We start from the raw sequence: 72,089 nt of genomic DNA on the forward strand, positions 1-72,089 counted from the left end.
GGTATACAGCAAAGTGATTCAATTTTATATATATTCTTTTTCAGATTCTTTCTTTTCCATTATAGGTTAGTACAAGATACTGAATATAGTTCCCTGGGCTATACAGTAGGTCCTTGTTTGCATTGATACACTTTTAACCTTGAGACCTTGGGAGGAATAATACAATAAATTTTTAGCCTGCATTTACCCTGACAGAATTGTGTGCAGTATTTAAAAATCATGCACTAGGGCTTCCCTGGTGGCACAGTGCTTGAGAGTCCGCCTGCCGATGCAGGGGACACGGGTTCGTGCCCCGGTCCGGGAAGATCCCACATGCCGCGGAGCGGCTGGGCCCGTGAGCCATGGCCGCTGAGCCTGCGCGTCTGGAGCCTGTGCTACGCAACGGGAGAGGCCACCGCAGCGAGAGGCCCACGTACAGCAAAAAAAAAAACTAGACGTTGCATCTAATTAATCTCCTGCCAGAGGCTTAATCTGTGAAATTCAGCTGCCACGGAAATAATTTGACAAAGTGGCTTCAACTGTTAATAGTAAGGCTATTTGAATATGTGGCAGACAGGGCTTCCTAAATATTACCCCTCACGCCTACAGTTTCTAAGAGTGGGTTTCAGATACTTGAATTCTTTAATATCCTCTGTTTGAATAAAATAAAACCATGGAAGCTATTAGATACTTTCAGCCAACACATTTGTCAACAATCAGCTAAAAATGAGACATTTTGAGAATGGAAAATTGAAGATGTTTCTAACAGTGGGGAGTGGCCCTGAGGACTACCTCATATCTTAATGAGGTTCTGTATGGTCAGGCCACTCAAGATGGCTGTTCTCTTGCTCTCTGTACACGCCCTGCCCGACCAGTGCCTGCTTCATCTACACCCTAGGCAAGTGACTGGCCTTCCTAGTACTTGCCCCGGGCCCCAGCTGGTGACTGTTCTCATCAAAGGGGCGGTGAGGGGCGTGCTCCTCTACTCGTTTCCCTGGTAACTAATGAGCCCACCTGACATCAATTCCCCTATAAGTAGTAATCTCCCCTTTCCCCTTCCAGGAGTGAAGACTGCCGCCTCGTCTTGCCTGCCGTCCGTCCCATATGGTGGGGTGTCGCTCCAGGACTTTGCTTCAGACAGGTCAGCTCCCCCATCCGTTAAGCCATTGATGTCTCTGTTGCTGACTCTGGGCTCTTTCTTCGGTCTTGAGGCTGGGCAGGTGCAGGCCTTGTAGGCCTGCGGGGTGCAGTCCAACAGGTTCTTAGGGCCTACATGAGGCTCAAGAGCAGGGTGACAGTCAGCAGCAGGAACGTGTGCCGGGAGAGGTGCCTGTTGCGTGCTTGACATGATTAGAAAGATGAGCTTAAAATTAAAAGCAAACAAAAATGCACAAGCAAAACCTAGCTCTGTGAAAACAGCCAGGTCAAAATATTTGTTGTGCCGAGTAGGGGAAAGGAATCAGGCCCAGAAGGGAAGAAAGGGTGTGTGTTTAAGGTGTTGGGAGAAAGAGAGTGTGTGAAAAGCTACTTGTATTCCAAAGGCTCTGAGACCAGAAGAGGCGGCTGCAGGGGGCCCACCTGTGCGGTCAGAAAGGGTCGGTTAGATGGTTCTTTGCCTCGCATCAGCAGTCAGGTGACAGCTCTCAGTCACCTTGTTGTCTGGGATTAGGGGTCTTCACATGATGTACAGGGTGACTCCACCTGGGTCACCTGGTTCCAATGACTGTTGCTGTTTTGTATCTGGTTTTACCCATTTACCAGGGCTTGTTTCTTGTCTCCGAAGAAGTTTCCTGCCCAGGTTCCAATCACAGAAGGTTTCTCCCTATAACGAATTGGTTAATGCTGTCAACATTTTAAACAGTCTGAGATGAAAATACATTAGTTTAATGTCTATCATTATTATCTCCATGACAGCTTAGGGCCTCCTAAGGGATCGCTAATGGTACCAGGTCTCAGAAAGCTCCAACAGAGGAGAGGGAACCAGCGACAGACATTTCCAAAGAGAAATTAGATGATTTTTTACAGATCAGGGCTACAGAGAAGAAGAAATTGTAGTTTCATGCCGCGGGGCTCTGTGTTCTATCGGCCCCACCTGTAAACTGAAGCTTAAGCCCAGGTCTTTCTCTGTCTCAACAGGAAATTGAGATTCATTCTCCTTAAAGTCAGTTGACTGGTAAAAGAAAAGAAATGATCATGTCCTTAGCACAAAGAAACCAAGATCACTGAAGTGAATAATCCAAAATTGAGCAGTCTAATATAGTAGCCACTAATACATGTGGTTATTTAAATGTAAACTTTAATAAATTAAAATTAAGTAAATGTCAAAATTCAGTTTATCAATTGCACTAGCACGTTTCGTATCTTCAGACCACATGTGGCTACTGGCTACCATACTGGGCAGCACAGATAAAAAACATTCTATGATAGTGGAGAATTCCGTTGGATAGCACTAATAAAGACTTTATTCATGCATGGTGAGATTAATGCCTACATTTATTGGAGCTCTGATTATGTGTGTTCAGTTTGAGCCCTGAACCCTCTTCACTGATGATCAGATTTCCCAACAAAGAATTTGCAGCAACCATGTGGCAATTCCTCACTCCCATGGGTACCAAAATTCTTAGGGGATTCACAATACTTGAAGAGCCATCTCTGCCCGTAAAGAAGTCTGGGCATCAAATAATGTCCTTCTATCTACAGTGCAAAGTAGTCTTTCAGGCATAAAATCTTGTGGCCGCAATATTGTTTCTGAAGAAGAGAAAACTTATTCATTTGGTTAAGGCCCCATGTGTGTCTACTTGACACTAGGGGGGAGGGCTAATAGCACACATCATTCCTCTTCACTTAAATAGTTTCATACTCTGAGTTTCTTCATAGCTACCAGGTGACTGAGTTTGATTGCCAGTCATCCTCTAGCTTTCGAGTCTTGTACTAGAAATTCTTTCAGCTCAGCCATCTCATCATCAATTCCATCCAGAGAAGGCTCATCGTTGCCAATTCGGGATCCTCCAGGAAAAACAAACTAAGTGGAACTCAATGCTCTAGGGCCTTAGAAAGTCATAAAAGTCAGTGCTTGTATATTTCTTGTTTATAGACACTACATAGTCCTATCATAAACTTCAGGCTTTCTTGATTGGCTCAGCCAGCCCACCTCTCTGCCTGCCTTCTCTCCTCCTAGAAATATTTGTTCTAACTTACTGCAGAGATGACACATTATTAATTTATTCGGTCTTTGTGTGAATGTCATCAGCCATGATCTTTTCCAAGTATGTTAGTAGTTTAATCGTTCTCTGTCATTGATGAATTAAAGTACTGTAGCTCATGCATAAGGACTTTCAAGCCAAAGAAAATATGGTGGTGCATTTTTCTCCTGTGTTTTCTTCTAGAAGTTTTATAGTATTAGTTGTTCCATTTAGATCCTTGATTTCTTCTTAACAGTAAAGGGATTCCTTTTGTAATATGATCTCTTTGGTGCATCCAAAAAAGACATCCTTTATAATATGAAGGAATTTCCCTCATGTTCCCTGTTTGCCTAATGGACACCTTTGAATCCTCATCTTCCTTGATGTCTCAGCTGCTTGAATAATTTCCTTTCAACCCCTGGGTTCTTATTCTCTTTCATCTATTCCTCCTCCTTTTCTGACTTCTACCTATTTTCTGCGATCTGCTTCTTGTCTTTCTCTGTGCTCTGATTTATTCTCTTCTCGTGGTCTTGAGATAAACGTGGCTGCTTTAGGGGAATAAATAATCATGAATAACATGGTTAGTTATGTACTAAAATCAGGCTCCTGCTATTTGAATACTGAGGTGTGTGGCAGAGAATAAATTTGCAGGCCAGTAAAACACCTAGCCAGCGCACGTTGAGCCCTGCTGACAAATGCAGCAGGAGGAGAGCCACAAGCCTGCCTTCTTGTAGTCGACTTGGGCCTGACTGAGTGGCGTAGCTCTTCACGGAATCCTGTCCCCATAAGGGGAGCCTCGCAAGGCTTCAAGCTATGCATGCCCATTTTTGTAGTCTAATTTTGTGAAGCAAAAAACTCATCTTACCTCCTTTGGAAAGAAATGAGGGAGGGAAATTGGGGATGAGTCCAAGTTATTTTCCCAGCGTTGTTCTCTCCGGGGGAATGGAGCAGAAGTGAAAATATGGAAATACGAGGAGAGGGCACTAGGCCTCCTGTTAGAACCATTTCTCTGTTTATTACTTACAAGTATATATCTGCAGCACAGACCTGTCCTCGAATTTTCCAATTTTAACTGTTGCTGTGACTTTTCCACTGAGATGTATGGCTGGCAGCTCAGGGTTAGCATGTCCATCTTGTTAGCATGTGTCCTTCTACTTGTTAAACTCTTCAGAGTATGAGTCACCTCCACCTACCTGATTGCTCTGGCAGGAAATCTGGGAGTCTTTTATTTCTCTCTTTCCGTCCTATGGGCTTCATGTCCAAAATAAGTATTTGTCTCATCCGTTCATCTCTGTCCCTTCTGCCACCAGCCTTTTTAAATAAATTTATTTATTTATTTTTGGCTGCGTTGGGTCTTTGTTGCTGTGCACAGGCTTTCTCTAGTTGCGGTGAGTGGGGGCTACTCTTCGTTGCGGTGCATGGGCTTCTCATTGCAGTGGCTTCTCGTGTTGCGGAGCACAGGCTCTAGGCACGCAGGCTTCAGTAGTTGTGGTGTGTGGGCTCAGTAGTTGTGGCTCGCGGGCTCTAGAGTGCAGGCTCGGTAGTTGTGGCACACGGGCTTAGTTGCTCCGTGGCATGTGGAATCTTCCCGAACCCATGTCCCTGCATTGGCAGGCGGATTCTTAACCACTGTGCCACCAGGGAAGTCCCTGCCACCAGCCTTTGCAAAGCAATTATCACATGTCATCTGGACTATTACAGTATTTTTGTGTTTCCTTCCCTGCCTCTATCCTTACTTTTCGCCAATCGGTGACCCATGCGATAGCCACAGAGAACTTTTAATCATGTAAATCAGATTTGAACGAGCCTCTGCTTTAAAAGCTTCCATAGCTTCTGATTTTCCTTAGGATAAAACACACTTCCCCTGATTACTCCATATCTCAGGAGCTTCTTTGTTTCCTTTTTTACCTTCCACGCAGTCATCATTTTCTTTCAAGCAGTGTCTTAAGTAGATGTCCTCCACTCCTCTACTATAATGTCAGCTCTGTGAAGGCAGAAGCTGTCTTTCACCTGGTTCATCACTGTGTCCCCAAAACTGGGGACCTTATGTGAGTGAATGCTGGGCTGTGGGGAATGCTTTGGGTACATGATTTCATTTGATGCTCACAGCATCCTGAGGAGGTCGCCAATATCTCCAGCTTAGATGTGAGGGAAAAAATACCCTGAGACTTAGCATGGCTCAATAACTTGCCCAAGATCACACAGCTCTTTAAGTTATAAATATACACATGTGGTATATGAACCCATCCACTTTTGTTGGCCCCAAATTCTGCGTACCCCACCACTTGCTATTCTGTTATGTGCACGTGTAAACTGGGAAAAAAAGTAAAACATCTGCCCAACCCTTTTCTTTCCAAATGAAGTTACCCAACAAACAGCTAGGCTCAAGAAACAAGACAAAGCAAAGCCAAAAACAGAAAAGAATAACTTTCCTTTCTATAGGGAATATTTTAACAGGTCGAATAATTAAATTTTAGGGGACTGTCCTTGCCTCTGAGAGTAGAACATTTGCTGTTGAAGAGAAACAGCAGAAGCACAGTTGAATACAATGCAATATTACCACAATCTGCAGAAATGAGCTCACCCTCAGATATTTAGAATCGAATCCATTCCTTGATTTATAATTTTAAAATTAGGAAACGATTTGAGGGGCACTTACTGTGTGTCAAGCAGTATGACTTTGTGTTATAAGAGTTACAAAGACACCGGCTCTGCTCTCAAGGAGTTTAAAATCCAATGAGAAATGTGATGTTGTCAAAAAAGCTACAGTGAAGGTTGGACACAGGAGCCAAGTGAAAGAGCTCCCAATGGCCAAAACTAGAACAATTTGAACAACAAAAACTAACGTAGTATTGGATTATAACTAAAAGCGTTAAATACCTGTGAGTCCATATTGATATTAAGTTAATTATCAAATAAATATATGTGAATGAGAGCTGACAAATATGCAGGAAAATTCCAAATAATTGATGTTTGAAAATTGATAATTGAAATCAATTATCAGTTGATATTTGAAAATTCCAAATAATTGATGAAGGCCCACTCAAGGAGTCAGGACCTTACTTTTTGCCCCCTCAAATGTGGGCTACGCTGAGTAATTTCCTCCAAAGAGTGTAGTGTAGAATGGAGGGGAAGAAAAAAGAGTAACTTTAGAGTGGAGAAACGTGACGAACACTACCTCAGCCATGTGGTCAAGGTTAACATTAACAGTGATGTCATTCTGACAGCATGTATCCTTTGTAAGATGTGATGAAGTGGAGCTTTACCTCTGTGGCCGTCCTCTTCAAAATCTATAACTCCAGACTAATCATGAGAATTATATTAGACAAATCCCAATTGAAAAATACCCTTAAAGCTAACCAGTATTCCTCAAAATGCTCGACCAATACTCCTCAAAACTGTCAGGATCATCAAAAATAAGGGAACTCTGAGAAAATGTCACAGCTAAGAGAAGCCTAAGGAAACATGATGACTAAGTGTAGTGTGACATCCTGGATAGGATCCTGGAACAGAAAAAAGCATTAGTTAAAAACGACTGAATAAACTATGAACTCTAGTTAATTATTGTGTACTAATACTTGTTTATTCATTTTAACAAATGTACTGTAAAAATATATGGTGTTGCTCCTAGTGGAAACTGGGTGTAGGGTGTAGGAACTCTCTGTACTGTCTTTGTGATTTTTCTGTAAATCTAAAACTGTTCTAAAAAATAAAGTTTTTTCTTTAATTAAAAAAAAAAAAATCTGGGGACTTCCCTGGTAGCACAGTGGTTAAGAATCCACCTGCCAGTTCAGGGGACACAGGTTCGAGCCCTGGTCCAGGAAGATGCCACATGCCATGGAGCAACTAAGCCCGTGTGCCACAACTACTGAGCCTGCGCTCTAGAACCCGTGAGCCACAACTACTGAGCCCACACACTACAACTACTGAAGCCTGTGCACTGCCACGAAGAGTAGCCCCCGCTCGCCACAACTAGAGAAGGCCCGCGTGCAGCAACGAAGACCCAACACTGCCAAAAATAAATAAATAATAAAATAAATAAATTAAAAAAAAAACCCAATGAGAAAGACAACTGGGCAAAGAACTAAATGAGATACAAGTCAGAATAAAATAAGAACTAAAGTAGAGGAATAAGCCAAGCATCTTTTTGACGCACCGTTTGTATTCTGAGTACTGAATGCACTCATGCATAAGATACCTGATAAGCTTGACGATTTCGTTCAGTCGTTTTGTTTTACTAAGTCAAATGCTTCACACCTTACATTTTTATTTGCCACGTGTCTCTCTGTGTATGAGACTGAGAATGTGTAGCGTGCCGTTGAAGACAGAGAGTTGTGACGGCACCGACCAGCGTCCCAGTGTCTGCGGTGTCTACAAGCTCTGTCTCCTGGGGCAAGTTCATTAACTCTGTAAGCCTTTCCTTCCTTATTGGTGAAAGAAGATAATAATAGCATCTAACTCCCAGGGTTTGGGGGAAGATTAAAGGAGACGGTGTCTATAGAATTCTCAGGGTTTTTGGCACCTAGTAAATTCTGAATGGCAATGGCTGTTATTATCGTGATGGTAATGCACATTGAAGGTGGTATCGAATTCCTTTCTTTTTAAATTTATTTGGCTGCGTCAGGTCTTAGTTGCGGCTCGCAGTCGTTGCGTTATGCAGGATCTTTTGTTGCGGCATGGGGGCTCTTCGTTGCAACACGTGGGCTTCTCTCTAGCTGTGGTGTGCAGGCTCCAGAGCGCGCAGGCTTAGTTGCCCCACAGCATGTGGGATCTTAGTTCCCCAACCAGGGATTGAACCCCTGTTCCCTGCATTGGAAGGCAGATTCTTAACCCCTGGACAACCAGGGAGGTCCGCTATTGGATTCTTTATAAAATACAGAAACATGCGTGGTGTGTTCTGTTTTTTTTTTTAAAGCACCTGACCCCTCCCCCCCAAAATCACATACCGTTAAGCTCTAGTTCTTGCTCTACTGCTTTCTACTCAAATGCCTTTAGTGATGTTCATCCTTGATCTGTTCCAAACAGAGGTACTGTGGTGACAGTAGGGCAGTGGAGGTAGAGACCGTTCCACACACACGGGTTTGTTTGAGAAGCTACTTTCTCCACAGATAAACTAAAAGGTAATTAAGTGTGTATACTTAAATTTGTTGTTTATCAAAGGTTACAGATCCTGAGAAGTAAAAAAAAAAAAAAAAAAAGTCTGCATTTCTAGTGTATATGATTGCTTTATTCTCATAAAACTTCCAATGGCCTTCATAAATTTCGTAAGTGAGATATGTCAAAGGACTAGCCATGCCCTTCCAAGGGGATCTGAATTTCTTGTTCAATGACTATGTGCTAATGTCTCCCAAGTGGAAATCTACAGCCAAGATCCCCTTAGGTCCCCCTCATTTGTACAAACAGCTCCTCTGTCATAAACTCTTCCAACTCCCTTTGTCCAAAGCAGGTGTTCATTGTTTGGTTACACAAGCCAGTTAGCCTTATGCTTCCATATAAGACAGTGGCTTTTTTTAAAATTTTATTTTGTATAGCATGTTCTTATTAGTTATCCATTCTATACATACTGGTGTATATATGTCAATCCCAATCTCCCCATTCATCACAGGAGTGATTAATCAGGAGTGATTTTGCCTGCCAGGGGACATTTGACAATGTCTGGAGATATTTTTGGTTGTCACAACTCGTGTGTGGAGGGAGTGCGAGGGGGCGGGGTGTGCTGCTGGCATCTAGTGGAGAGAGGCCAGGGGTGCTGCTTTCGTAAACCTCCCACAACGCACAGGACAGCACCCCTCCTCCACCAAACGACCTGCCCCAGAAAGTCAAGAGTGCTGAGATTGAGCAACTCTGATATTTAGGTGATTTCCACCTGGAGGCCCAACGAGAAACCTGGGAGGCATCTTTGATTCTTCGTCCAAACACACGATATATAGTTTTTATATATAGGACAATCCAGCAACAGAAAATGTTCTATCTACTCGTCCTTTCAACCTTCCATTACCATTTCAAGCCAAAGTAACTATAGCCTCCAGCTTCTACAGTTTCCTCTCAACGGGTCTTCATAACTCACTCCTTCTAATCCACTTTCTGTTTTGTTTTCAGAATTACTTTCCTAGTGAAAGGTTGTGAATGTATCTATTCTACTCGTAATATTTCAAAATTAAACTAAAACTGCTAAGGACAGACTCTAGAAGGCCCTTCATCATTAAAAACCACTAGTCCATCTCTCCAAGACTACCTCTTGCCCAAACTCTATCTGCACCCTAGGCCTCTAGGCTCCAGGCGTGTTGGAGGGCCTGCCATGCTTGAGAGCTCTCCCTCTATTCCCATCCTTTGCTTTCTCAAGCCTTTGTGCCTTTGGCACCCTGGGCCCTCTTATGGAAATGTCCTCCCAGCAACTCCCAGTCTTCCTTCTAAGGTCTTGCTCAGACATTGTCTGCTTGGGAAGCCTTCTCTAACCCTTATATGTAGATTCAATACCCCTTCTTTGTAAATTCCTCTGTAATAATATTTATCATACGTATTGTTGTCCTAGATGGTGAGCTTCTTGAAAGCAGGTCTGTATTTTAGATCTTAGTGTCCCTAGAACCTAGCAGTGTCTGGAACATAGTAATTGTACTTAACTTTGTTGAAAGAATAGAATCAAACTAATGTTTATAGAATGTTAATAAATTGAAAAAAGCATGGCTATATCAGAGTGTCAGCAGGAAACAGATGGAATACTCAGATTAGATAATTTGAAGATAGCGTAATAAGGGAACTCTATACATGGGGGTAGGAACCAGGAGAGACGGTGCAGTGAATTGGGGCTAGGTATATCAGGGAGGTTGATGGTACCATGGCCTGTATGAGCAAGGGGTGCGAGCCGTTACTGGAACCTAGGGGCTGGTAGGGGTGGGCAGGGAGAGAGAAGGAGAGAGAGAAGGAAGGAAGGAGGGAGGGAGGGAGGATGAATGAGAGAATGAATGAATGAATGGAAGAATGAGAGAGAGAGGCAGTTTCTGGATAGTAGCTGTCAGATCTCCTGCAGGGACTCCCTTTGGCTGAACCCAAACAAAAGCTGGAAGGAAATGGAGCATGTTGACGTAGTCCCCACAGATCAGGCTGTAGAAGGGTGGAAAGTAGACCTGAACAGGGTAACTGGGAAATATCCAGCACCATGACATAGTGAAGACAATCACGGTTTTGAAGTCTGACAAACCTTAGTTTCAGATCCAAGCGTTTGTCTTCTCTAGTTGTGTGGTCATGGGTAAGACGTTTACGTATCTAAACTTTAGTAGTCATTGTAACAATGCCTCTTCGAGGTTATGATTAGGATTAAATGATGTGTGTATATATGTGCCTTATAGTTTGTCTAACATAGGGTAGGCCTAATAAAATCAAGATGTCATGTTTTTATATTTTAAAAAAGTTAGATTTTTTTCCTAAACTGAGTTAAAAAAAAAAAAAAAAGATCGTGTGCCTTATCTTTGCCAGTCCTCTCAAGTCCATCCACAGATGGTGGAACTATAGCAGAACTAGTGCCATGAATGGAAAAATGTTCCAAATCATCCCGAGTCAGTATTATCCTCACGAGCTTTTGTGTATATGTACATACAAAATGAAGCTGGAAAGCTCAAAACTGCCTGCATCTGTACCTCTAGTAGCTGTTTGTTATTTTACAGTGATGCACAATTTGCTGGAGAAGTATTTACATTTTCCTCATATAGGCTATATCTGCTTTCAGAAGTTGTCCAGTTTAAATAGCAAGAATTCATCCATTGAAGATACACAATTTGGTCAAAACATCTGTTTAATATTCTGTGCAACGAACTTCATCTATTCTTCATACAGAAAGAACACATTCTTATAATAAACGTTTTTTTTTTGGTCACGGCAATCACGCAGCTGCAGGAAACATGGTTTATCATTAGATAATCACATCCTTGGGGATTGGATGCACCCGACTGTGTCTTATGGTTTCTGTGTTGGAAATTTAATTTTCTCATAAATGTCAGAACTGTTGCCTTGCCGCATATTGCTTAATTAATAATTAAACCATAATTCCATCCTCATAAACTATATTTAAATCTATATGCTATATGTCTGTATACATAATACGAGCGGGACTAAACATAGCTAACAGAATCTTTTGTATTTCAGATAACTGCATTTACATTTCATACCCTAGTATTAACTTGTACTCGTTGGTACATTATTCCGTCAGTGAAAACATCGGCTCATAAAAATAATTTTATTGAAGAAACATAGCCCAATTCTTAATATCCTCCCCCTGCTTTCTAATATGTATCATCAGCCCAGATTTTTAAGAGGTCAAGCTAAGGGTAAGAATGACTGTGAGTAATAAGTAAAAGTTAACTGATCACTTTTGAGATGGGCCCTGAATCTGAGTCATGGTTATGAACAGACTAGAAATATTTCGGTCATTCAGAAATGATTGGCCACGTGTGCTGTTAAAGCAGCAAGTGACCCATCGTTTTCCTGTATTTAAAGTGGAAGATATCTGTCACTGCTGTGGTCAGACTGCTGAGAGCCTGAAGATCTGTGAGGACCTTCCTGTTTTATCAGGTGCAATTTAACTCAGTTTTTGAGCAAGATGGCCCCTGAGCGTGTGCCTCCAGGGTGAATCCTTGTCACTAGGGGGCAGCAGAGTGTGGGGAGTTCTGAGCTGATGAGCAGGGTTTAGAGGTGGACAGCTAAGGCCGCTTCACACTGGAATTCGTTTTAGTTGGTAAGAAACCAAATGGTAAATTACAACGAAGTTACTTTTTTTTAACTATTCAGTATTTCTCTCATTAGCATCTCTTCTCGCTATGGGACAGATATACTAGTCCCAGGAGGAGGATGAGAGCCACACAGAGCAGAGCCATTCCCCGCTGATGCCAGCCTAAATCAGTTGAATTTCCAGGTGGCAGCAGACACGGGTGAGCCCAACCTAGATCAGTCGACAGTCAGCTAAATAAATGTTTCTTGTGCTATGCCATTGAGATTCGCTGGTTGTTTGGTTTGTAGCATGACTATGACCATAGTTAACTGCCCCTTGCCTTCTTGATCTTAGTCTCCCCTACCAACATTCGTGTAGATTTGTTGGATAGTAATGGTGGTTACCATTCACTCTATCTATTACCCTCTATGTGCCAAGTTCGTTATGTGTGCTAGCTCTGATTCTCACATAATTATTACCCAATGTTAGAGATAAGCAGAACAAAGTTCAGAGACATGAAGTTCATCTAATTGCTTGCTTGACATGTCCACCTTGTGTTCTTACAGGCATCACAAACATTTGTTCAAAACTGAGCGCCTTATCTCCCCCTACCTCCGCCCTCCACAACCCCCAGTCTTCCCCACCTCGGTTAATGGCAGTTCCGTCTTTCCGCTACAAAACCTTGGGGCTGTATTTGATTTTTCTCTCAGACCTCAAATCCAGTTTATTGATAAATCCTATTGACTGTACCTTCATAATTATTTCTAGAATCAGATCACTTCTCACCACATCCACTGCCACCACCCTTGTCGAGATCATCACCTCTTGCCTGGATTATTGCGTTAGTCTCTCTTTTTTTCTTTCCCGGTACGCGGGCCTCTCACTGCTGTGGCCTCTCCCGTTGCGGAGCACAGGCTCCGGACGCGCAGGCTCAGGGGTCATGGCTCACGGGCCCAGCTGCTCCGCGGCATGTGGGATCCTCCTAGACCGGGGCACGAACCCGTGTCCCCTGCATCGGCAGGCAGACTCCCAACCACTGCGCCACCAGGGAAGCCCTGCGTTAGTCTCTTATCTAACCTGGCCACTTTCACTCATGCCCTTCTGCAGTTGATTCTGCACATAGAACCTAGAGTAATCTTCTAAAAATATTTGTTAAATCATGTCACTCTTCTGTGAAAAACATTCTCAGAATAAAATCCAAAGTTCCTGCAGTGATATGTAAGACTCTACACAAGCTTTCTGTAATGGAATATAAGCTTTGTGAGGACAGGCGTTATTATATCTTGCTCGCTGGTATTTCCACGGGGGCTGAACGATGCGCAGTACGATTGTAGGTGATCGATAAATATTTGTTGATTGAATGAAGGCAGGTAACCTTGAGTACAGGTTATTCATTTAGATGGAATGTAAATTCGGTTTGATCTAACTTCAGTAACATTCCAGTTTTTCATCACTCAGCCTATGTTCAACTTTTGTGTATTATAGACAAATATTTTAGTCCTTTCCCTAATGACTTGTTTGTCTTCTTCTTTCTTCTGTTCTTTAATAAATTTTACCAGGTGAAAAATGGATTGGTAGCTGTGGTGAGGATGGGGGTAGCTTGCTAAGATGTTTTGTTTGCATGATATTAGGATTGGAGAGTGAAGGGTATGACTGTTATCTCCTCTCTTAGTGGCAAAAAATGAATCTACAAGGTAAGGCGGGGCTGAAAGGGCTCCCATGGGGGAGCTTGCCTCTCATCTTTGATAGTGACTTTTAGTTTTATGTAACTACAAAAATTTCCATTATACAATCTGAAAGCAGTGTTTTCTAAGCTTGTGACAGAATGTCTCACAGCCTTCTACCAGAAAATAGGTGGTCTACTTATCTTTCAATATTTCCTTTTATTCTGTCGATATCAGAGATGGAGCTCACTTCTTTTGTAATAAGCCTTCATGTTTTAGAGATCATTATTAAAACACCTCCTGTTTTTCTTTTCTTTCGGTTTAAATTATGTCAAGTCATTTAACCTTTATTCCTCAATTCTATTTCTAAATCTTTTAATCATTTTCATTACTTTGCTGTAAGTCCTCATCAATTCTTCACATATTAAAAGTTGAAAGTCCTCTATTGGTGTTCTTCAATAGGGCATTTTTCTATTTTAGTGTTGAATATATAAGCACAGACACGATTAATTACACAGACTCTTCTGAACTGAATACTTAACCGGAATACAGATATATTCATAGTGTAAATACTATATAATGCTGCTTTATGGCATAGTGATATTTTTGACTTTTAGTTTTTATATTATTATTCAGTCAACTTTAGAACACTTAAAAAAACCTCTCTTTATGTACATACCATACTCTAAAACTTTAAAAAATAGTTTTAAGTAGCTTTCCAGGGCCTTATGATCTGTGTACCATTATAGTTTTTAGATTTAGAGCACTAAGCTTTTTTTTTTTTTTTTTTTTTTCCGCGGTACGCGGGCCTCTCACTGTTGTGGCCTCTCCCCTTGTGGAGCACAGGCTCCGAACGCGCAGGCTCAGCGGCCACGGCTCACGGGCCCAGCCGCTCCGCGGCATGTGGGATCTTCCCGGACCGGGGCACAAACCTGTGTCCCCTGCATCGGCAGGCAGACTCTCAACCACTGCGCCACCAGGGAAGCCCTAAGCTTTTAATTTATGAGTGAAATGACTATTGCAGTGATATTGCAAAAAAAGAAAAATGCTTTGAGGAGTCCCACCAAAAAGAAAAAGAGGTAGTTCTATGATATTTGCATTGTTTCCACATACATTACCAAACCACTTCCTTTCCACTAGGCTAAGAAACACTATGATCTGGAAATAGAATTCTCAGAGATTCCTTAAAAATATAACTCCTTCCTCCACCCCCTGTAGCATAAAAACAATGAGTCAACAATTTGTTCATGCTTACTTTCTGATCTTATGTTTTTAAGAATTAAAGAGATAATGCGCATCCCAGGTATTAAAGGCCAATTACGGCATAATCTCTTTTACATAGATTTAACCAATAAAAGAATTCTTGGATTATCCTTAAAATACAGGAAAAAGACATAATTGGTGCACCTCGATTAGCTTTTAAGACTTGCGGATTTATTTGACGAGGAGAATATAACTTGCTTGAATCGTCCATTTTGACATCCATCCTCTCTTGACTAAAAATGAACTAAGAACTATGTTTTTTGGGAAAGGGAAGAGACAGTTTTTCCTAAGTCCCTCTTTGGCTTTGAAGAAAGATGATTTCTGAGAAAGAGGCTTTGCATTTGTTTCTAGAAGAATTATTTTACAACCTGATTTTCTGTAAATGAAATTGTTGTTAAGTCAGTTTACTTAGAGGCGCTTGATCCTATGTTGAAATCTCTTCTTCCTTAAACATCATTGAATTGCCATCAGGAACATCCCTGAAAACTTTTATTAGCCAATGTCTGACTGATCATATCCACTTTTTGGAATCAGTATATATCATGGAACTTGGTTTTATAGAACAAGGCAGAGATGGTACATTTTGTTGGTTTTGGAAGACAAAATTTTTTATTGTTTCAAACGAGAAAATTCCAAGACATGGACTGCATCCAATGCAATCTTCAACCTACGCTAATCTTGAAAGTTTATTTTTAAATTAAAAATCGTCAAACGAGCCAGTGTCCTTTATCGCCAGAGAGTAGATGGAAAGTATACCTAAGTAAAAAAAAAAAGAGAATTTTTATGCTTAATGTTAGATATTCGGAGCAGTGCTGCTCAATAGAAACTTCTGTGAAGACAGAAATGTCCTGCAAGAGGGAAGAGATATGAGGATATATGTATATGTATAGCTGATTCACTTTGTTATAAAGCAGAAACCGACACACCATTGTAAAGCAGTTATACTCCAATAAAGATGTTAAAAAATATACAAAAAAAAACAAAACAAAGAAATGTCCTCTATCTATGCTGTGTAATATGGCGGCCTCTAGCCACAGGTGGCTGTCAAGAACTTGAAATGAGGCTCATGCAACCGAGGAATTGAATTCATAATTTTATTTCATTTATAATTTTATTTCAGTTTAATTTAAAGATAAATCATCCCATGTGGCTACCATAATGGACAGTGGAGAATTAGAACAGTGACCGATTAGGACCAGTCCCCTAAACATGCCAGTGAACAGTCTTGACCAGACTTTCTTATTCAGAACTCACATGTGCTTTCTTGGCAAAAGATTTGATCATTATTAGAGTTTCTTTGTTGACTTGAGCAACCTTATGGGGCCTGTGATCAGTGAGGAAGAGAGTCTCAGAGAATCCAGGCAAATAAAGAGGCGGAGAAAGGTCAACTGGACTCTAGACCCACCTTCTAATTGCAGAAGACATAAATGTAGCTGTAAGCAATATTTTAATCTTAGAAGCCACCATGCTGTGTAGGACTCTACAAAGACGCATTTTACCATCCAGGGTTCTTAAGATAGTGAGTTTTTAAGCCGAGGGATGGTGAGATACCAAGGGCTGCTGTTAGCATTTCATTTTCATGAGTTTCTCAGGGCCCAGTGGGATAAGAAAGCAAATGAAGCCTGCTTTGGTCAAGGTCCCTTTTGTTCCAAATTTGTAGCTTGCTAGAAGAGCCTGTTGCACTCTCCGTGGCAACACTGAGAGGGCACTTTTAGGCAGGTGTCCTTACTTGGGGCTCATGGACCAGATCTATTCTGGTTATCTATTGCTGCATAGCAAACCACCCCAAACTTCGTGGCTTAAACCAACAATAAGCATTTATTTGCCTCACACACCTGCAGTTTGGGCAGGGCTCAGTGGTGACAGCTCATCTCAGCTCCATGTGATAAGGGCTGGGGCAGCCAAAAGTCTGGGGATGACTTAAAGTTTGGGGGCCTGAAATCATACAAAGGGTCATTTTTCTTGTTCAGGTGTTGAGGCTGGCGATTGGCTGGAACACCTCCATGTGGCTGCCTGGCTTTCTCACAGCATGGCAGTGAGTTTCCAAAGCAAGCCAGGGGGTCCAGGCAGATGCTGCGCTGCCTTTTGTGACCTAGCCTTGCAAGTTACACATCACCGCTTTTGTGACAGTCATGACCCCATCCAGATTCAAAGGCCAGGGCTATCTATCCGACCTCTTTATGAGATATGGATGGTTGCTTTGGAGACATCTTGAATTTGTAGGCAGATTTTGTTTTCATTTCCTTTTTCCTGTGGGTAGCATCCGTAACTTAATATGATTCTCAAAGTAGTTTAGAGAGATAAACAATTTTCATAACCCAAGGGGGAAATGCAGACTTCTTCACCACCTAACTAGGGGCACAGTCTTGGAAGTTAAGGAATAGTATAATAGATGATACTGCTTGATGTTATGTAGATTAGTGTTTCTGAAGCTTTAGTGTACGTACAAATCAGGATCTTGTTAAAAATGCAGACTCTGAATCAGTAGTTCTGGGTGGAGAGCAGGCCTGGAGTTGGTCTTGAAATTCTGTATTTCTAGTAAGTTTCTGGGTGATGCCGCTGTTGCCGGTCTGAGGTAGGCTACACTTGGAGCAGCACGAATATAAGCATTTTTCCCCTCCCGCAACTTTGGAGCTTTGTATTGCTAGAGATATTATCATATATTATAACCCAATTATTAATAAATAATTTTAATTACTAATAATTATGCAATCAAGTGGTATAACATGAGCAAAGTGCTAGCACATAGAAGCTACGAAGGATTCATTTCTAAATCCTTCATCAACCCAGATGTTCTCCTGGAGTGACACACCAGCAAGGTCAATGCTGTATTCACGGCAGCCACACACAGTCTGGGCCGTACACTGCACACCTGTAGTGGCTGCCATTTGCATAGACGAGGATGTGAGCATTGATTTCTGGAGTTGTGAAATATAGTGGCCTTGAATGTTCTCAAAAAACAAAGAAAAGAGAAGCAGTGTTATTTAGAAAAGTCATCCCAATTTTCTCTACTGTTGTTCCTTCCATTTGTTTTGTTTTGAATTATCCATCCCGATTTGGGTCCTAGTCTTGTTAATTCACTGACTTCTAACATCTAGAATTGGGTAATACTATCTGAAACCCAGTTTCCCCCCTTCATTCCCAGTTCTTACCCTTTTATCAGAGTTCTTGGTCGAGGACAGTAGGTACTTAGATATTGTTTGTATAAGCAATAGTACATATATACAGGGCTTTTTTTTCAACTCCTGCTCTAGATCACACAGTGGTTGAGGATGAGGGTGTCTGGAGCCTTGTTGATGGGGTTGGAGGCTGCACGACCTTTGCTGTAGTCTTGTTAATTTCACATTTTCCTCGCAGAAGCTATCCACTATATACAGAAAGAGTACTCTCAATTTTTAAAATTAAATAATGTGCTATGGAAACAACAGTAACAGATTTCTTGAAATAATTACATTTTGATTTGGGAACTTTGAGGTATATCAGGTGCTCTGGTCCCGGAAGGGCATGGCTGAGTAATGACAACATTGGAGCAGCTGCCTCATTAGTATAACTGAAATGATTTTAGCAGAAGTGTAACTGGTTTATAATTTACAGTCGCATCTCACACGTGTGTGTGTGACTTTCTTTCTTTTGTACAGAACCTTAGTTCACAAACCCCCATTTCTACCAATGTTTCCAACCGAAAGTAACTTAATTACTTCCAGATTTAAATGTGGTTAACTCAGAATTTAAACTCAGTTAATTTAATATTTTCCATTTTCCTATTCTCACCTCTACCCAGGGATATTCTAAGGCCTTGGAGAATTTACATTCATAAATTGTACATTCACACATTTCTCTGGTTGTATCAGTTAGCTATTGCTGTGAAATAAGCCACCCCAGAACTCGGTGGCTGATACAATAAACATGTATTACTGCTCATGAGCCATCAGCTAGATGTTGTTCATGGTCTCGGGGGATTCACTTAGGTATCTGCAGCCCTGCTGGGCTAGGACTCACTCACACATCTGGGGTTCATCTTGTCAGTCGTCAGGTCTAGGATGACTTTCGCTGGGTTAACTGGGCTCTCCTGCACGTGATCTCGCATCCTCCAGCTGGGTAGCCTGGACTTATTCAGGCGGTAGTGGCAGGGTTTCTAAAGAATACGTAGAAGAGCGAACAGGCCCTTGAGGTTCAGGCTCAGAATCACACACTCGTGGCTGCCCTTCGTTCTATTAGCCAAAGTCAATCACAAAGCCAGACCAGTTTCAAGAGTTGGGGAGATAAATTCCACTTCTGGATGGGAGTTGCTACAAAATCACATTGCAAAGACTGTAGATACAGGGAGAGGTGAAGTATTGTAACCATTCTTGCAATCAATTGACTGCACTGGCACTGGGGGAGAAGCCGCAGGTTTTTTCTGAAAACGCCCATCCTTGCCCACCTCTCTCTATTGTACTTTGGCCCCCCAGGTTGTTGAACCTCAAGCCCTTTGCTTAGATCTACAACTGGTGGTCTAAATTTCCTATGATGCCCTTTGATCATGATGGCGGCATACTCTGTGTTCTCCTTATCCTGGTGCGAGATTCCTTTTGGGTGTCCACTCTATTTCTTGACCAGTTTTAAGCTACCCGTGCACTACGTTTAACTTCATTCACAGTTATTGCCACACAACTTACTAAACATTTTACTGAGTTATCTCATTTTGGGGGGTCTGTCTCTACCACTTAGAGTGTAATCTCATTCAGAGAGGGATTTTTGCCCTTTTTAATTATTGCTATATCTCCAGCACCCAAGACCAGTTCCTGGAACATGATAAGCCCCCAGAGAAGTTAGCTGAATGGGTAAACGATCACATGGGAGGACTCAGAGAGTTCTCCCCTTCATGTCCATCTGCCTACACATCTTCCTCGTTTTTTTGATTCTCTACTACTTAACTCTCAGCCGTGTAAACAATTGCTTGATAAGTCTTTATAATAAAAAAACAAAATTTGTCTCTCAAGTTTGTGGCTCTTGAAATTGAGAACTAAGACTTTTGGAAATATTGTCTCTGCTATTTTTCTGTTTCATTTTTACTTCCGGTAAAAATGTAATTGATCATGAAAGAGGATCAATTAACTTCTCGACTGTATTCGTACTCCCCTTGTGGTTGCCGAATGGTGGAGAGAAAAGTAATGGACTCGAGGAAACTTACCCAGGAAAAAACCCGTTCATTAACATCTCAAAATATTATCCTGCTTTGCAAGTTAAAACTTTGCCATTTCTAGCCGATTCCAATTGTGATGCTTACTTAGAAGACTGGAAGTTTAGCTGAGCCAAGCAATTTCACTGAATTAGTTTCATTTTTCAGAATTTAAGGCAAAAATATCATGTGTAAACTAATTTGTAATGGATGAAATGGCACTAAGTTGAGTATCAAAAATCACACACGTGTGTTTTTGCTGTTCTTATACTACGTTTGTAAAATTTCATTAACACTAATTGAAGGAAACCCCAGTCTGAAATACTGGGTAAATATCAATAACTATATTACGACAACCTACAAGTGCACATGAAGAATAGATTAAATTTCCTATACACCATGTTTCCCAAAATCTAGTCCCACAATTACTGTCATCATGTCGGGTGCTCTGCCTTCTTTGGTTTGCCTTTCTGATCTGTTTTGAACGATGTCAGGATAACTTTCCTCAACTTCACATTATATCAGGCCACTGGCTAAAAACTAGAAGTATATCAGTTATTACCCATTAGATATAATCTAGATTTCTTCAGTTTGTGTTCAAGATTTGCTACAGGATGGTCCAAATACCTTTTCTTACTTTATATTCTGTTTTTGACCACCTCCATGTGACAAGTTTACTACACGCTGTCGTGAAACTCAGTCTATGATGTGGGTGTGAAGTGGCCCAGAGATAGATAATATCGTATTGAACCTAGTAGAAGATGCCACAGCAGCACACAGTGGACTCTAGAACGCACTCTATATTAAAGCCTGTCCTAACTGATCCAAGAGAAGAGGTATGCATATTACGGCGGTCATAGAATAATCCAGACAAATGCATTTGGATGGGTTTTCTTCAGTGCCTCGGGCTCACAACTACTCACCCCTTCCCAGGATGCTACCAGTCATGTGATTGGTGCTAGTTTGTTCACAGGAGCCCGGTCAGCCAACCGATTCTTCTTATTGTTGTCAGAAGCATTCTTACTTATTCAAACAAGAAAGGAAACTGACATTTATTGAGAACTTTGTGTATGACAGTTTCAGTCCCACAGATTGGACAGAATCTCTGCCCATTGTACTTCACGTTAGTGGTAGGTGTTTGGTCCTTCTTTTCTTTCTTATTTTTCCTCTTTTGCATATGCCGTCAGCACAGGTAAGCTGTTGACTGTAGATAAATGTTACTTAAGATTTAGATTGTGAAATGCCAATTTACATTCTGAATTATGACAACTTCCAAATCTTAGAAGATTTATGTAAATTATTGCTCTTGGGAGTGTTTAGGTCTGTATGCATAGATCTGCTCAAGTAAACTTTGGCTTTTCATTTTCTGAGAGTGAGGAAGAAGGTTTTAGTTAGCTGTGTCACTCTACAATTTTTTCTTTTTGCCAGTCTTTATGCATGTTTTATATTTATGGATGGACAGCAAACAGTTAATTTCTAGATTTTTCCAGGAGATGAGCATCTTGGTTGCTGTTTTTGTTTTTGGCAAGATGCAGTGGAAATGACAGAAAAATGTAAGAATGATAGGGGAAAATAATTCTAGTTGTTAGGCACATACAAACAATAGGAAGGACAATACTTATAAAATTGAAGTTGCTACACTCAAAGATGTTGTAGAGCAGTAAAAACTAAGAGAAGCCAGTATTTGAGGGAATTATGGACAAAGACATATCTCCTTGTATATTATTTGAAGCAAGGGGGACTTGCACAGAGAATATAATGTTGTTAGAGCTATAACATGTACTCTCTTTCAGAAAAAGACAACTGATTTGTATCATAGCTTCTGAAACTAAAATTTTACTTTAAAAGAATTTCACATTTTGGGAACTGGGTATCTATAAGACCATTTGCCACTTAGGGACAGAAATTGCCTCTTTCTACTAATTAATCATCAGCCATCTACCGAGTACTTCCTACACATAAGGGCCTTTGGTGGACGCTGGCCCCATCCAAGGACAGTGGAAAGCACGCCTCTTCTTAAGGAGGTGTATAGTCATCTGGAGAGGATCACTTGAACAAATTTTCCCTTCTTTTCCAGAATACTCTTATTTTTTACTGTTCTTTCTAGATCTCGAGATACTTTTTGCCATTCTCCTCTTTTGGGGCCCTCTTCCTCCACCTTTCTCTTGTTGTTGGTATTTCTCAGGTTCGATGAAAATCTCCATTTGTGTGATCTCGCCCTTTACCTCTGCTTTACCTACTACCCATGTGCTGATGACACCAAAAGTCTTATCTCTAAATTGAACACAAGTGGCCTAAAATCCTGTGCCATGTAACTAGGGTGACCATATAATTTATTGACAAAACTGTAACATTTGGGGGGATTGAAAATAGTGCTATTAATTTTTTTTTTTTTTTTTTTCTGGGGCAGTGACCATAAACAGAAACCACCCTGGGCAAATCTGTAGCTATGGTCACCCCACATGTACCCAGGAGCCCATTGGATAGCTCTACTTGGGTGCCTTTCAGGCACTAAAATATGATGGGCTGAGAGAACTCCACTTCCTGCCCTTCTGTTTCTGTTCCTCCTGCATTTTCCACCTCAACACAATCATCCCTCCAGTTGCCCGAGCCAGAAATAGGGTCAGTAGTCATGACTTTTCCTGATCCCTCACCTTCTCTTTTATGGGTCACCAAATTCCATCATGTGTTTTTCTTAATAATGACTTCTAAATCTGTCCCCTGGGTCCATGTCTCCATGCCTGTTGCTGTTGATTTAGTTGAGGCGCTCAGTTTCTCACCTGGATTAGGAAATAACCGATTAAAAGTTTTACTGCAGACCTTCTGACATGAATTCCTTGAATCCTTTCTTCAGATTGCTTGTAGATTGTGTGTGTATCTATGTAAATCGCTCCTCAGTTTTAAATCTTCCAGACTTCCTCCAAATTTCTTTCAGGATGACATCTAAATTCCTTAGTAGGACATTAAAACCCCTTATGACTTGGCTCTTGTGGGCCTCTCAGCCTCCTTTCTCATCGTTCCTCACCTAAACCACACCTTTGTGTTTCCTCCTCCCTCAGCACCCGGACTGGCCTTCTCTCCTCCATTCTCTCATTCAGGATCATTCTTCACATCTCTTACTGGCTGCTACTTCTCCAGGAAACTGTTCCTGAACCTTTGTTGAACATCTGCATTTATTCTTCCTTAAAGAGTAATTCTGATTACAGTTTTCCCTCAAATATTCAATTATCTATTTATTATGTTTTTTAGAATTGCATAATGTAGATACAGTGAAATACACAGGTGTTCATTGAACTATTGGATGAGTTTTGACAAATGTATGCATGCATTTATCCAACACTCCATCAAGATATAAAACATTTATCATCACCCCTGAAAGTTCCCTTATGCCCCCTTCTAGTCCACCCCCATCAACCACTATTCTGATTTTTATTGCCACTCATTAATTTTGCCTGTCTCTTACTTCATAGAAATTACTTGTTTTCACTAAGCAATAAGCCAATATTCATGTTTATAAATGGTATTGCTTTATTAGATTTTTGGTGGACACAGTTGATTTAAATGTCTAATGTTGATGAAGAAAACTTTCTAAGTATTGATATTTCATAATGTGCTTGCTATAACCAACAGAAATTATGGTCATTGTATAGGCTGGTTTTACGTTTTCATAGACTGCTTAAGGCCTATGTTTTGGGAATTCAATAGTATCTTCTTTTTCTGTTATAAAAATGAGGAAGAGAGTGGGTGTCTGCCTCATTCAGCAAGATGCTGCTTAATAAGGCATACTCGTAATGTTAGAAAATATGCTAGCTATGAACCAGAATGCATGTAACTTGAGCAAGACTCCTAATGAGCTCTGTAGGGGCAATTGCGCATTAGAATTCCAAATAAGGAGAAGCTAATTGTCAGCCAAATTTACAGTCAAAGGAGAAGGATTAATGATTATATTAACGTCAAGATGGGAACTATATTGCATATTAGGATGAAAACCTAGTGTGTTCTCACACATCACTTCTCAATTGAGGCCACTTTTATAACCGAGACTTCTACCCGGAAGTGGAGCGGGGGAAGACTTTGTCAAATTGCAAAGCAAATGGATTCAAATGAAGGCAAGAACTTTATCCAGTTCATCACCATTAGTTGTTCCACAGCACTAAGAACAGAGTCTGACATAGACACTTAATAAATAGTTAATAAATAAATCATTTTGGTTATTCCTAATGTATGGGAGTAGCTATTGAATTTTTGAGTATGCTGTCACATTTAATAATCTTCTGAGGAAAAGAAGTACTTTCATTTCTTAAAATAATATCTGTTCAGCTCTCCAGTGAAATATCGTGTGTAGAAAATGGAATAGTTGAGATGTTTGCAGGGGCTAATGAGCCTTGCTGGTATTACTGAAGAAGAAGTCTTGATAGTTTTAAATGATCTGCATTTGGAGCCAGACTCCTTCCACCTGACACTAAGGTTAAAACAGCCAGCAGGTTTTTCAACTCTTGGCCAAAGCACTGAATTTCCACCCAACTATAGTTCAGTCCCCATTCAGTAGCCATCTCCACACACACAGTGCCTTTCAATTGATAGCCTCTGAAGGGCTATACTTTTGGAAAAAAATAATAATTTTCATTTTCCTCAATGTAACCCATAAACCATACGAATACCCCATATTTTTATGAAATTGCTATAGAACTGAGAAAATAGGTATCGACTGAGGCAAAGGACCAATTCTAACACTTGCTTTTAAGAACGGGGTAGCAGTTTGTCAGACTCTCTGGAGTTGTAGCTTAGCTGGTGAATGTTGCAGATTGCAAAGTCACTCTGCCTCTAAGGACTTTTCTGAAAGTAAATTCTACATTAATGGGTGTCATTGCACAGTTGTTTATCCCAAAGAGAATGTGTTGTCTATTCAGGTGAGCAGGTATTTTGTGTATGCTTCCTTGGGAAGTTTAAAGCCCATTAAACTAATAATTATACATGTTTATTAAATATGTTAAATGTGTCTTTTGGGAGTCTGATATGGGATAGTGGATAGTGGAATTAAGAAAGTAAGATTAATCAGTTGAGTGGACCACAGAAGAAAAGTAAGAGGTGTGGCTCGCTGATAAAGTCATTTGACTTCCTCAGATTTCAAGTCCCTTGTTTGTAAAACGAGAGGGTTATGTTATTCAGTCTTTGAAATCCCCATATCTCTAACTAGCTGAGATGTTGTAAGCATCCTTGCAATGAGAATAAGAAAGATGGAAGTTGGCTTTTTAGAAAGAATTATGAATCCACTTAAAAAACCAAAGAGACTAAACACCGGTGAATAGGACCAAAAAAAAAAAAAAAAATCTTGGAGGAAATTTGAAAGTCTATAAAATAGTCAAGGAGGTTAATTCCTTGGTTCCTGTTAAGCTGTACTGTAAGATATTCTGTTTGGGTCTGAGCAATGATGAAATTACCTTAACATTTCTTTGAAATGAGTATTGGGTAATTAAATATGGGACTGTTCTATTTCTTTAGCAGGAAAGTCATCAGAAGGGGAGAGACCATGGGGTGAAGGCGGGAGAGTGAATAGAATCTGGGTGATTAAAACCAAACAAGTTCACATCAAGACTGAAAGGGCCTGTTTTTAGGGCATCACAAGTTCCTAAAGCACTTGAAATACAACACAAGTCAGCTTAGTTACTTTATAATTATCAATTTGTTTTGGCCAGGGAAATGAAGTGTTCTTATGGAGATCTTTTCTGCTCAGCAAGTAGAGTTGAAATGTAGGAAAACAGAGCGATGAAAGAAGTTCATGCTGTGTGTAGGGCTGAAGCATTGCCATTACCGAGCACCATGGGCCCCATGGGCTGGGGTAGGTGACTCTTAAGCATTAGTTCATATTTTTCCAATTAGGCATAAGTTGTGTTTCTTTATGTGTTGCAAAGAGTTAGTTATTTAGTCCCCATAAGGAGTATTTTATCAAAAGCAACGATTATAGCCAGAAACAAAGGAGTCTGTAACTGGGTTATAGGCCCTCCCCCCATTCTAACTGGATTCAATTCCATATATAGCTAATTGTGATGTAATGGTGATAGCTTTTGGAATGAAAATAGTTGTCAATAGAAGAGGAAGCTGGCAAGATATTATGAATGAAAAGATGAAATGAGCAGATGTATAATATAAGCATTTAATATTTAGCTGGACTTTTTTCTTAGCCTGTTATTTGTTCAGTCTGTATGAGTTCGTCTTTCTGGGTCTTAGTTTATACTTACAGCCCTGAGACTTACTTGGAAGAGATACATCAAATAGGTTAGATATCTTCAAATTTCAACTTTAGATGTAAGTTAAAGATTATTTGTTATGTCACAGTGTTGTTTTAATCTGAAATCTATGTTTTATGCCTACTAACATCTACATTATCTATTGCCCTCAAAAGGAAAAGGAGTCTCCCACGTACATCATTCCAAGATAGATCGGGATCTCCAGGTTATACAAGTGGTAGATCAGGTGATGATCACTCTGTAAACATATAAGATGTGCTTCTCTGGTTGATTCATTCAGGCTTTGCTCTTACACGGGCACCAAATCAGATCCAATAGCCATTAGATGGGAGTACAGTCTGGTTGTGGTGTCCATCATTCCCTTATTTGCAATAGAACATGACGGTTGTGAATTTAATTTTGGGTTTCGGTTCAAGACCTACCGCTTCTACCAACTAGTTACGTTTCTCCTCTGAAAAAGCAGAGGTAAGAATAATGCAATCAGAGGACTATTGTGGATAAAACAAGGAGATAGAAGATAAAGGACTCAATAGACCAGCTGACATATACTAAAGTCTCAATGGATCTTAGCTATGATTATTGCCAGGGGTAATCTGACCAGCCAGACAGGGAATTAACCCTTCCCTTCATGTTCCCTACACTGTTTCATGTGCATGTGCTTCTCAAATTTGGGTCAAATTAGAAGTTCTTCCTTGTGAGAATCCTACTTGGGGGCATCAAGAGAGAGAAGTTTTGTCTATGTATTTTTCAGAAGGCAAAATTAAATCCTGAGTGGCATGGTGTAGTTAGTTTGGAGTTGTGGATGCTGTGTTCTCGTTCGATCTGATCAGCAATCTCTCTGTCCCATGTCATGTCACTGCTGCTTCTTTCACTGTGGCCAGTTATGGGATGGGGAGGATGTCCAGTGCCACAATATTTCAAAAATAATTGTGTAGCAGACTAATATTTTTGAAATATCAGCCTATGCTTCTTTCTCTTGAATTTCCTCCTATCCTTATACTCCCCAGTGTTTGGATGGTTGGGTTAACTCTGTGTGTGATCACAGCAGACGGCAGAAGTCAGGTTTTGGTGTTTGGATTTCAAAAGCTTAAATTTTAGAGGGGACGAAAAAACCCGGGGCATAAACAGACATTTTGGAAAAATTGTAAGTCCTGGAGTAGGTCTTTCCTCCTCTCAAGATTAGCTAGATGCCCAAAATGAGGCAGGAGGAATCAGAAGCGTGGCAAAGAAGCTTGGTTTGGGGGTTCCCAGATAAGGGGCCCTGCGACCTATTAATCCCCACTTTCCCTCGAATCTTGCCTAGGTTTGTGGAATTCAAGGACAGAGGATGCTTGTAGTTCACGCCTGTCTCCTCCCCTTCCTGGAGGGAGCACAGGAAAGTGGGAGACATGATTGTGTGCTAAAGATAGTGGATTTGAGACCCTGTCACAGAATTTCCTGGTGCCCCATGCAGGGCACGAGCAGCAGAATATGTTCTATGCCCCTGACAGTGGCATGAACCTGGCACAGGTAACTGGTGCCTCTGAAGAGGCCTTGCAGTTGAGACAAGGGATTCAAACAGTGACCTGTGTGGAAAAACCACACACATACACCCAAATGATGGCATTTTGGACCTCACGGTAGAAACCAGCATGAGAGAATATTGCATGTCACCCAACACCTTGTCACTATGCAGGCCACCTACCTTTGGGAAATTTCCTGGCGTTTCAATTTCTATCTAATGGTAGACTGGGAACTCAAACTGTAGTGTACGTTCAGATATAGAAAGACCTAAGTTTGTGGAATGAGATTATTATCTGCTCAGGTACAAACATAGTTTGGGGACCTGAACACTGAAGGGCATGCCAGTAAAAAAGCTGAACATGCAGTCGGATTTAGGTTGTATTCCGAGGTAGAACGGAAGCAATGACAAAGGAAGTGGGAGAGAACTGTCGTTAGCATGAGCACATCCATTCCCAGTGTGTGTGCAAGAAAAGACACACAGTTGGCTTAGGTCTGTCATGGTGGCTTCAGTTCATTTAAAAGGCAGATGAAGCTAGTTTCATCCTGGCCTGTGTTACCAAGGAGAACAGGAGAGGTAAGGAAGCTCTGTGGCAGAAGCCAAACGAGAGCCGGGCTCTACGCTGTATGGGCCGGCTTCTTAGAACGTGTGTGTGCTGATGGGCTTGACATTAATGAGACGACCGATGTGCTCTCAGCTTGCAGCCACAGCTAGTTCTGAAGAGGGAGCCCTAATTTGAAACAGTATTTCTCCAACCTGAATGATCACAGAAACTCCGTGGGCACTTCTTAGAAATCGGAATTCCTAGGCCTGAGTCCAGATGTCCGGGGTAGAGGCTTTAGAGTGATATTTTCAATATGCGTGTCAGGTGACCCTGAAGAGAATGCAGACGTAGGCCAAGCATAATTTGGACTTAGATACAAAATGTCGCCTAAGTATATCAGAATGAGTGACAGTTTGGGGTAGGGCCAAAGACAGTGGCCCTGGAGAAGATTGCCTGGGTTTGAATCTGTGCCTTCGTTCTCTCTCCTGTATGATGGGGACAGGAAATGCTAACTCTTGGGCTTGTCGTGTAGCACGATAGAAGAGCAACGTGGCACACGGTGAGCCCTTAATCACTGTTAGAGATCATTGGGATGCTTTTTGAACACTCCACCAGGAATGAAACCATAAGGGCGTGTTCACTGAAGAGTAGCAAGAGCTAACATGTCTATAGGTCCTTCTTGGTTTTAAAAAGTATGATCTTATTTAATATTCATAAGTTTGAGACCTGGGCTGTGGGAAGCCCATTTAGTCCGGGAATTTCAGCTTCAGGAGAGCTGGGTAACATATGTGACGTGTCCAGCTGGAACTCCTTGAGTGCATCTCGGCGCTTGGGGTGATGACACAATGGCAATAAGTACTGAGCTGAGCTTTTCAAACTTTAATGTTCATAGGAATCCTCTGGGGGCTTGATAAAATATAGATTCTGATTCAGTAGGTCTGAGGTGGGCTTGAGATCTAGCATTTCCAATGACCTCAACGTGATGCTGACACTGTTGCCCTGCAGACCACAACTTGAGGAGCAAAGCATTCCTTTAAGCATCTTAGCGTCCCTGATGTATATCTGGCATATGAACTGCACTTAGGCTTATGAGGATTCCCCAAATGGCAGTAGACCTTTGCTTCCTAGGAGCAAACATAAATGATTTCTTGAGACAAACAATGTAGCCTCAGTAAACTCTGTTATCCATGCGGTACAAGAGAGACCAGCTTGTTCTAATTAAGCAAATTGAATGGTGTTGTATGCACCATGCATGATCTTCAGTGTTTGGAGCACTGAAGTTCAGTACTATAGGTGTAGCACAAAAGCTGCACTGGATATAATTTACTATTACTGGTGAGGGGGTATTTTAGGGTCTTGTAGATATGTTGGGATCATTACCCTGGCAAAGAGTAGAAGAGCTGGTTAATAGAGATGTCCAATTGATAGAATGCTGCGTAAACCGGCTTTCAGGATACTTTTGGTGATGATATCCAGATGAACTCGGAGAGATGACACACCAGAAATACATGGACCGGTATCCCATTATCAGTCTTTGAACGATCCCGTTAGATTCACAGTTTATCTCTTCTGTGGCCTAAAAGCCAGATGAACAAGGACAAGCTATTACTTCAATCTGCAGTTGAAAGGCTGTGTGGCGTAGAGATTTACTGGGTATCTGCTTCAGTCTCAATCATGTTAAAAGTCAATGTTCAACTACACACACTCTTAAAAAGTGTACTGGAGAAGAAATTTAACTGTGGGGATGTTTGTGTATGTTAAAGCCTTCAGATATGTAGGAAAATATATCTGAGTGTGAGAGAATTGAACTACAGTTCATTGGCCTTTAGTAAAGTTATTTAGCTCTAATCCTTAGGTGACTAGAAGAAAATCAGAAGTGCTTGATTCAGCTAGATGCCAAGTAAAATGAAAAGGACAAAAAAAGCCTAGAATTCAAGGAAAATAATGCTATACAAGCTTTATCAAATCCTCCCTACCAACACTGTAATTCTCAATAAACCTCAGCATGACAGTTCAAAATAAAACAGGGATGTGACAAGACAGTAATTCTCAGAGCATTAGAGTAAGGTTCAGTAAGTTTCCCTTCTCAGTGTTTTTTTTTTTGTGTGTGGTACGCGGGCCTCTCACTGCTGTGGCCTCTCCGGTTGTGGAGCACAGGCTCCAGATGCGCAGGCTCAGCGGCCATGGCTCACGGGCCCAGCTGCTCCGCGGCATGTGGGATCCTCCCGGACCGGGGCACGAACCCGTGTCCCCTGCATCGGCAGGCGGACTCCCAACCACTGGGCCACCAGGGAAGCCCCCCTTCTCAGTGTTTTCCCTGGGATTCTCCGAGGCACCTGAGAGAGCCAAGGAAGGGTAATATAATTTATTTTTACCTGTCCAGGGACTGATTTCTTTTCTTCCTTTTGTGGCCTCTTAAGGCAGCCAGCATTGTGGTTATTGAACTTCTCTTTTAACACCTTAACCATGAAGTGGGAAGGGAAGTATGAGTTACTGTGATAACAGCAGTGCCGTATAGCAAGCAACCGAGAAATATCCCCACCAGTATGCATTGATTTTGCTCATGAGTCTGGTGATTGGCTGCGAGTCAACTGGTCTAGCCCGGGCTCAGAGAGGGTAGCTGCATCCTCCTTCTGGGAGTCTTCTGCGAGTCATATAGTGATGCTGAGGTGCAAGTGGACAGGAGAAACACCCACAAGGTTTCTCAGTGCTCAAGCTGGGAAATGGCACACTGTCATGTCTGCCCTGTTCTCTCGGTCAAAGCAAGTAACATGGCTGAAGTCAAAGTCAAGGGGTGGGGAAATAGACTCTTTTAAGAGGATGATCTGCAAAGTTAGAGTGCCCAGGTACGTGGATGGTGAAGACTTGGGTTGTTACTGTAATATACCTGGAAGAGAGAAGGACCTGCAACTTATATCTGTTTTAAGTAAAAAATGACCTGTGTGGGGAGGAAGAGAAGACCAAGATGATAGAGTTGCCCAACAAATTACAGGCTGCTCAGTTCAGTGTGAGTTTCAGCTAAACAATAATTGTTCCTGTCTAAATGTGTCTCATGTGCTATTTGGTGATTGGCTGGAGGTAAACTGGTTTCTATGGGGTCCATGCCATATTTTGGACATACCTGTACTACATAATTCTCCGTTGTTTATCTGAAATTCAAGGTGAACTCAATGCCACGTTATTCTGCTGATCTGTATCTGGCGATCCTAAGGCTGAAGTTGCCGAGAGTGAGCACTGTGCCTCCAAGAAGCCAAGGAGGGGTGACTCTTAGAAAAGCTTTGAAAAACTCTCTTCTTTCCTGCCTCCCAAGATACTCTACCGCATTCCTACCTTTCTTCTTATCTGTTTCCCTCCAGGGACACAGTTTTTGGCAGAGAGAGATTTGGCCGGTGCCAGGACGGTAACCGGCTTGCAGCCTTTCTGATAGATTGGGCAGCCGAGTGGTTGGTCCCACACCCATGCAGTATCCGCTGTTCAATGTTTTGATTTTCACTCCTGGTTATTGGCAGACGTGAGGCACCTGAGTGTGAGTTCATGATGTAGGCACACTGAGAACGCTGATAATTTGGTGCTTGACAAAGCATTCATCTTTTTTTTTTTTTTTGGCCTTGCCCCCTGGCATGCAGGATCTTAGTTCCCCGACCAGGGATCGAACCCGTGCCACCTACAGTGAAAGAGTGGAGTCTTAACCACTGGACCGCCAGGGAAGTCCCAAGGCATTCATCTTTTAATATGCCCTAAAATATTTATTTAAAGGTGAGACTAAGCATTGTAGGAGGAAAGAGCAAATTGGATGACCCCCTCAGCAAATGGAAAAGCTGGATGGTTACAGGAACTACGCTTCTAGAAAGCAATTTAAAATGTACCTGTGCTTACCTGACTATTACTTTTCTATTGCTAAATAATAAATTGGCACAGACTTAGTGGTTTGAAACAGCCCTCATTTATTGCCTTACAATGGTCTGGGTCCAGCATGGCATGGCTGAGTTCTCAGCTCAGGGTATCACGGGCTGAAATCTGGGTATCCACCAGGCTGTGTTATTTGGAGACTCTGAGGGAAGATCCACTTCCGAGTGCGTTCTTGTTACTGGCAGAGGATTCAGTTCCACTCAATTGTAGAACTGAGGTCCCCATCCTCGTGCCGGCTGTCAACAGAGGCCACTCTGCTCTCGAGGCCACCTTCATTCCTTGACACGTGGCCTCCTTCATCCTCAAGCCAGCAACAGCACCTCAGATCTCTGATTTCCTCCTCTGCACCCAGCCAAAGAAAACTCTCTGCTTTTAAAGGGCTCGTGTGATTAAGTCAGATCCACTTCGATGCTCTCTGTAGCTTCTTTTTTGGCCGCACCACGCGCAGCTTGCAGGATCTTAGTTCCCCAACCAGGGATTGAACCTGGGCCCTCAGCAGTGAAAGCGTGGAATCTTAACCACTGGATCACCAGGAAATACCTTGCTTGCTGTATCTTTTTTTTTTTTTTTTTTGCGGTATGCGGGCCTCTCACTGTTGTGGCCTCTCCCGTTGCGGAGCACAGGCTCCGGACTCGCAGGCTCAGCGACCATGGCTCACGGGCCTAGCCGCTCCGCGGCATGTGGGATCCTCCCGGACCGGGGCACGAACCCATGTCCCCTGCATCGGCAGGCGGACTCTCAACCACTGTGCCACCAGGGAAGCCCACTTGCTGTATCTTAAGATCAACTCGTTACAAAATTCCTTTCCAGCAGTGCCTAGATTAGTGTTTGCTGGAGTAACTGGGTGAAGGTGTCCGTACATCAGCGGCTGGGAATCTTGGACTAGCATCTCAGAATTCTCGCCTACCCCCAGTGACCATGTCCTATAAGGGGGCTTCACAACATTTGTCCCACCCCGGAGATTGCTCTCCCATCTCCAAATCCAAGTATTCCATTTAGCCACGTGTAACACTGTCTCAGAAATGATTGCTTCTTTCTTCATAACATTAATTTCCCAGGGATGGCTTCAGCGCCCCTGACTAACATATCCCAGATGGAACTCTGCCCCACCGTTTAGGGACTCTCTGTTTGGTCTGCTGCAGTAATATTCTTTTGTCAGCTACTTCATTCCATTTTATATTATATGTACCTGGTAGTCGGGAAGAATATTTTAAAAAATTTTGTCCATCTCTCCCACTTTCCCATAGCGAAGTGGTTTGAAACTACTGGGATCTTATGATTCACTTTCCTTCAGTAAATTCGTGGCACATATTTTTTCCTCTAGTTCTGTCTCATTTTTGTATGTATCTTGTACATTAAAAAATTCCACATTGGCATGAGCTACCCACGTAATCTTGCTGCTGGAAGAGAGGTTTGCTGCCCTTATGCAGTTGTTCATTGATGTCAGCAATTGACTCCATGTTAATTTCTTCTTTGACGATTAACAGCTCAGATTTATTTGCAGACATTTCATTTTGCTGCTTGCATGTGGATGATCTATTTTTCCTCAGGACTCTGGCTTTTACAAACACCATAATTATGTCCTATTGCATTTATTCCAGAAGATGGCGCTGCTGCTGCTTCTTCAGCAAAAGAGCATAGTAAAATAGGATGCAGAAAGCCTCGGTGGATATTTTAGCGTTTCGAAATAATACAGCAAGCATCCATATTGACAAAAATATATTTAAAAGATGGCATTTGAGAATACCTACTACATTACTTTTCCTCCTTATGTTGAGTTTAGTTTTATAGAAGAAATCACAGCTCACTCATTAAAAGAATTGGGTTGAGGCAAAAGGGGTAGAGACCCTCTGTGGTGCTCTGTTGTCACAGTCAGGACTCACTTGGTGACTGACTTGAACAGTTACTCTTTTTAAGAGGACAGCAGTGGTGTCTGATACTAGACACACAGATGCCCCACAGAGGCTGTCTTAAGTGATTCTACTTTTTTTTTTAAAATTGTAGTTAATTTACAGTGTTGTGTTAGTTTCAGGTATACAACAAAGTGATTCAGTTACATACATACATATATATATATATATTATTTTTCAGATTCTTTTCCCTTATAGGTGATTCTGCTGTGAATGATGATGTCACCGATGGTTTCACTTAATGAATAAACCGTACACACTGTCATTCATAGAAACTTGAGCTCTTGCCTTAAATTATTTACCTTTTAAAGAGTTCTTTTTAAAAACTACATTAATACTATGAAGTAGTCAATAAATGTCAGAGATTGAACATTCTTTTATTCCTGGAAACCTCACGTTGAAATGTAAAATTTGGTATTCAGCTGTTTAGGTGCTAGATGTTTTTCCAATGGATCAGATCCTGTTAACGAGTACTGTAATATTCTTCCCCTGTTCTCCTTTCATTTGCGGCCATAAAGAAGTAGAATGGAGGGAAATAGGGACTAAATGTTTACTAGTGACATGTAATCAAGACAAAAAGTGATTTCTACCTAAAATAAGAGACTTGGAAACAAACACTGAATGCTTCAGGAAGGTAGGCTTTTAAAATACCTTAATTCCGTGATTACTCAATATACTGGATATTTTTGTGGATATTGATGTTCATATCATGGCATATCTTTTTTTTCTAAAAATTTGATACATTTTAATCTACATCCAATGAATTTGATGGTATCTCATTAGACATCCTGGTCTCATAGTGTCTAGTCATTCACTTGTTCTTTAAACAAATACTTATTTAGTGTCTATTTCATGGCCAGCGCTGCTCTAGGTTCTACATAGTCAAGAATCCCTGCTTTGATGGAACCTACAAGATGGTGGAGGGAGGCATGTTTTAGTCCTAACCTCCAGTATCTGTGAATGTGACCTTATTTGGAAATAGGTTCTTAGTAGATGTAATCAAGTTAAAATGAGGTAGTACTGGATTAAGGTGGTCCCCAGGCCAATGACTAATGTCCTTATAAGAAGAGGGAAATTTGGACACAGATACCAACACGGAGGGGAAACTAAATTTCTATTGTTATAAGCCGCCCAGGTTGTGGTAATTTGTTATGGCAGCCCTGGGAAGCTAATACAACAGGTAATAAAAATTCAAGTAGCAAATTATATAATATATTAAGAGGTAGTTTTGAAAAAATAATGCTAGGAAGGGGGATAGAGAGTATCAGGCAAGTTGCAATTTTAAATAGAGTAATCAGAGAAGACCTTGCTGAGAAGGTGATATTTCAGCAAAGAGTTAAAGGAATTGTTGGAGACAGGCAAATATCTGAAGAGATTGATTGATCAAGGCAGGGGAAAGAGCAAGTGCAAAGACCCTGAGACAGGAGGGTTTCTGGGTTGTATTGGTTTCCTAGGGCTGCTGTAACAAATTACCACAAACAGGGTGGGATAAAACAAGAGAAACTTATTCTGTCACAGTTCTGGAGGCCAGAAGTCTGAAATCAAGATGTCAGCAAGGCCACATGCTATCTGAAGGCTCCATAAGAGAATCCTTCCCGGCCTCTTACAGCTTCTGGTGGTTCAAGGTATTTGTTGCTTGTGGTTGCATCAATCTAATCTTTGCCTTTGTCTTCACATGACCTTCTCCTCTGTGTCTCTGACTTGGCCTTCCCGTCTGTATATCTGTGTCTCCTCCTCTTCTGTTATTTATAAGGACATATCATTGGATTTAGGGTCCACCTGTATTGTCCAGAATGATCTCACCTCAAGGTCATTACCTTCATTATATCCGCAAAGGACTTCCCCCCCCACTAAGGTTGTATTTACAGGTCACAGGGACACATCTTTTTTTTTTTAAATTAAGTAATTAATTTATTTTTGGTTGTGTTGGGTCTTCGTTGCTGCACGCGCGCTTTCTCTAGTCGTGGTGAGTGGGGGCTACTCGTTGCGGTGTGCGGACTTCTCATTGCGGTGGCTTCTCTTGTTGTGGAGCATGGGCTCTAGGCGCGTGGGCTTCAGTAGTTGTAGCACACGGGCTCAGTAGTTGTGGCTCACGGGCTCTAGAGCGCAGACTCAGTAGTTGTGGCGCACGGGCTTAGTTGCTCTGTGGCATGTGGGATCTTCCTGGACCAGGGATCGAACCTGCGTCCCCTGCATTGGCCGGCGGATTCTTAACCACTGCGCCACCAGGGAAGTCTGGGACGCATCTTTTTGAGGCCGACCATTCAACCTACTTACACGTGTGTTTGGGCGACAGGAAGGAGGCCAACAGGGCTGGAGCCGAGGGACGGAGAGGAAGAGAAGTAGGAGATGCTGTTGGAATAAAACCCGGGTAGAAAGCGGAAGGATCACGTAGGGCCTCAGAGAACGCTGTACAGACTCTGGCTGTCACTCTGAGTTAGAAGGAATACATAGGTTATTCATTAGTAGTTGATTGCCTGACAAGTTTGAGTTTTAAAAAATTGGGGAAATACAGCTAGAGTGTTTAGTTGTGTGCCTTTGTAATTTATTCATCAAGACTGAAAATCTGTAATGCTTTTCATTTGTAGCTCAAGAGAAACTGAGAAGGTAAACAATTTTCCTAAGGCACATACTAGACTAGATTACCACCGTTCACCGGTGCGTCTTTGAACCTGTCGTATCTCAGTTGGAAGAGGGAAAATAAGCCCCCCAGAGGTGCAGATCAGCTCCCACTGCCTGTTTTCTGCCTTTGAAGGTAGAAGTCTCTTAGCTCAGAATTCCAGATCAGAAAGCCAGGTCAGTGCTTTCATGCAGCCTGTGTTTATTGTGTATAATTTCCATTTCTACCTGGAGGAGAAGCACTCAGATTCCACCCCCAGTGCAAAGAACGTCCTTATAGCACTGGCCAGTTTTTCCGTCCACGTTGACTCTGCATTTACTACCTGTGATCTTCTGTGCAGGGTGGAACTTTCAACATGGTGTTATTGGGCATTTCAGGCCTGTTGTACAGTAACGCTAAGACATAATAATAATAGGGCAAAATATAGTATTGAGGACAGCTACTGTTATTTTCTTTTTTTAAAATGAAGTCCCTGCCACTACCAATGGCTCCTGAGACCTATTCTCAACCCAGCAGCCAGAATGATTTTTTTTTTAAACATATGTCAGTTTATGTTACTCCTCTGCTCAAAAACCTTCTATAGCTCTGCGTCTCACTCAGCATCAGCGTCATAGTCCTTACAACGAACTTCGAGATCCTAAGGGACCTGTCCCTGTTACTCCTTAAACTTCCTCTCCTGCCACTCTTTCCCTCACTCACTGCTGCTGTCACATGGCCCCCCCTCCTGTTCCTGGATCTTGCCAACGCTGCTTCAGCCTCAGGCCCTTTGCACAGCTGCAAGGAATATGTATGCTTCATTCCCTCTCTTTATTCGGGACTCTGCAGAGAGGCCTGCCTGCCTCGGTCAACCTGCTTAAAGCAGCCACACTCTGCTGCCACCAGCTGTTCGTTCCTTGTATCCTTACCTTGCATTTCGTTTCCCCAAAGCATTTATCAATGTCAGCTTTACTAATGTATTCTTTATTCCTTTCTTAAGCTATGTGACATAATGGAAGTCACATAATGGAAGCCTGTGACATAATGGACGCTGCTTCATGCCCAGCACTGGAACAGTGCCTGGCACATATTGGGTGTTCAATAAATATTTGTTTAATTAATGAATATAATATGCCTGACACACTGTGGCGTGCTACTAATACATTATCTCACTTTATCCTCACAAAGCAAATATCACGTTATTACCCACATTTTACACATTAGAAAACGGAAGCTTAGAGAAGCTAAGTAAATGTCACAAAATTACAAAAAGTAAGTGGCAGAGATGGAACTGAAATCTGGGCAATCTGTCTTGCGAGTCTGGCTGTTAAATGCCTCCATTTTGTAGATAGTATCATAGCACAGAAAGTTTGGGTCATGTTTTCAAGGTCACAATACTAGACTGCAGTAGAGCCCCGGTTCAGATCCAGTTTTGATGAATCATAAAGTCCTTATTTTTAATCACGATAGTAACTATGGTGAACCTAATCCATGGCTGATCTTTTCTAAAAAACTACAGTAAAACACCCCACATAACATGCATTATACCATCTTAACCATTTTGAAGGGTACAGTTCAGTAGTGTTAAGTATATTCACATTGTGCACCAGATCTCTGGAAGTTTCTCATCTTGCAAAACCGAAGCTCTATCCCCATGAAGCACCAACTCCTCATTTCCCCCTCCCCCAGCCCCTGGTAACCACCCTTCTACTTTTTGTTTCTATGAGTTTGATTACTTTAGGTACCTCACAAGAGTGGAATTACACAGTTTTTGTCTTTTTGAGACTGACTTATTTCTTTATTTCACTTGGCATGATGCCTTCAAAGTTCATCCATGTTGTAGCATGGGATGGGATTTCCTTCTTTCTTAAGATTGAATAACATTCCCTTGATGTACGTACCACGTTTTCTTTATTCATCCTGTGATGGACATCGGGTTGCTTCCATCTCTTGGCTATTGTGAACAATGCTGCATTGGACACAGGCGTGTAAAGATCTCTTTGAGATCCTGCTTTGAATTCTTTTGAACACAAACCCAGACGTTGCTGATCATTTCGAAAGTCCTGTAACTGTTCCAAAAAATATTAGTGGGATTTCATAACTCCTTTTTTGGCCCTAGTTTGTTTGTTTGTTTATTTATTCATTCATTTATTTATTTCCGGTACGCGGGCCTCTCACTGTTGTGGCCTCTCCCGTTGCGGAGCACAGGCTCTGGACGCACAGGCTCAGCGGCCATGGCTCACGGGCCCAGCCGCTCCGCGGCATGTGGGATCTTCCCAGACCGGGGCACGAACCCGTGACCCCTGTATCGGCAGGCGGACTCTCAACCACTGCGCCACCAGGGAAGCCCTATAATTTATTTTATGTAAATGTTTTTCATCTCTTTGATGCTACGACTATATTCTTTCAGTATTAGCAGCCAAGTAATCTAACATCCAGCTATTCTAAAACGTCAGACAAGTCTAATTGTTCATCATTTATTTTTAAGGAAAAAGGACTCACCCACGATTTCTTTTACATTTTATTGATTTGTCTGCTCAGCTCCTTAGTGATAAATCCAATGGGAAATTCTGGTGATAACTGCCATTTGTTCTTAACCCAAACTCTAGATTTGCTCTTCCTATTCTGTTAGGATAGCCTTAGAAGTCTGAACTTTCATGGAATTTCCTAGTATTTTCCCCTCTCTTTCCTGCCTTTGGAAATTTATTTAAAATTAAAAATTTTTTTGATTTGATACATTTATATGTTGTAATATGATTGCCTTTGTAATGATAGTTAAAACCTCTATCATGTCACATAATTATCATTTCTTTTTTGTGGTGGGAATAATTAGGATCTAGTCTCTTAGCAAGTTTGATGATTATAATACAGTATTGTTGTCTGAATTCACCATACTGTGCATCAGATCTCCAGGACTTGTCTACTAGTTGTAAGTTTGTACCCTTAAACAACATCCATCCTATCCCCCCTACCCCAACCCCTGGTAACCACCATTCTACTCTCTCTGTTTGAATTCAGCTTGTTTAGACCCACATATAAGTGAGATCATATAGTGTTTGTCTCTCTCTGTGTGACTTACCTCACTGTCCTCAAGGTCCGTCCATGTTGTTGAAAATGGCAGGATTTTCTTCCTTTTTATGGCTGAATAATATTCCATCGTAGATATTAACCACATCTTCTTAATTCACTTATCTGTTGATAGGCATTCAGGTTGATTCCGTATCTTGGCTATTGTGAATAATGTTGCATTAAACAAGGGAGTGCATATATCTTTTTGATATCCTGTTTTCATTTCCTTTGGATATATACCCAGAAGTGGGATTGCTGGATCATATTGTAGTTCTATTTTTAATTGTTTGAGGAATCTGCATACTGTTTTCCATAACATCTGTACCAGTTTACATTCCCAGTGACAGTGCACAAGGGTTCTCTTTTTCCGTTCACTTGCCATCCCTAACTCTACTTGTTACCGTTTGTCTTTTCGATAACAGCCATCCTATCAAGTTTGTAGTGACAACTCATTGTGGTTTTGATTTGCATTTCCCTGATGGTTAGTGATGTTGAACATCTTTTCATCTACCTGTGGGCCATTGGAGAAATGTCTATTCAAGTCCTTTGTCCATTTTTTTTATTGAGTTACTTGTGTTTTCACTATTGAGTTTATGAGTTCCTTATATAGTTTGGATATTAACCCCTTATCAGATACATAGTTTGCAAATATTTTCTCCCATTCTGTAGGTTGCCTTTATACTCTGTTATTTGTTTCCTTTGCTGTGTAGAAGTTTCTAACAAATAAAGTGTAAGTTTGTCAAATAAAGTGTAAATAGTAGAGGGAATGTGGGCATCTTTGCCTTATTCCTTATAGCATTCATACTCATAGTATTTCTTTATTAAATAAAATCCTGGCTTTGGTCCCTTCATATATGTAATCAGATTTAGAAAAATAATCACTGAGCTTTTCTTTTCATCGTAAATGGATGCTGAATATTGTATTGTTGAGTACCTTTTTAGCATCTGTGAAGTTCATCACATGCTCTTTCTCCTGAGCCCTGTTAATACAGTGGGCTGTTTTAATAAGTTGCACGTTTTGAAAAAACCTTACTTGTCTATGATATACTATGTTTTAGTGTCTTAATTCTGTTTGCTAATATTTTATTTTGAAATTTTGCTTTGATAGTCATAAGTGACAGTGGGCTATATGTTTCATTATTGTCCACTTTCTCTTAAGTTTTGGTATCAACGTTATATTCCCTTCATAAAAACACTTCGTAAGTGTCCCTTCTTTTTCTGTGCTTTGAAACCGTTAAGTGGCATTGTGTCTCTTTGTTCTTTGCTGAGTTGGCTGTGTTCCCTTGTATCTGGGCTTGGTCTTTTTGGTGGGGGGAGTTATTTGATAACTGTCTCTATTTCTTCTACATTTGTTGGTCTACTTAAACTTTCTCTATTAGGATTAATTTTAGTAAATTATATTTTTAAAAAATTATAAATTTAACCTACATGTTTCTGATATATTGGCAAAGAATATGGGATTTTTCGATCAGTTAGAATCCTGGCAAGAAACAGATGGTATAGTTAACCTGGGCATTTTGAGGAAAGTTAAATTAAAGGGCAGTGTACAAATATGTGGGCAAAGTTTAAGGAAATCAAAGAGGAATGTTACAGAACTCTGGGCTTGTAACAATGGGGAGCTCTCACCAATCCAGGGATGGGGTAAAGAGAAGGCATGATTACTGGAACCCACAGGGGGTGGTTTTATAGTGAGGGCCACCTGGCAGGAGCTATAGCTTTTGGAGAGGAGTGCAGCCAGTCCAAAGTAGCCTAGTTGGAGGGTTCTTAGAGGGAATAAATATCCCAATTGCATTTCCTTACCATTCTCTGATTTTCCATTTAGCCAAAACCAGATGGGAACCAGGGGACAAGAAAGCTTGCAATGTTTATGAGTCAGCCCTCCCTCTGCACAGGGCAGGGAAAAGAAAGTAGGGAGGGATAAATGGGAGAAATCCAGCACAATTTTTAAAATTTAATCTTTTAGTGGTTATTTTACCCATGCCATTTCTTATTTTGTGTATTTTGTGCTTTATTTTCTTGATTAGGTTAACTAGTGGTTAATCTGTAGCTTTTTTTTAAAAAGCTTATTTCTTCCACTATCTTTCTGTTTTCAACCTAATTGAATTTTGCTTTTATCTTTATTATTTTCTTTCTACTTTCTTTCCATTTCTTTTTTTTTTTTTCTTTTTTCTCACCTTTCCAGTCGGGTGATTGATTAATTTATATTAATCCTTTCACTTGTATTTTTACAAAATTTATTTTATTTATTTATTTTTGGCTGCATTGGGTCTTTGTTGCTGCACGCGGGCTTTCTCTAGTTGCGGTGAGTGGGAGCTACTCATTGCTGCAGTGTGTGGGCTTCTCATTGCAGTGGCTTCTCTTGTGGCAGAGCACAGGCTCTAGGTGCACGGGCTTCATTGGTTGTGGCACACGGGCTCAGAAGTTGTGGCTCATGGGCTCTAGAGTGCGGGCTCAGTAGTTGTGGTGCACGGGCTCAGTTGCTCCGTGGCATGTGGGATCTTCCCGGACCAGGGCTCGAACCCATGTCCCCTGCATTGGCAGGTGGATTCTTAACCATTGCACCACCAGGGAAGCCCTCACTTGTATTTTTATCAGTATATAACAAGGCTAAGAAGTTTTCTGTGTGCTGAGTGTATCCCAAGACTACTACTACTGTTGTTGTGTCTGTTTCATGCCTCTTCCTTTGGACTTCCTGTGTTCAAAATTTGGTAACTGCAGATATTCAAAATTGTAAATAAGACTTTTAAGGAACGCTGAAAATCAGCGATCCTTTGCTGCATATCACCAAATACCCATTTACAGGATGAATACAAAGAAAACAGCAGCCCTACAGTTATGAGAATTGGTGCTTCTGGGTTGCAATACAATTATCAGTGACAGCATTACAGATGGAGTGAGAAGTGGTTAATGCGCAAATAATCTTGGTGAAAGTAACAACAGAGTGTTCTGGAAGCTGTATTTGATGCCTGAAACCTGGCTCCAGGGAAGAGAAGATACTAATACCACAGTGTCACAGTAGAAATGGCTTCCCAAAATGTGATAATAAAAAGAAATGCTATATTTCTTAATTAATATGTTGTTTTACGTTAGGGGATTTTACATATACTTATGCATTATCATATTAATAAATATTCAAATGGAACATTTGAATATATCAATTCCATTCCCCAGACATTTTTAATATATTCAAGTTGGAAGAATTACTTTTTTTTTTTTTGGGTATGTGTATGGGGTGGGGAGGTGGGTATCTTCAAGATGGGAAAAGAAGATAATCACCTTAATTTGAGATTTCCTTAAGAGCATGCATTTAAATATGAGTTCTGTCTCTTACAAACTCTTTTCTTGGGAAAAGTTATTTAGCTTCCAAAACCATGGTTACCTCACTAATAAGTTGGGAATATTGAGTCTGACCTAGTCGGATGTTGTTAGAATTAGCAGTTTTACATGTAAGTACTTATCACAGTGTTTGACACATAGATATTAATTCATATATTAATTAGAGGTTAGTTAGGATATGATTATTACTGTGTGTTTGTTTCTCCTTTTACCCTTTTCCCTACTGGGGTTCCATGAATCATGTCTTACTCTATCCTAATGTCCCAATGCAGTGTTGAGGACAGAGTAGTTACTCTAGGAATATGTTTTGGAAGGATCTTTTTTTAGCCCATGAAGGCATAGTGTAAGCCAGGAGTTTAGGGAGGGGGAAGGGAGGAAGCAAGTACAATAGTGATAGTGCCAAAATTAAATTGGAAATAGAAACTGAGCAATTTGAAGGCAACCCATTAGACTACAGCTAGTTAGGGAGCTTATGGAGGCAGCGTGATATAATAGAAAGAACAAATGCTTTGCAATTAGAGCTGCATTTGTATTCGATTTTCTTCACTTCCGAGCTGTGTATCTTTGGGGAAGTTATTTGACAACTCTGAGCTTCCGTTGTCACATCTGAGATGTAAAAATAAAATAAAAGGGTAAGAAAATGGCTGGAGATTACAATTGAATAATATTTTTCTGAGGATGAGTTGAGATATTATGTGCATGTCTGTGTCTGTGTAGTACTAACAGTACTTTGCAGGATAGAGTAAGCACCCAATAAGTCTTTCTTTAAAGAAGTTCCTTTTGAACGTGAATAAAATTTAGATCCCAGTTTTAGTGAAACTAAGTTGACAAAGAAGTGCTTCTTTGACAGTGAGCTGTAAGATAAGGCCTATAGTCATTTTTCATGAAGTTCATTGTGTGATTTTTCGTCTATTTTCTGTCCTTTTCCTGTGATCTACACGGTGACATACAATTTTGATAAGGAAGAGTTTAATTTTTCATAATTCGAGTGCTCTAAAGAAGAGACAATATAAAATATAATGGACTTTTTCTGACTTGCTTTGGAAAGAGAAGAAAGCGAATATTTTTGCTGTTAAATCTAATAAAGGGAAAATTGTGATCCTTAAGACCAAAACATGATGCTGCTGTGCCACAGTCAGTGATACACGCACTTAGAGTAGCTTGGAGCTAGCTGTGTGCATTTGCTCAGCTCTCCTTGTGACCAAACATATTTTTCTGATTAATTTCATTTAAAACATTTGGTTTATCATTTTGACCTGTATTTGGTATATAAGTAGTGTCAATATAGGCTTGCTAAGTAAATGTTTTCCCCCAACTCTGATACTATTCTTTGGGAAAAAATAGCTTTATTACTTTTTTAATGTGGTAGAACTCCCGCATCAAAGGATGATAATAAACCATGATGTTAATAGTGTGAGCAATTCTTTGTCATCTGTGCAGCCATTATGCTGAGAAATAGCTGACAGAATGAACCACATTTCTTGTAATGGTGTCAGTATTTTGTTATAAAGCCAATAAACCCTCCACAACTAAGCCCAACTAAGGGGTATGTGTCGGGGGGGGGGGGGAAGATGTTTCAGGAGCAGAATCTCAGGTGCTTTAGATGTTCTTTTTTCCTCCTCTAGATGTTTTTTTTACATTGATGAACGAGCCATTGTGCTGATTATTCTCTGGAAGTTACTTACTGACAGTTAAATACACTTCCTAATATTGATTATCTTGAAGGGGTACAGTGAGTTCATAAAACTGTTTTCTACTTTATTAAGCTTTAGAAGTTTAAGAGATGGTGAAGCAAATTTCAGACTTAGTCAAGAAAAGAACATAGAGAAGGCTAAGATGTCTGATGTATAAAGGTTCCCAGAAACTTATATAAGTATTAAGGAATCAATATATGCATCTTCAGAGTTTGAAGTACCGATGGAGGAAAAGAATAAAAGAGTGAACAAGGGCAAAGTGAAAAATTAAGTGATAACTCATGCTGAATTTCAATGTGTAATATCAAGAAAACAAATACAATATATTTGTGAAGTTCATGGGAATATAACTTAGGGTTGTAATATTAAAAGTTAATAAGAAAAACTTAGTAATGTTACCCATTTGTGAACAACTCAGGGAAATGAGGGCTAGAAAATACGTTTCTAGTCATAGCTCTATATAGTGTTATTAAAAATTTTTGTTTCTCAACTCAGGTCCAATGGGAAATATGTATTGGAAAGCCTAGTTAAAATAAGGCATATATATATATATATATATATATAAAACATATATATATATATGTATGTGTGTATATATAGGAGTGAGATCAAACTATGACCTTTAAACTTAAGTATGGAAATTTCATATAATTAGATATCGGGTGGCCTCTAAGATCATGGTAGTCAAATCTCTAGCACCACTCCAGGATTGTAGTAGTTTGTTCTATTTTTTTCAAAGTTTCACTTAAATTTTCTCTCCATGGTTTTGGTACCGCTAGTTTTCATCAATAAACGCTGTCACTAAAAATTATTGTCAAGCTGACTTTTTGCACTAATGGTATAATTTTAGATCTAGTCATTTCCTTCTTTCTAACCTTACAAATGGGCTTTTTAATATCACCTATCTACCCATAGCTATCTATTCGAAGCTAACTCGAAGGAGTAGATATAGGATTCATTTGGGTTTACCTCCTTTTTAACAAGTAATTTGGAACACCAGAATGGAACTCCTGAGATGGCACAGACTTCATAGCCTCAGACAGAGTGATGTATGGATAAAAGGGGTTGGCACGTACAACTTGGTGACTTACGAGAGCTCGCCCAAACCCCAAGACAATCGAATTTTAAGTCAGGTCTGACTCATCTAAGGCACTTGGAAAAAGATACTCAATTATTAGCTCTTCTGAAGATTGGCTCAGAATCTTATAGTGGATGCACCCCAAGGGGGACTGAGAGCGTGAGGTGGCGATTCCTGGAAACGCTTGGCCCATAACTTCAGTGGGAATATCTGAGTTCTCTTCATACCTTGTCTAGGCACTACCCTCTTCAGAAGGCTTTGGTGCAGTGATCACGGTAAGAACTAATTTGGCGTGATCACAAGAGGAGCGCATGAAAGTGGCTGAGCCCTCCCTTTCATGATAGATTTTCTACACAGTGGAGCCCAGGACAACTTAAATCACAGATAAAAGCTACTATTGAAGATTGGTATCTGAAGAACGTCGGTATAAATCAGCCCAATGCATTCTTGTCAGAGATGACGAAAGCCAGGCTCGGGGTAATTAAATTAAAGGGTCACACACCCACATAGTGGAAAATTCCAACTCTAATCCTTATCCCCTGACTCCTCTTCTTGGATCCTTCTTGTATACATCATTCTCTCGATTCTCTGGGAAGAATATTAATCAGTTCTAAGCCCCAGTTCATCCACAGCTTCTTCAATGCTGCTATTACTACTACTAACTCTACTACTGATTGTAGCTAACACTGATAAAGCGCTCACCGTATGTCAGGCCCTGTTCTCAATTACTTACATATGTTAGCTAATTTCAGCCTCACAAAAATTCCAAGATAGATGTCATAATAATCCCCATTTTATAGGTGAAGACATTGAAATTTAAAGAGATCAAGCATTGTGTCAAGGTCATAGTGCTAGTAATTATTTTAATAAAATAAATCCCTTAAGCATTCAGATATTACACTCCGATTAAATTCTTGAGAAATGGAATTGTACGATAGAATTTGTGAGCTGCATCTGTCTTGACGTCTCCCCTGCCCCATCCCCCTCCCTCCCTCCCTCCCTCTCTCTCCCCCTCTCTCCCTCTCCCCCTCTCTCCCTCTCTCCCTCTCTCCCTCCCTCCCTCCCCCCTCCCTCTCTCACTCACACACACACACACACACACACACACACACACACACAGTCAATGATGTATGTTTAGAATGTGACTGAGCATGTTTAATTAAGACTCTCCTCATAGGACCTGTGCCGGAAATTTGTCTGGCGAGCAAGACTGTGTGATTTGCTCAGCGGTTCCAAGAATACGCTTTTCAACCCTGCATTATTGTTTCTCTTTTCACCTCTCTCTCTTCCTCCTTTTCATTCTCCTCTTCCCTCCCTCTGTTACACTCTGCCTTTTCCATTTTTCTCCTTCTCTTTTTCCACTTCTTCTCCTTTCTTCCAAGTGTTTTTGTCAGAGTTCCTGTGACCCTCCTTCCTAAATATTCCCTTTATAATCATCTGAGTCATTTGTTCCTTTTCCACAAGAGTTAATTACTTAGTTTCCTTTCTTTTTCTTTCCCCCCTTACTGGAGACATAACAACTAAAATGCTGAATCAGTCTCTCAGATAACTTGCTGCTTTTTTCTTTTGGATGTTGACATTAATTACAGTAGTCAGGGCCCCGTCTTTACTTGTAACAAATGCAACCCAAACCCTTTAATCCTTATCTGCTCAATACCATGCCTTCTGAAGATCAGTGAATTTGTTCAGGATGCTGAGAAGCAGATCTGTTTTTCTGCCTTTCCTCTGCTGTTTTTTGGCTTACTCTGTTTTCAGCATTTTAGAGTGCTGTAGCTTTCAGACATAACTGTGCTTAAGGCTTAAGGAAACCATGAAAAGGACACCATGAAAAGGACATGAAATGAAAAACTCCTAATGTTTCCAAAGGAATGATGCTAAGAAAAAATCATTCAGAGGAAGATAACTCTTATTATATTAATAATGACTTATAAATATTTTGATAGATTTGAAGTTTGGCTGGGGGAAATAGTAACTCAAGACTGTTCTAGTAAGGATATGAAACAGAGAAAATGAGAGTGGTTTTGAATTAATTATCATGTGATAGAATTTCTCTAAGAAAAATAATGCATAAATGTTTGTAAAGAGGTAACAGAAGTGGGAAGTTAATCAGCTCATGTCATCTTTTACATTTGCTTTCCTAAAACTGACGTATTGAGAAATATAAAAAAAGGAGATGAGACTCCTCTTCAAATGAATACTATCAATCACGTTAAAAGATTCAAAAACTGGATGAAAATTACTCAAAGGATTATGATAAAGAGAGCAGGGGAAGGGATAATTTGTCTTGAAATGATGCCGACAGGGAGAGAGAATGTGGCAATGCGTGGAAGCGGAAATGGGCTGACCTTTTGGAAGAGGGGTGACTAAGGTTGGACACCCAGAGCTATTTTGGGGGAAATCAGTCAACAGATGTTTCTAGCATCATTTGGCAAATGTAAAGTTCAAATTGTTACTTAGAGCTGAGGTGGGCAGCATGATAACAGAGAACAGAAGCATTAGAAGTAGCTATTGGCCGCCCTCATCTGGAATAAATTTGCATAGGCTTCTGCAAGTATTTGAGAATTAACAGCCGTTATACTAGTGTTTACAAACAGAGATACTCAAGAGAACTAGCAACTGCTGGGGCCGCTGGTGGTGAGAGGAGAAGGAAGGGAAGGTTCAGTGTTTCCTGTTGGTCCGGAAGAGTTTTAGGACAGTGAATCCGTTAATAGCATAATATTTAAAACTCTGCTATGAAGGTTTATCCATAGCTCAGGGACATCTTGTTAGTTAAATTAGAATTTTAAAAGCTTCTTTTGAGAAATGTAGACTTTTATAAAAGAAAACATCGAGTAACATAATGTACAAAAATTAATTCATGTGTTTATTTTTACTGGGATTTGTTTTAGGGGGAAGGAAGAGTCATAAAACATCTTCGCTAATTGTTCAGAATGTCTGTATTCGTAAGTTGAAAATCATGAGATTTTATACCAGTAAATGTCTCATGCTATTTTACCATAAGTATCAGTCATTGAATCTGAAAGTTTTTCTAGATACGGAGGTGGCAGTTATAGTATTAATTTTACCCAGGAAGAAAGTCGTTGGCTGAAAATCACCCCTTAAATCAGTGCAACAGTTGGGATTATTGTCGTCCAGAGCTCTGCGTCAGCTCTCATATTCCCTTCCCGTGCTGTTTCTCAGGAATGTGGTGTATCTGTGCCGTTTTAGAGGCCTTTGCCAAATTCAAAGGTTCACGGAGGCATGACACAACTGCGTTGAATCATTTATTATTGTTTAAAATCAGGTGTTTTCACCGTTTCCAAAGAGGGGTCATAATAAGGAAAATGTGAAATTATGAAAAGTTGAGATAAGTTGATTGAACTAAATAATAAACCTAGTAGATGATGCTTTCTAAGGCTTGGGAGTCATGCTTCAGAGAAGACGAGTATGTTGATACGCGAAATTAATATGTGATTACAGTGAGACTGGAAATCAGTGGAGCAAGTATGGATTGATGGATTGGCTGGTGGATGGCATTAAAACTAGCTTATTTTAAACTTACTTAATGTAAAACATTATAAATATATACAGTCAAGGTGGATTAATCACTAAATATGAGAGGTAAAACTATACAGTTAATAGAAGAAAAAATAGAAGAGTATTTTGGGAACTTAGGGGTGGAAAGAGCTTCTTAAATAAAATTCCTAAAGTTTGTGCCATTCTGAAGAAAAATCTGATAACATTTAGTGAAATGAAGTGTTTATATACCATATGTCCTTGCATCTCTATCCAGGATATATAGCTCAGAGAATTCTCATGCAAGTCCATAAAGAAAATATTTAAATAGAAATTTGTCACAGGATTGTTTTTGATAACAGGAAGTTGGAGATAACTGCTTATCATGATAATCATTTTGCAATAGATACGTGTATCCGATCACCGCATTGTACACCTTAAACTTACATAATGTTATATATCAACTATATTTCTATCAAGCTGTAAAAAAAAAAGTTGGAGGCAACTCAGATGCAGACCTCAGAGGGAAGTGATACGTACAATGTGGTTGATGCATTCTATGCAGTGGTACATGTAGCAGTTAGACTCAACTAGACCCATGGCTACAAAATGATCAGTAGCTCTTAAAAACGATAGTGCTAAGTTAAAACAAAAAGAGAAAACAAAAAAAATAAAAAGAAAAAAAACAAAAAAAGAGAAAAAAAATGAACATGCATGCATATAATACAATACACAAAAAAAGAATGAATATCTAACATATTAGGAAATGAGTCAGTGGTAGGAGATGGAAATAGTATACTGGGGATAAAAGAGGATCAATACACAGAACAAGAGATTGGTCTTCTAGGGATGAATGATGATCATGTTCAATGAATTACAGAGTATGATTAATTCAAACTCTTGCACACAAAAAGCAAACAACCTAATAATGACTTATAAATGCAGATGAAGTAGGTATCATTTGGACAGGAAGAGGTTTGTTTATTCTCATGACCTCAAGTAAAGCAGGTGGCACGATGGCGAGGGGCATCCTGGTAGGATGGAGAAAATTTGAAAGATGCAGCATAAAAAAACGGGTTCATTCTTCAGTTCTGGCAGCACAACGTCAGCTGTGCACATTATTTTAAACTGAGTCTCATGGTCCTGATTTGTATGTAACAATGATGCTAATGTACCACCCACAGATGACAGTGGTGCTTTATGCATTTTTGAGGGTCAGAAAAATAATATTATAAATATTTCCAGGTCATAAATGGGTTTTTTAAATGATGGCTTCAATTATTTTGTGTATGCTGCTAGTTCCCACATCTGTCCAGCAGTGACTTTCATTTCTATTCAGAATCATATATTTAACTTCTGGCTTGATAGCTCTACTTGGATATTCAACACACATCTAAAACTCAGAATGCCCCAAAGTGAATCATTATTCTCAGTTCTTTGTGCCTGTTCTTCTTAATTTTCTCCTCAGCGAATCATATTACTAGCCACATATTTCCTAAGACAGACTCCTCAGAATTGAACCCTGTCTTTCCTCTCTCATTTATCCCCTCTTCCAAACAATAACGATGTATGTTAATTACAACTTCTTTTCTTTTCTTTTTTTTTTTTTTTTTTTTTTGTGGTACTTGGGCCTCTCACCGTTGTGGCCTCTCCCGTTGCGGAGCACAAGCTCCGGACGCGCAGGCTCAGCGGCCACGGCTCACGGGCCCAGCAGCCCCGCGGCATGTGGGATCTTCCCGGACCGGGGCACGAACCCGTGTCTCCTGAATTGGCAGGCGGACTCTCAACCACTGCGCCACCAGGGAAGCCCACAACTTCTTAATTGTTCTTCTTCATCCTCAAAACAACTATCTTGATTTTGTTACTATTAGCAATTGCTTAAATTACCTCAAGATACTCCTAATATTTAAAAAAAATTTTTTATTGCAGTATAGTTGATTTACAATATCGTGTAAGTTTCAGGTGTATGGCACAGCGATTCAGTTATATATATTGAATATATATATATGTAGTCAGTTATATACATATGTTTGTGTGTGTGTATATGTATATATATATGTATATGTATGTATATATATATATATATATATTCTTTTTCAGATTCTTTTCCCTTATAGGTTATTACAAAATAGTGAGAGTAGTTCCCTGTGCTATATGGTAGGTCCTTGTTGGTTATCTGTTTTATACATAGTAGTGTAAGAAACTCCTAACATTGACCTTCTTTCCCATAACCTTTCCAATCCTTTTTGGAACAGTTTAGAATGATCTTTCTAAATCCAAATAATACTTCATTTCCCTGCTCAGAAGCCTTCCATGACTCCCCATTCCCCAATCCATAATGTCTAATCTAAACAGCTTATTATGCTCTGACCTTTGCTTATCACCCTTCAACCTTTACATGAGTGTCTTTCAAACAGTAAATCACGACACCGTGGTGTCTCGTGACCTTTATGTTTTGGGTGAAACATAAGCAATAGGAATAGAAAACAGACTGCATTGCTTATAGTCTGGCTAAGTGTTATGTCGTGACCTTTTGATTCACACATCCATACATAGACACACCCATACATACACATACATACTCTAGATGGAAATTTTATTTTTTATCCTGATGCCCAGACTCCTCCATCTTACCGTTATTTCTGTGTGCTGACAATCCAAGCAGACTGCTTGTATCTCCCAAAACATACGTGGTTTTTCTTTCCTTTGGGGATTTCTATCCCCGCTTCCAGAAATGCTCTGCTCCACGTGACCTGCACAACTCTTTCTGATTTAGCTTCAGAGTCACCTCTTCAGGGAAGTTATTTTTGATCCTCACATAGTCCCCAAAGCAAGACATAATGTCATTTCTATGTAATCCTCCAATATTCCATGCTTACACCTATTTGCCCTCCATTACACTATATTATAATGTCCTGTTTAGGGATCCTTTTCTCATGACACTGATAGCTCCCTGAGAACAGGGAATGTGTGTTACTATCATCATTTTGATGTCATCTTCCACAAAACTGATGGATCAGGTTTAATCCCCCAAATCCCTCCCAGCTCTTAATTTCTAGATAAATCTAATTCTTGGACTTGACATTTTAGGTGATATTTATGATAAATTGCATAGGTATTGAGTGATCTAATTTGGTCCTCATTGTGGCTGAGCTATTACTTATGATTTGGCAGTTTAGACATGTTTGTGTCAGTTACTGATTTAATCTCATACAGTTGTGACATGGGACATTTCCCCCAATCATCCCCAATTGTTACCAAAATATGAGATGGAAGAAAAAATGTTAAGCTTCTAGGATTGGATGGGAGCACCTACGCTCTTTCTGTAGGTTGGCAAACATGCTGATAAAATATGAAAAACTGACTCAGACATGTGTCCTCAAATATCTGGTTGTCTTGTATAATGAAGATAGTAAATCTCATTGCCATTTCTGTTTTAATCCAGATGCTCTGTTTTATATGCACACACTTAACAGTGCCCTTGCGCCAGAGATACTTTAAATGATAAATGATATGTTTCTCAACATCCAATCATCCGAATACCTAATAAACTATCCTTCCCTTAGTATTTTCAATAAACTGAAGTTACTGTGTTTCCCTAAGGGAATTTTGCAACTACAGAATTAATGACAGTGCCAGAACTACCAATTTTGTTGAGGCCAAGAGCAAAAGGGGAGAAAAAAGCTTTAGAAAACGAACTACTTACCTAATGAAAACAAATCAATGGTTAGAGAAAGGACATTGTTATAAATGCCCTAGCTCTGCTGACTAAACATCCATTTTTCTTTTTAGAAGGAAAAAAAAATTCCAAGAGAATCCTTCAGGGCAGACAGTTTCTTCTCTGGATTTTGCTAATACATACATACATATATATATATATATATTAAATAAACTTATACTGCCAGACACTGTTTGAAATCCATTGACTTTTAGCACTAGTTTTAAAATGCCTTTGTAGTTCAGTTATCACTTTAAGTCCTAGGTTTATTCAAAGAACTGTTGGAGCTTTGAATGAAAGCGCATCCCGTCTTGTCGTCTCGCCCTCTGCAGCTGCCATGCTCTTAGATAGAGTAGTCCTCTATCTAAGGGCCGTTTCCTCTTTCCTATCTAAGAGTAGTTCTCTCTGATGACCATACCCTTTCCTCCTGCCTTCTGCAAGAGCAGTTTCTTATCTCCTTAAGTCAAGACCATTCTCTCCTTCTCTTGAGGAAGCCAGGAGAGAACCTAAAAATATTTGTTTCATTTTGCCTCAACCTCCATCCATTCATTCATTTAGTGAATATTTATTTAGCACCGACTATGTGAAAGTCTGTGTTCTAGGCACTAGAGATCAGGGGACAGGCAAAAATGCCTGCCCTTATCAATCTTACATGCAGTGGACTCCTGGGTCTGGCTTTGCATAATCTAAATGATCTGTTAGTAGACGTTCTTAAATGTAAGTGCCTTGTACTTGTGAGATAAATCCAGAAGATATTTCACTCAGGAAGACCGGATTTAATGAAGTCTCGAAAAGCTATATCAGTTAAGGTTGAGTTATGTCATATTAAGATACAGGGAGGTATAGTGCTAATTCCTCTTTGTATTCCTATGACTATGATGTTAAATGTTTTAATATATTGCTAACACACACACAATTTGGTTCAGTTACACACACACACACGCACGCACACACACACACACAAGTGGCACATTATTTGCAGTTATATGATCTGGATTCCAGTTTCACAATCCCTGTTCATAATTGGACACTTTCCTAAAAGCTGACTCTTTATTATGCTTTTGAAAACTGGAGTTCTCTTTCTCTCTTAAAAGAGTGGTAAAATTCCTAGATTTACAAAATAATTAGGGGGCCATGCCTGTTCACTTGAGGCATCCTTCATGCTACATTTCTGAGAGCTTAGCAGGTCATTCAGCTTCCTTTCTAAGCATCCCAATGATGGGAATTTCATTTCTTTATATGCAACTCCATTCTCATATTAGTCTTAATAGTTTTTTCTCTACTAATTTGAAGTCTGCTTTCTAAAATATTCACATACTGGTTCTAATTCTTCCTATAAAGTACCCCATGTGCCAGCTTCCCATGGTTTTCCCTTGGCTCTTCTTACTTGGGGGGGTCATTCCATATCCCTCATCTTTCCTTTCCTGGCATGGTTTCTAGATCTCCCTCGTTTTGGTCACCTTCCAGAATGATGTGAATAGACTTTCTATAGTTCAATATTCCTGGTAAACTGTAGAATGCAGAGCTGGACATATCATCCTGGATGTGGTCTGTCTAATATAACTCTTACCACCAAATTCTCGACAGTCTACATGCATGTATGTCCTCTATGTGTGCTGTATGTTCATAACTTCTTTCCCCAACAAGCCCCAGCACAGTGAGCTTGTGGTGAGCTACGCATACAACATATAGAAACCTTAGGGTCACCATGAAAAGCCAACAATAGGGTTAAATCCACAAGGTCTATAGTGACTTTGTTAGTTATTACCGCAGGGATTCGCTGAGCCAGTTACCTTGTTGTTCAGCATTCACCAACCATCACAAGTGCCGACAAGGAAATTTGCACCTCTGGGTCCAGTAAAATGTGAATTATGAAAAAAAAGGGTTTCAGTTGTACTTAAGGGGTAATATATTTTTTAAAAATGTATTTTCTAAGGACACTCTTTAAACGAAGAGACCAGCTCTACTCTTGAATATATTAAATGTTTCTGACCATGTTACTCTTATGTTCCAAAGATAAAGCCAGGTTTTGAAGACTAAAACAGGAGAATCCAGAGAGAACAATAAACAGTTGAGGAGTTAATCATAAAAAGAAATGGTTCTCCTTGAAGGTGTGTGGTGTGTCTTAGTCACTTCAGGCCGATACAGTAAAGTACCATAGACTGGGTGGCTAATAAACAACAGAATTTATTTCTCACAGTTCTGGAGGCCGGGAAGTGCAAGATCAAGGCACCAGCAGATGTGGTGTCTGGTAAAGGCTCCCTTCCTGGTTCATAGATGACCTTCTTCTTGCTGCATCCTCAAATGGTGGAGAGAGTGAGAGAACACTCTGGGTCTCTTTTATAAGGGCACTAATCCCATTCATGAAGACTCCACCTCATGACCTAAGCATCTCCCTCTTAATACCGTTACATTGGGGGTTAGGTTTTTTTGGTTTTTTTTTTTTTTTTCGGTACGCAGGCCTCTCACTGTTGTGGCCTCTCCCGTTGCGGAGCACAGGCTCCAGACGCGCAGGCTCAGCGGCCATGGCTCACGGGCCCAGCTGCTCCGCGGCATGTGGGATCCTCCCGGACCGGGGCACGAACCCGTGTCCCCTGCATCGGCGGGCGGACTCTCAACCACTGCGCCACCAGGGAGGCCCGGGGGTTAGGTTTTAACATACAAATTTGGGGGGAGGGCACAGACATTCAGTCCTTAACACATAGTGTAGTAAACACCACTAAAGTGTGTTTCTAATGATCCTCAAAATGACAAGGCCAAGAAGAAAAGTGAAGCTTAAAAAGTATAAACCGTCATCATTAAAAAGCATCCATGATATTGGTTGCAGACAACAGAGTAAAAGCTATGTAACTTTGGGGAATAATTAGCTGGTCATTTTTGCATACACTATATTAACCTGCAATCAAACAAGCCAACACACTGAATTATATCGGAACTGATACAACCAGGTGTGGGTAAATGGCAAATGTCAGCTTTTAAGCGTTTTATCCTTGCATTATAAAATTCAAAATATCAAACATGTTCTATGAAGACAGATCTAAACAGACCTGTCTTGTGGGCGTAAAATTTTTGTAACGTCATGGCTAGTCCTGAACTAGATCTCTTTGGGTATCTATTAGATGGCGTTTATATGGAGGAGAGATTTTTTTTTCTAAAGGAGAAGAGAGGCTTTTCTTTTTGACACCCCAGAGTAGCAGTTGGCATGGAAGTGGAGGGCGAAGACAATGGAAAATACAGGATGGTGGCATTTCTCTCATTTGCTCTGAGAGATTTGATTTTTTTTTTTTGAGATCTGACTTTGTTATCAAATGAAATATGTACATTAACAATTCAAGCAATATAGGAAATAATAATCTATAAATTTGAATCAACTCAAATTGTCACCAGAATTCATCAGTGTTAATATTTTGGGAATCATTACAGACATCTCTTATATTAGGTTAGCCCTCCATGTCCATGGCTTCCACATCTGCAGATTCAACCAACTGCAGATGGAAATTGTTTTTTAATTCCAGAAAGTTCCAAAGAAACAATACTGGAATTTGCCACACATCGGCAACTATTTACGTAGCATTTACATTGTATTGGGTATTATAAGTAATCTAGAGAGATTTACATTATATGGGAGGATGTGTGTATATTTGCATACATATGCAAATGCTGCAACATTTTATATGAAGGACTTGAACATCCACAGGTTTTGGTATCTGTGGAGGAGTCCTGGAACTCATCCCCTGTGGATACTGAGGGACAAATTGTATACATACAGATAGAAAAATGGATAGAGAAATAATTTTATAAAAACTGGATCATATTATATATGCTAATTTAAATAAAACTATTAAGTTTGATTTGATTAATTTAATTAAAGACAAGGAAAATGAAGTGAAACTGAAGTTACTATTTGTATATTTCAAGACAAGATGTACCAGTTCCTAAAATATCCATTTAAGACCTAGACAAAAGGTTGTATAAAGCAAATAATTAGCTTCCATTATGCCCTTTTTACAAGCTAAGTTTCATTTTTAGGTGGTATTAGTTTTACTCTCTTTTATTAAAGATAATGTAGTTAACATTCTTAAAATTTATTCCACCTTTTGATATATATATATATTTAAATTTATTTATTTATTTATTTATGGCTGTGTTGGGTCTTCATTGCTGTGCGTGGGCTTTCTCTAGTTGCATTGAGCAGGGGCTACTCTTTGTTGCGGTGCACAGGCTTCTCATTGCGGTGGCTTCTCTTGTTGTGGAGCATGGGCTCTAGGTGTGTGGGCTTCGGTAGTTGTGGCACACAGGCTCAGTAGTTGTGGGTCGTGGGCTCTAGAGCGCAGGCTCAGTAGTTGTGGCGCACGGGCTTAGTTGCTCCACAGCATGTGGGATCTTCCCGGACCAGGGCTCAAACCTGTGTCCCTTTCATTGGCAGGTGGATTCTTAACCATTGCGCCACCAAGGAAGTCCCCCACCTTTTGATTTTTGTAGTGCATTTATGTTTTACTTTGCAAAGATTTACAGTAGAATCTTTAAGTTACACACTGATTTTACAAGCTAACCTTTAATCTTTACAATCACAAGCAAATTTATTAATATTTATTATGTTTACAGATGCTAGATATTTAAACAAATTGAAGTAAATTCTGTAGGCAAGAAGAAACTCTTTAGAATTCTCAATCCCTTTTCCATTCACCCCTGGATTTTATTGTTTTGAATTCCCAGAGAGCTGCATGGTGAATCAATGCACACTATTAAGACAGTGGAATCAACACTGCAGGAGAACAGAAATAGTTTTGAATTCTCTCCCCAATCGCTCATTCACAGTAGTATTTGATAACTCGCTTAAAGGCAGAATTGTTTGAATACCCAGTTATCTGCATATAGATTTCCTTTTGTTCCTCCATGTGTCTAGGGAGTAGTTTTCAAGTAAGTGTTAGTATTTAGAATATTTAACATATTAGGTTGTAGGCACAAAACCATGTATGTTGAACTCTATTAGGGTTTTTAAGGGTAACTTTAACCTTAATATGACTTATCTTTCACATGTATTAACCTCCAAGTTGAGAAGTCACAGTGCTTTATAATATTTAATGTGTATATACACATATGTGTATGTATATATATATGTGTGTGTGTGTTTACATATATGTATATATACTTGTATTTGTGTGTGTGTGTGAAAGAGAGAGAGAAGGTGACAGAGAGAGTGTGTTTAGTAATTGCTCTGATCATTTAAGCTTCTATATTTAGTTTCAATGTTCCCCATCAGTCCCTTTTATCTCTTGGTTTCCTGAACTTTTTTGTAGAGTAGTTTTTCAAAAAATGTCTTTAGGAATTGACTTTTTAATGTTTAAAAATGTCTTTCTGTTGCTGATCTTCTTAAATAACAATGTGTCTAGATATCGTAGGCTTGATCCTCAGAACTAGTAGATGGTGTTCCATTGCCCTCCGACATTGACTACTTCTGTGGAGAATCTGAGGAAAGTCTGTATTTCCCCCTTGATAGGTGACTTGATTTTTCTGCTGGATGCCTGAGAAATTCTTTATTTACATTTGAAAGCTTATTGAACCTTTGCATTAGAACCGCTTCAAATTTTTGGTGGTGTGACCTTTTGATTTTAAGATTCCATTCTTCATTCTTTTATATAAAATCTTCAGTAGCTATCACTGAATTCAGTTTCATGTTTCAATTATTGTATTCTTTATTTGTGGAATGTCAGTTACACATATGATTTTCTTTTCAGACAAGGAATCTGTGGCAGTTACCCTCGGTAACTTTGAATATCAAATACTGAAATTGTCTTTTTCCTGTATTAACATGGGAATGGCAGCTTGGTTAAGATGAAAAATTTTACATCTCTTCTCCTCTTTCTATATTGTTTCTTTTGCTACATGGAAATAATCACAGATATACCATAGTAGAGATAATAGTATAATGGACCTGATGTATCTATTTCTCAATTTTAAAAGTTATCATACATAATTGATACTGTGGGCCGTGGTAGAGTCAGAAGGACTGGAATTACCCTTCTGCCTAAATAATTACAAAACTGGAAAAATATATGTGGCAATAGTCTTTGGACATTGGACGACAGTAAATTCAGGACTGTGATCTCTGTGAAAAGCGAAAAAATTGACATAAGCCTAAACCTTGTGACTGCCCTGGCCTGTTGCCCTTTGCTGTCCCACCTTCTAGTGACAAGGATCCCAGAGCAGGGAAGTTTCCATGATTTGAAGAGACAGAAAGGCCGAGGTGGCTGGAGCTTGTAGGGCAGAGTATGAGTGAGGAGAAGAAGCTTCATGAAGAAAATGCTTCAGAAACCTGCACAGGAGTCCCCTGGAGTCTCTTCCGGAGAACTAAACTGTGTGGGGGGAGAAATTCCATGAAGCCGAGTAAAAACCAACCAGAAAGCTGTAAAGCTGAATAGCTCCCAGAGGTCACACAGGGCTGACAGGAGCAGACCGCTGTCCCAGTCCCAGCTGTCTGTGTATTCCTGGCATCAGCCGCTAGATGTGGTAGTGAGCAAGCCTTCAGATGCTTCCAGCTCCCAGCCTTGGAGCTACTCCGGCTTGATCTGGGGTGGCAGCAGTGCGCGGCAGCTTGAAGCAGGATCTCAGTTCCCTGACCAGGAATCAAAGCCAGACCGTGGCAGTAACAGCACCGAATCCTAACCACTAGACCACCAGGGACTAGTGCCTAGAAGCAGGGCCCTGGCTCTTGTCTTCCTTGGAAAAAGAATTTCAGCAAAGAGACAGCAATTTGTAAAGCAGGTAGAGCATTAGGAGCAGAGTACGTGCGGAAAGACACACAGGCGGGCTCAGAGGGAGTTGTGTGCCTTTGGGGACAGTTTTCTGGGTTCCTTCTGGCCAGTCATCTTGCTTGTCTGGCTCCATGTCCATATCTTGTCTGACTCAGGGCCCTCCCAGATGCGCGTGTGCATCTGTTAGCCAGGATGGATTCCAGCGCGAGGGTCTCTGGGAGGTTGGCAGGCTATATTATGGGCTAGCGCCCTCTCCTTTCTCTGACCCCTGAGGAACTTTCTGTGCCTGTGTAGTTCGGGAGGTCGCCTTGACCTCAAGAATGAGAAACATGTAGCCTCCTTATCTTTTTACCCAAGCAGGGCTCAGCTCCTCTCTGCTCCTGCCATTATCTTTATCTTGACATGTCTATCCTCAGGACAAATTCCAGCGTTTCAGCCTGGATCCCGTTTATCTCCTGCTGCAGGCTGATCTGTGTGGAGCAGAGACAGGCTCTCTCAAGTGAGCCCTGCCCAGGTTGAAAATTCATGAGCAGAATAAATGTTTTCAACCAAAAAAATTTGCTGCCATTTCTTACTCAGCACTAGATTTCCAGAACACAGCATATATGCTTTCAATTTGCAATTGCTACATGCTTTTCTCAGTTACTGTGTTCTTTCCGAACACCAAGGTAAAAGTGGTTCCCTGGAGAGGGATTCCTCTCTCTCCTGTAACTCACACTTACCTCCCATACTTGCCCTTCTAGGTCAGGGCAACCTCCTAATTCCAGGAAGTGCTTCTCTACATCAGAATGATGCTAAGTGCCTGGTAAGGAGATGGGTCTCTGTCAAAGCACTGCCAGAATGTTTTCTATTTGGTGAGTCTCTCCCGCTAGAATAAGCTCTGAATGAAATTGTGCTCAGAGCAAAAAAGTGCTGTAACAGAGTCCTCCCCTTTCCCCCTGCAACTGTTCCAAGTTCAGAGGTACTGATGGCGTTTTCTGGGTCTTCCTTTACTTATTTCCTACCATACAGCCCTCATTTTCTTAGCCGGAGCGGCATTGTCCCTAAGTGACTTTTCTTCAGTCTGAAATTCATGTCATACATTTGAAACTAGTTTCTAGTTCAGCTCCTGAGGAAGAATGTTCCTTACTCTGTTTCCCTTTGGGCATAAAGGTCACTTTTTTTCACCTTATTCTTACGCTGGCTCATTAGCTAGGATGTCCTCTATTTCCCAAGTAATCTATTATGACCATATATTGTTCCTTCAGTGGGGATAAACGCACACACACAGTATGGGAAAAGTTTTATATACTTCAAAAACCTACTACAAAGAGAACTTAAGAGCCAAAGATAAACTGGGAAGTTATTACCTGCAGATGTGATAGAATTAGGGCGGGCCCTAACCTCAGTACTATCAGCGTTTTCAGTGGGATAAACTGTGGTTGTAGGGCCTATTCTGTACATTGTAGGATGCTTTAGCGGCATCCCTGGTTTCTCCCAACCAGATGCCAGGAGTAGAACCCCCAGTTGTCACAAATAAAGATGTCAATGCCAGTAGCCCATGCGGTGTGCAAAATCCACCCCCCAGTTTGGAACCAGTGATTCGGGACTAGTCTCCTTTATTAGCTAGGCTGTGCTCTGATATATTTCTTAGGTTACGTAAGGTCTCAATGTAAAATGTTTATTTTTACTCACATCACAGTCCTTTGCAGGTCGGTTGCCTTTTCTCTGTAGCTTTTCCCCTAAGAACGCTGTCTGGGACGGCTTCCATATTGATTATTTAGGCCTCTGCATGGCAACTTCAGGTTTGCTTATTGCAGTCTTGCCACCTTGAGTTCTTCCCTTCTTGCTATATGGATGAGAGAGAGAGAGAGAAGAATTCACAACACTTTTAACGGCCTCAGATGAGAAATGATGCATGACTTCTATTCATGTTACAGTTGGTGACCTAGCAGTCATAACACCCCAATCTAAGTGAAATGAAGAAAATAAAACTTCCTGTGTGCAGAGGAAGGTAGTGGTGTGGTAAACCAATCTCACTGTTATTGCAAAGCATATCTTATCTGAAAATGGTCCCTTGAAAATAATTTTAAAATCTTCAGTTTTCAGTGTCCAGTGTGAAACATTACAAAACCTATAGAGCAGTAATTCACCAAAGAAATACAAATGAATAATAAATATATTAAATTGTTCAACCTGCTAATAATCAAAGGAAAAATTTTTAATTTTTTTCTCCTATAATATTGACAAATGTTAAAGTATAGTAATAGTGCTGAGATACTGATGGAGATAAAATAAGATAGCACTCATATATTGCTAGTGAGATGGTGAATTAGTAAAAGCTTTGTGGAAAAACACTGTCACTGTGTATCAAAGACCTTATAATGCTCATACTTTTTAAAAATTGAGATGTAATTAACACGTAACATTATATTTGTTTCAGGTATACAACACAGTGATTTGATATTTGTATATATAGTGAAATGATCACATTAAGCCCCGACACCTGCTTTTTAATGTTTCTGCTCCTCCCTCACTACTGATTTGACAACTGTAACACTGTTTCCAGCAGGATATTAACTTTGCTTCAAATTGAAGCTTTCATTCTGTGGCTTTGGGAAATCAGGTAACTCAACCTGTTCAAAATCTATGCTGAGGGTTTCCCCGGTCCGGGAGGATCCCACATGCCACGGAGCGGCAGGGCCCGTGAGCCATGGCCGCTGAGCCTGCGCGTCCGGAGCCTGTGCTCCGCAACGGGAGAGGCCACAGCAGTGAGAAGCCCGCGTACCGCAAAAAAAAAAAAAAAATCTATGCTGAGCTAGCTAATGCATTTCGGAGGGTTCCTACCTGAGTATCTGTACTTTGCGAGAGCTATTTTTGTGTCTTAGTGACTTTTAGTTTTGAACATGGTAAGGTTTAGATATGGCCTAGAGCAGTGGTTCTCAAAGGGTGCTCCCAAACTGGGCTCATCAGCACTGCCTGGGAATGCACATTCCTAGGCCCCATCCCAGATCTGATGAACCAGGAACTCTAGGGTGTGGGACACAGCCCTCTGTTTTAACAAGCCCTCTAGGGACCTCTGACACACGTTCAAGACTGGGAGCCGCTGGACTAGAGCCTTGTGTCTCAAAGCATGGGTGGTGAAACACTAGAAATTACAGTTATGTCTATTAGTCATCTGGAATCTCGGGCTATGCTTCAGAATTACTCGGTCAGACTCTACACTTCAAGATCCCCAGGGGTTTCATGTGCACATCACAGTTTGACAAGCACTGAGACTCCCCACCCCTGTGATCCAGTTACTAGGTTTTCTTAGGTTTCAGTTGATTGGGGATGTAACCCATGCCTTGGTTATGTTTTCTTAATGGTTTATTGAAGCATAATATACACGCATCTTATAGTCATGGTATTTTTGAAAAGTCCCTCAGGTGATTGCAATGTGTAGCCAGGGTTGAGTACCCGGAGTGAGCGGGGAAAGCATAAACATCTTGTATTCTTAATAGCCTTCTTCCTTTATCCACCGAATTCACATTTTAATTTCTCTGTTCTTTTTAAGAGTCTGTCTGCCATTGATGGTAAAGTAATTATGCTTGTCTTTTCTCGACAGTGTGGACAGTAAGCACATACACAATTAGGATGCTCTAACTGTGTTAACTTTTCATAATATTCTTTGAGGAGTCCTTTCTCGAAGCTGCCAAGGATTTGAAAAATTTTGCCCGCTCAACTTCATGAATATTTAGTGAAGAGCGTGGATTAAATTGGGCTGATCACCAAACAGGTGCAAAGGGACCTGCTTAATAAACGGTGTATTTCCATGGCATCAACATAGTTATATTCTTTGCAGACAAATGAATGTGATTTCGTTTGTATGCGTGAAGCACACTTTCTCTGTTGGCCCAGATGTTGATTAGCAACACTAGAAGTGAGGGGGTCGATCTGAAAATCTGGATGGAAAGCTAAAGTATTTGTTCACAATCAAAAATATTTGTGGCTCAACTGGCTCAAAGGGTAGAAAAATATTATGCTGTTTAGCCTCTTTTCCGCAAATACTAAGCACCAGAAAAACAGTCCAGATTATGCAGCCTAGGCAGAGTGAACAAAGAACGGCACTAATCCAATTTATGTGGTTAAAACTGTGCCAGTGATACCTTCGCTCATCACGGCTTTTGGGCTAAAAGTGAACAGGAATGTCAAACTATAAGATGAATATCCGCCTTTGAGCGTGCCCACCTTCAGTATTAAAAGGGAAACAAAGGAAACCGAACAAGCAGCAGTTACGGCTTTGAGTAGCATTCTTTTTACAATAGCAAGAAACAAGCTGCTTTTAAGCAGTGGGAACAATTGTTACTGAGATCCAGGTTCTGAGACCTCATGTTAAATGTGAACATAAGCATCCATAAACCAGACATATTGACAGAATATAATTTAAACTATGGTTCCCTGTTTGTAGTCCCAGGGATCTGAAATTCATCACTAACTGAAACATTCAGTGTTGAAAGCTTGCCGGGGCTGAGGACAGATTGTGAAAGTGAGAAGCACCAAAAAGCCTGGATGCGCATGTTAAGCTGTATGCATTCAAATCTGGGGTTTATTTTCATGCTATAAAAACGTGAAAAGGGCACGGAAGAAATAAAAGCACCAAAGTACAAACTAAGCAATATTTTGATTTTAATGAAATCAACATTGATGAATGAGACAATAATTCGTTTTAATATGGTAATTAAAGATGAACCAAGTATTGGAACATTGCTGGTGGAAATGTAAAATGGTGCAGCCCCTTTGGAAAATGTGACAGTTCCTGAAAATGTGAAATATAGTCACCATATGGCCCAGCAGTTCCCCTACTAGGTATATACTCAAGAGGAATGAAAATATATGACCACACAAAAATATGTTCATGCATGCTCATAGCAGCATTATTCATAATAGCCAAAAAAGAAAACAGCCAAAATGTTCATCAGCTGATGAATGGATAAACAAAATGTGTTATATCCATAATATAAAATATTATTGGGCTCTAAAAAGGAACGAAGTACCGATAAATGCTACCTGGATAAACCTTGAAAACATTTTGCTAGGTGAAAGAAGCCAGTCACAAAAGACCACATGTTATGAATTCTTTTATATTAAATATCCAGAGTAGGCAAATCTACAGAGACAGAAAGTAGATTGCTGGTTCCTTAGGGCTGAGGGGGGGGTCGACTGCTAGTGTGGACAGGGCTTCATTTTGGGGGTGATGAAAATGTTCTTAAATTCGATAGTGGACATGTTTGTATAACTCTGTGAATATAGGAAAAGCCACTGAATTGTATACTTTAAAAGGGTGAAGTTTATAATTGAATTATAATGTCAATAAAGCTATTAAACAAAAAATGGTGAATTAAGTAGTGTTACCAAATACTGATTACTTCAAAGAAGCTGTGACACGGGGAGCAGCAGAAGTGGTATAGAATTTATCGTCTAAAACAAAGGCAATAATGAAGATGAATGGGCACTATGTAATTCTGTCAGCTGGCGGAAATAGAAACTTTTTCAGCCAAAGTTTAAACAACGTAGAAAAAAAAAATTCAGATCATGTCTATAAATTTCAGGTTTAGACTGAAGTGAGAAAAAAACCTCAACCAACCAAATTTAACGACTCAATGAAATCAACAAAATAACTGTTCTTTGAGGCTATTAATTAGTAATATCTCTGTACATTGTCTAATTTTCTGAGACAATTCTTGTTTTATTATTATTATTGGTATACCTAAGAAATGTTTCAGGTAAGACAGAATGTGTGAGGTATTAGTCCACAGGAAACTGTGGAGTACATGGGTTACTTTATGCATTACCACAGTCAAGATTAATTAATGAATTAGTTAATCACTAAAAAAAAACATTATCTTACCCAGGGAATCCTGATTTTATATATATATATATATACATTTTTTATAACAATGTGTAGAATGGGAGGATTTTTTTTTTTTTTAGATGTTGGGGGTAGGAGTTTATTAATTAATTTATTTTGGGCTGTGTTGGGTCTTCGTTTCTGTGCGAGGACTTCCTCTAGTTGTGGAAGTGAGGGCCACTCTTCATCGCGGTGCGCGGGCCTCTCCCTGTTGCGGTCTCTCTTGTTGTGGAGCACGGGCTCCAGACGCACAGGCCCAGTAATTGTGGCTTACGGGCCTAGTTGCTCCGCGGCATGTGGGATCCTCCCAGACCAGGGCTCGAACCCGTGTCCCCTGCATTAGCAGGCTGACTCTCAACCACTGCGCCACCAGGGAGGCCCCTGATTATATTTTTTTCAAGAATTTTGGACCTAAAGGTTTTTTTTTTTAATTAATTAATTAATTAATTTTTGGCTGCGTTGGGTCTTCGTTGCTGCATGCGGGCTTTCTCTGGTTGCGGCGAACGGGGGCTACTCTTTGTTGCGGTGCGCAGCCTTCTCATTGCGGTGGCTTCTCTTGTTGCGGAGCACGGGCTCTAGGTGCCTGGGCTTCTGTAGTTGTGGCTCGCGGGTTCTAGAGCGCAGGCTCAGTAGTTGTGGCGCACGGGCTTAGTTGCTCCCCGGCACGTGGGATCTTCCAGGGCTCGAACCCGTGTCCCCTGCATTGGCAGGCGGATTCTTAACCACTGTGCCACCAGGGAAGCCCCGGACCTAAGGGGTTTTGAATTTTAGATTTGGGATTTCTTATAATGTCCTTACTGTCACAATAGTTATGGAGCTGAAACTTGGGTCCATGAAAAAAGAAGTATTGCCTTTCTCTCCTCCCTTCCTCTGTATAGCCTAGCTCTCAAATAGACTAGTTCATATAACAATGATTAGTCAAGGGTGGGATCACATCAGATGGGGATAGAATTATAATATAAACAATCATATACGAATGAAGTAAAGGTTAACAAGAGGCAGGAACACACGTGTTTAGCTAATTTCACTCAGGTGGGTAAGTCTCCGGAGACATTTGGAAGGGGTTAATATGACAAAAAAATTGATGAGGGATATAATTTGGATCATAGATTAAAGGATTTATGGGAACTGGTGTACATAGGACAGATACTACAGATCTGCTAATTCTCCAACTTCCTTTGGTCAATTGTAAGTAATAAATAATGTAGATTTTCTACATTTGCTCACAGGTTCTAATACTCATTATCATCTCCGACTGAAGGAAACCTAGGAACTCAGAGCTGGGCAATCAATTAGCTTTCCTTTAGATGTAGTTTTCTCAATGCTCAGCATTTGTTTTATGGAGACTAAAACAATCTGGAAATGCGACATTGGAATTGGGAGCTATTGGGGAACTGAAATGTGTTATAATTATTTGTGCTTTTGTATTTTATGAGCTAAATCTTGTGGGACACAACATACTCATTATAAAAGTATTTTGGATGGCTAATATGTCAACTTTCTAATCAGGAAAATAGGCATTTACAAATTGTAGTAGTTAGCATATTTGATAATTCTCAGTATTAATGTGGATTTTTTTCAGATATCTTTTGTCTGGGTTGGGAGGACTTGGAGTGTTAAATATGTAACTAAGGTTTTCTGTAAAAATCAGAGTTCACTAGAATTCTTGTGCCCCGAATGAACATTGATAAAGGGAAAGGAAATTAGAAAGTAGATTAAAATAGTAGATCTCAAATACGGGGTTTCAAGCATGTATTTTGGTTCTTGGGAGTGAAAACTGGAAGATTTTATGCAAAAACCTTGAAACTCAATTATTTATTGTTATTTTCCACTGAGTGCATGGGTTTAATTTGTTGGTCTAAGTGCTGTATGCGTTTAATATTTTCGTGTTCCTCTGGGACTAGTTTGGATTTCTTTGTCTTTTTAGAGAGGCTGGGCTCAGGTGAACCTGGCACGGTAGCTTATCTAGACCTGTACAGTTTCGAGCCAACTTCAGAATAGTTTGGCCACTGATCCAAATGAACAAAAATAAATACTCATGAAAGGAGGAAATACTCATGAAAGGAGATTTAAAGTCTTACGTGGGATGGGGGGAAGTCACGATAATTTTAATCACATACACAATATATAGCATGGCATCTTTAAGAGTGGATAACTCTAAAAGACAACACTCAACAGAGAAAAAAATAGTGACATAATAAGCTCTCCGAGTAGAGTCTAAAGATAAGCAAAGGTAGAACTAAGTTGGAAAAATCAATATGAACTCCTGACCTTCTGACAAGGGAACTCTTCGTTTTTCAGTAAAGTGACCTAAGTAATCTCTGGCGCCATCCTGGCTACTGAGGTCATTAAATGCAACATTCTGCTGTGCACTCTAGTTTCCCCTATTTTTGAACCCAGCATTATATTCCACTAAAAGGAAGAATTTCTCATTTGGGGCAGAAAAAATAAATATAAGCTTAGAATATCTTAATATCATGAGAAAGCTAGGATTCATCTAGAGAAGACAAAGTGGTCAGCGTAGAAAGAGGGCTGCAATTTGCCAAGAAATGAAAATTTGACATTAAAAAGGGATAGAATGATTAAAGTCAATTAGAACAAGTTTAAAAGAAGTTCTGGTTTCATGTTGATACTGTAAAGAATAAGAGAATTCACAACCTGTTAAATGTAACTGTAATGCATAAACTATAGCTTATGATCTAATAGTGTCTATAAAATATGTTATACATCAATTACCATAAATTAGATAATTCCTACACTGGACTACTGATAGATCATTAAGCTGTAAAATACAGACTTCTAAAAATAGAGGAATAAAAACTTTAATATGAGAATGCTGAGTGGGAAGTAGAATGGGAAGTAATAAGGGAGATTTAAAAGGGCAAACTATTGTATAAGAGAAGGGAATAACATAAATGATATCTTATAAAAATAAAAGGAATGACTTTATACATTTAAAATAAATTTTAGAGATTAGGCTGACCTTTGGGAGGAGGGAGGGAAGGAAAAAACAAGCAAAACTGTGGAATAGTTTGCATTCTTTTGGCCACAGGAATGAAGGCAGTGAAAAACACAGTAAAGGTCAATCTAAATGGAGTTATTAACCAGATAGTGGGTGAACTGTGTATGTTCCAGTTTTGTTACAGTGGCAGTGGGTCCAACTCCTCATGCTAATGGAAACATGATGAAAGGAAAAACATCACATTTAAATTGTGTTTGTTGAGAAGTGAGGATAGATGTTGTCTTTTTTTTTTTTTTTTTTTTAATCTAGATGTAAGGTCTAGGACCAAATTTGGCAAGGATTTGTATGGGAGACAGAGAAATGATGTCAGTTGGGAAATCTGAGTTATGTACAAAAAGATGAATATAAGCCAGCACACTTTATGAGGTTTCTAGGTACTGCAGACCTGCCTCTCCTTTCCTCTCTGCTCAAATCAGTGGGGTTTTCAAATAATGTAGTTGATCTGTATTGTCTTAGACACTGCACTTGTTGGTTTCATTGCTTGGGAGAATCCCTTAGGAACTCAGCCTGGAGAAAGACTGGGTCACTTGGCTTGAGTTGAGAGTAGTACAAACAAGCAGGAGGGTTTGGTCCTGTCACTCAAGATAGGGTCGAGTGGAACAGGGGAAGAATAATTACAATGTCTTTTAGTAAATCCTTGCTATCAAATATCAAAAGGCTAAACCAGAATGTAGGCTCCTTGAACACTGGCAGGTAACACATGGGATCACGAAGCCTGATGTGGTGAAGTGATTCACCCAAGATCACCCAGATGCTTCACGGCAGAGCACACCCTTTGGCTTTTCAGTTCAGTGTTCTGTCTTCTGTAACATTAACAAAGAACAAGTAACTTCATGTGTGATCCGAATATGACATTTTAAATGTTAACAGTTTCCCACATATAAATGATATACACACAAAGATAACCAAAGATTTAGAAAAGAAAGAGAGTAAATCAGGAGAAAAATATTAATATGACTTAATGTCAGAAATGCATAGACAGACTAATTTGTCTGAATTTTACCGAAGTTGGTCCCATTCGCCATGTTAATGATGTGTAGAAATACCCAAATGCATCAAAATTTAAGCCTGGCAAATGAGAGAGGCCAGCTTGATTTAATGGCAAATCTGATTCCTAAAATATAATTAAAATTAATGAAGCTTTATTACTTTCAGAAAAACATAGTAACTAGTCATCATATGAAGTGTTTTTATCTTTTGTTGTGCTAAATTACTCACATCAGAGTAGTTACTAATTAGTATTTTATTCCATATGGGGACTACAAACATTTTTAAAGATACTTTGTTCTTTTTGGTATGTTAAACACCTCTCTTGCTTTTTTAACGAATTGCTGTGAAAATTGCATTTACTAATAATTGCAAAGGTAGACACCTCAGAACCGTATATTTTAACTTTTATGAATTATATTTTTAAAAGATTTTATTGAACTATAATGTGCAAAAAGAAAGTAGGTGTCCAGGGACTTCCCTGGCGGTCCAGTGGTTAAGACTCCGCGCTTCCACTGCAGTGGGCATGGGTTCCATTCCTGGTCGGGGAAACTAAGGTCTTGTATGCCGCATGGCGCAGCTGGGGTGAGGGGGCGGGAAAGAAAAGAGAGCAGGTGACCAGCTCAGTGTATTATCACAAGTTGGGCACACACGTGTAAACACTACCCAAGTCAAGAAATAATAATTTACTAGCACCTCTGAAACCCACCTTTGGCCCCTTCTTATTTATTAGTTGCTCCATACCCACCAATAATTTAGCACTGTCCTTACACCATAGATTAGTTTTGCCTATTTGTGAACTTTATCTTATAAAGCGGATGATATGGTAGATATATATATTTTTCTGTTTGACCTTGTTTGCTCAACTTTGTTTGTGACAGTCATCCATGATGTTGCATGTGTAAGTAGTTCGTTCATTTTCTTTGCTATACAGTTTTCCATTAAATGATTACACCATGACTGACGGTCAGTTTTACTGTTGAAGGACGTTTGGATTGTCTCCTATCTTTGGCTATTATGAATACTGCTGTTTCACATGCTCTTGAGCATGTCTTTTGGGGCACTTATGTACCTGTTTCTGTTGGATATATCAATAAGAGTGTGATTGCTAGATCAAAGTGTGTGAGTATGGTCAGCTATAGTAGGTATCGAAAATTGTTGTACCAATTTATACTCCCTCCTGTAGCATATAAGAGTCCAGTTAGCACATACGTGTGTCTTAGAGTTGTCAGATTTTGTAATATTGGCGCTTCTAGTGGGTGTGTAATAGTATGCCACCGTAGTCTGAATTTGCACTTCAGTGATTACGAATGAAGTTGAGAAACATTTTTATGTTTATTTACTACTCTGGGATCATTTTGAAAGGGCCTTTTCATGTCTCTTTCCCATTTTAACATCAGCTTCTAGATCGTATCTTTTTTATATGTAGGAATTCTTTTTATATGATAAAGATTCCATATATATTACATATTATGGTATGAGTTCTTTGTCAGTGATGTGTATTGCACATATTTTCCCCTAGTCTCTTAACATTTTGCTTTCCTAATGTCTTTTCATTTAGAGAATGTCTTAATATTAATCTAGTCCAATTTATTAATCTGTTTCTGTATTGTTAGTGCTTTATGTATCCACTTCAGACATCTTTGCCAGATACTGAAGATGCATTCTAAAATTTAGTTTATCTCTTACATTTAGATTTACAGTCTGTTTAATTAATTGACACAGTGTCATTTATTATTATAAGATGATCCCTTCCCCACTGCTCTTCAGTTTTACCTTTTTGATTACGCAGGTGTCCATACATGTGTGTGTTACGTACTTTCTATTAAGTTCTATTGTTTTATAGGCTATCCTTGGGAGAATAACATACTCTCTTAATTACTGAAACTTCATAACAAGTCTTGATAGCAAGTGAAGTAATTCCTTCAACTTGTTTGACTCCTCGAGGATTTTCTTGCTTTTTCTTTGACCCTTTACATTTCGATGTGAAGTATAGAATAAGTTTATTAATTTCCACAAATAAATTTCCATAGATGCTAGGTTTATAATAGAAATTCTGTTGAATACAGATCATTTTGAAGGAGAATTGATATCTTTCAACATTAGTGTTCCAATTGATGAGCATGGTGTATTCCTTCAATTATTTAGATCTTTATCTTCTCTTAGTAATATAGTATTTTTTGTGTAGAGGTCTTACGTACATTTTGATTTATTTCTATTTTATTGTGCCATTAAAAGCAGTATTGGTTCAAAACAGTTTTTAAAACTGTTCATTCAAGTAAAACATACATACATAAAACTGAACATATCTTATATGTGCAGCTTGGGGAACTTTCACAAACTGGACACGCCTGTGTAGCCAGCCCCCATGCCAAGAAAGAGAACTTTACCACAAGACCTCACTGTTC

This window comes from Stenella coeruleoalba, assembly GCF_951394435.1.
Source record: "Stenella coeruleoalba genome assembly, chromosome: X".
In the NCBI taxonomy this organism is placed as follows: domain Eukaryota; kingdom Metazoa; phylum Chordata; class Mammalia; order Artiodactyla; family Delphinidae; genus Stenella; species Stenella coeruleoalba.